We start from the raw sequence: 51,089 nt of genomic DNA, 5'->3' as shown, positions 1-51,089 counted from the left end.
CGGTCGAGCGGCACGGCAGCGACAGGGCGCGGGGCTCGAAGGCGTGGCAGCGCGACGGCGACGGCTCGCGGCGCGTGGTGATGGCGACGCGACGGCGACGGCGCACGGCACGATGGGACGCGAGGGGGCACGGCAGCGGCGGCTCGGCGACGCGACGGGCGGGCGGCGCTGCGCCGGGCGCGAGGCGGCGTGTGCGCGGCGCGAGGCGACGGGACGGGCGGGCGGCGCGGCGCGGGGCTCGGCGCGAGCGCGCGGCGCGAGGCGACGACGGGACGATGGCGCGGCGCAGCAGCGCGACGAGACGGCGGCGACGCAACGGCGCGACGGGGCGCGACGGCGACGGCGCCCGGCGCGAGGGGACGCGAGGGGGCGCGGCAGCGGCGAGCGCAGGGCGAAGTGACGGCGCGCGGCAGCGCGCGGTGGCGCGCGGCGCAAGGCAGCGGCACGGCAGGCAGGGGCAGGGCTAGGGAACGCACTCGAACACCTAGTGGGCAATGAATAGTGATTTTTTTTCTATTTGACCTATTTGGTTGATTTCCTATTCAAATCTTGTCCCATAAATTCTAAATTTCACACAATTGATGTTTACCCAATAGATGTGTTAATTTAGATGAAAGTTTACTCAATTTTTAATATTACCCATATTTTATTTATATATATATATTTCTATTGCATTATTTAAATGAAGTCTAATTCCAAAATTAACCTAGATAATTTTGGAGGCTTTGAGGGTTCCAAAATTAATTAAAATATCCTAATGTGGCCATTATTATTACAATAGCACATTGAATGAACTTATTTGTATAACAATGTATTTTACGTGGATCTAGTCATTCTATAAATATAAATTGAGACTCGATACAACATTAGTCTAATCATTTAATTAAACACTCACATATTCTTATTTATATATAAAGCTTAATTTATTTATATGACCATTATTTTATATGAGTGATTTTTATGTCACGAGGAACTCGGGGAAATGTTCTAAGTATCAATCTATATATTCCGGTGAATTACTTATTTATAAACACGATCATTATAGTGGTGATCATCATTTCATTTCATGTGTTCTTATATTTCATGTGAGATTGAATTCAAATGAATTAGATTTGATTTTACTGTTTCTTTTAGCTAATCATGGCATCAAGCTATCAGCATGGTTCGAATATTTAATATTTGATCTATAAATTAAATTAGTAATTAACCTTCCCTTTGTTTGGATTTGCTTTCTTTGTGATTATTTACATTTTGGCAAGCAATATCAACCATAACAACCAGCATGATGCAAAAGTTTTAAAAAGTTCAAAATTTTAGTGATTTTTATTGTCGGGAATTTTCAGGATGTTACATTTTGGAGGGCGGTTTCGCTAACGTGGCGCTAACGTGGCGGCGTTGACCGAGTCTATGGGTTTGACGTGGCGCTTAGGTGGCATTTGAATTAAAAACATATACGTGGGACCCGGTTGTCATTGACACAAATAAAAATTGTGGGGTCCACTGACATGTGGGCCCCATATGTCATCATCTCTCTTTCTTCTTCCTCCCTTCTCTCTTTCTTTCTCTCTCTTCTCTCCCCTTCGGCTAGCCGCAGGGAGCACGGGCTGGAGCGGTAGTGGGCGGGGACCAAAGAGGCGGAGGGAGCTGAAGCGGCGCCGGCGGCGGCAGTGGGCTGGACCATCCGGCTGCTGCCCGCCGTAGTGGCGAGCCCGCCGTGTCCTCCCCCAACAGCACGCTCTCCAGCCTCAGCGGCAAGCGTGGTGTGCCATCTACCGCTGCCGCCGCCGTCGGCGGTAGCGACGACGAGGACTCCGGCGACGGATCCCGCAAGAAGCTCCGCCTCTCCAAGGACCAAGCCGCCGTCCTCGAGGACACCTTCAACAAGCACAACACCCTCAACCCCATAAGCAAGCAAACAAGCAATCAAATTAATTACTGTTGGATAGTATAGGAAGAGGAATACTGCGAATATTAGACACACTTGTATTGAGCCTCAGGGGGCCGGTATATATAGGAGTACATGGGGAGGAGATAAGGAAGGATTACAGATATGGAAGGAGTCCACACAAATCAATCCTATCCTAATATAACTCTAACTACCATATATTCTAACACCCCCCCGCAGTCCAAGCATGAGCAGCGTGGACACTTGGACTGGAGAAAAAAACCGACAAGAGTGCTCAATACGAATGATAGCCCTTTGTGCCGTAGTCGACGTAGCCAAAGCGAAGGAGCCAAGAGAGCCGTGGTCGATGAAGCCGTGTGTAGAGTAGCCGTGGTCGATGTAGCCGAAGTCAGGAAGCTGATGTCGAGATAGCTGAACCACAAGGAGCGCATGAGGCGCCGTAGAGTGGTCGTGGATGCACAGGAGGGCGTCGTGAACCAATGGTGCGCGAAGACGTGCTAGAGACGAAGACGGTGACACAATCGCGGCGATCGTGGAGGAAGATGACGCCGAAGAGCTGATGTAGTCGAACCGTGAAGGACGAGACGTCACGCCGGGTTTGCCGGACTCGGGGACTACTCGGGATGAACACGTGCAACGGTGTTGCCAATACCGCGTGGGCGAGGTAGGGGACCACCATGAATCATACACCAATGTCGGAGAAGACTAGCAGAGAAGGCCTCCGGGACAGTCGCGGCGCGAGAACGGCGTAGAGGAAGAATTGCCGGAGCAGCACGCAGTTGTCGGAGAAGACCGAAGTGTAGTCGAGGAAGATACGGCGACGCTGGCGATGAATCATGTTAGACGAAGTAGAAGTAGCGGGACCAATGGCCTGGACGGTGACGTCGGTAGCCATGTATATGTAGCTGGACCACCGGCCTAGAGCAGCGACAGTGGCAACTTGGAGATGCGGCGGCGATGCTCGAAGTAGACGAAGAAGACCCTGAGCAGCTGACGATGACCAGTGCGGACGACGAGGTTGTCAATACGCGAACGGCGATGAAGATGATGAAAGCGGCGAGGCTATGGTCCGAGAGGACAACACAGGTGCAACTCCATGTCGATGCAGCGGCGGGAACTCCACCGACGTAAGGCCACGCTGAGAAGGGCGCCTCTCAGCGTTGCAACAGCCAGTGGACAGGGACCATGGGCAATGGCACTGCGGCCCGAGGGGTGACGCATCGGCGACCCAGAGCTTGATGGCGTAGACGCATGCTCGATGACGATCGGTTGCAGAAGTCGTTGTAGCCGGGCGCTTGAACGGGTGATCAAGCCGAAGATGCGAGGCGGAACGATGAAGTCGAAGCAGAGTCGATACCAATATTGGAGACGCGCATATGTCGACGAGGCGGTGGGCGACGCAAACCTATTCAACGGAGAAAAAAAATACAAGCAGACACCGATGGACAACAGCAGCAGTAACACATTGGCAGTCCAACATGTGTCACCTCATGGTCCATGGACCAAGTCCACAGACCAACTCCACCTTGCACCCCTTTTTCCTTCCCTGACAGAAAGAAGCAGCACAGTCCACAAAAAGAGAGACGGGAGTTGGAGGCTGGCGACGGCGAGGGAGCCCGGCCGACGGCTTGGCGCAGCAGGTGGCGAGCTGGTGCCGACGCCGGCGTAGGTCAACGGGCGGCGACCGGCCGGTGGAGGGTGCGGGGCGCCGAGGCAGGCAGGAGGCGGGGCCCCGTCGGCCAGATCGGTGGGTGCCCATCGTCGTGGAGCCGGTCTCCAAAACCGGGCAGGGGTGGCGGCGGTGGAGAGGCGGTCGGTGAAGACGGTGCGGCGGAGGGATCCAGGCGGAGGCGCAGTGGTTGGCCGGCGACAAGGAAGACGAGCGGTGACGGGGAAGACGAGTGGCGACGAGGACGGAACCAGTCCGGGCGGGGGTGGAGGACGACGAGGAACGACGCGACCAGATCAGCGGCAAGTGCTAACTGCTGCTGCTTGACTCATGTCGATAACGACGACACAACGAAGAACGCGGCCGCCGAGGAGATCGAGATCGATCTGTCTCGGCGACAAACGATGACGCAGACGAACGACATGTCGCCCAAGAAGATCGAGATCGATCCTCTCATGACGACGACGATGAACGCTCGGAGATTGATCTCTCCAGGACGACGCAACAGCGACCAATCTGGGAACTGAACCAGATCGATCTGACGCGAAGACGGAAAAAAAACGGGTGGCCGCCCCCGGGAGATCGTGAGAGGGGCAGCGGCAGCGGAAGCGTGAGAGGGGCGGCTCTAGGTCGCCCGCTCTGATACCATGTTGGATAGTATAGGAAGAGGAATACTGCGATTATTAGACACACTTGTATTGAGCCTCAGGGGGCCGGTATATATAGGAGTACATGGGGAGGAGATAAGGAAGGATTACAGATATGGAAGGAGTCCACACAAATCAATCCTATCCTAATATAACTCTAACTACCATATATTCTGACAATTACTGTACCAATCACCAAGAAATCGATCAAGAACAATCTGATTGACATATGCGATCTTGTTCTTGTTGGATTCAGAAGCAGAAGGCGGCGCTGGCGAGGCAGCTGAATCTGAAGCCGCGGCAGGTGGAGGTGTAGTTCCAGAACAGCTGAACAGGAGGGCGAGGACGAAGCTGCAGACGGACATGGATTGCGAGTTGCTCAAGCGCTGCTGCGAGACTCCCACTGACATGAAGTTGAAGCGGGGGCCGCCGCTCCCACCGCCGCCGCCGCTGCTCTGGTCCCCGCCCGCCGCCACTCCAGCCCGTGGTCCCCGCGCCCGGCCAAAGAGAAGAGAAGGGAGGAAGAGGAGAGGAAGAAGAAAGAGAGAGAGGATGACATGTGGGGCCCACACGTCAGTGGGCGCCACAATTTTTATGTGTGTGAATGACAAACGGGTCCCACGTATACGTTTTTAATTCAAATGCCACCTAAGCGCCACGTCAACCCCACAGACTAGGTCAACACCGTCACGTAAGCGAAATCGCCCTCCAAAACCACCGAGGGAGTCAAATTGCACCGGTTTCAATAGTTCGGCGGGTCGAGATATCCGGTTTTGCGGTTTAGGGTATGGATTAGATTCGGGTCACTTTTAACGGAGTCAAAATGGACTTATTCTATCTACGTAATATACAGGCCCAATTGCAATTAAGTTAAATAGTAAACTGACACAAACTCGAGTTCTGGACACAAAACAAGTCCATTACAAAGGCACAATGTTCAAAAAAAAAAATTACAAAGGCACAATTCACAAGGGTGGTTCAATTGCTTGCGTTCCCGAGACTGCTCATCTCTCTTATTCAGGTTTTGACTTTGTCCTGGGTAAGAAAAATAGCTTGTCTTATAGCAGGTACACTAGCAGGCTATAAGCCAGCTATAAATATATTTTAAAGAGATAAAGGAAGAGAGAGAAGAGCAGCGGACTACAGATCTGTAGCTAGCTGCAGCACGGGTTACAAGACACAATGTGTGTATGATAGGTGGGACCAGGTAGGTATTAATAGTATAGCAAGCAACTATCATATAAATTGGCTATTACATCGGTTATAGATGATTTGGAGCTGGTAGTGAGCTATACTATTAAACTTGCTCTTACAGTAGTAATTAACGGAGGGCTACTAACGAAAATCTAACGACGATGGTATTATTGAGACAAAAACGTTTGTATAATGATATTTTAAGAAAGTTGGATATTTCTTATATTGGAGTGTTTGTCGATGTCATTTTCTTGGAACGGAGGGGTAAGGCACAAATGACAAATCACCAGCAGAAGTCAGAGAACAAAGCGACCAAGGATGCACGGTCTCTCTCACTCCTGAGCCTTCTCAGCTGGCGATTTGGCGAGGTCGATCCTGCTGAGGTACGGTTTGGTCAGCGAGCCGTAGTAGAGGTAGTCGCCGACCTTGAGCCAGCCGGTGGTGAGGGCGAGTCCGGGGTCGCTGTACATCGACACGGGCTCTCCGGCGAGCGTCACGCTCATGGCGCCGGCGTTCTTCAGGTTGTGGGGCACCGCCACGACGAACCTGTCCACCATGTACACCAGCTTCCTCACGAACGGCGACCTCGTCAGCACGTCCCACTGCAGCGTCCTCCCCTGCAGCAATTCGGAGCAATTTCCATGGCGAAGATTACTGCTAAATGCGATGGCGAATTAACAAACAGAGATCGATGTGTCGTCAGATATGGTTACGGCGGAGATGGCGATCCAGTAGCGGCCCTCGCCGTCGTAGCGGATGTTGTCGGGGAAGCCCGGCAGGTCGCCGATGAACTTGTCGACGGTGCCGGCCTTGTCGCCGTTGATGTGGTATCTCGAGCACCTCCTCCTGCAATAGCGTCGTCGTCGTCAACAATGGCGTTTTTCTGTCACATCGACGCGTCAATGGCGTTTGATCTGCTTACATGACGGTCTCGCAGAAGACGAGGGAGTCCTGGTCCGGCGAGACGGCGACGCCGTTGGCGAAGTAGAGGCCGCGGGCGAGCACGGTGGTCCGCCGCGTCGACGGGTCGAAGCTCATCAGCCGCCCGTGGGGGCGCGCCTCGAGCACGTCCACCATGAACTCCGCGAGGCTGTGCTTGTGCGACGCGTCGGTGAAGTAGATGACGCCGTCGCCGGCGACGTCGACGCCGTCGGTCAGGGCGAACTTGACGCCCTCCGCCTCGTCGGTCAGCAGCTCCACCGCCTTGTCCGGGCTCACCTTCAGTAGCCCCTGCGACGAGCATATTATAACCATGTCATCTCCCAACTTCCATCCGAAAAATTTAATGCAAGATATAGACTTGATTGTTCCATGATACAACGATGTTCTTCCAAGGATTTTGTCTTTTTTTTCACTGAGATTATCACCAAAGATTGTGCTCTTTTGTCAAAAACCAATCACAGTGGCCGTGTGATGATATCAAGATTTGCTACTAGATCAGATGGCAATAATCTAGCTATAAACATATTTTAAAGAGATAAAAAGAAAGAGAAGAGTAACGGGCTACAGATATATAGTCAGTTACAGCACGGACTCTAATACGTAATGTGTGTATAATAAGTGGGACCAGGTATTAATAGTATAATAAACAACTATTATATAAATTGACTATTACATTGGTTATATATGATTTAGAGCTAGTAGTAGGCTATACTATTAAACTTGCTCTTAGCTATGATAGTATCATCAGGACAAGAAGCAAGAAAGCAATAATTTGAGGAAGAAGTGATGGAACAATCCAATGAAAGAGGAAACATGGTTTGGTCTAGTGTACTGACGATGTCGGCGTCGGCGACGACGAGGCCGGCGTCGGCGGTGAGGGCGACGCCGAGGGGGCGGCCGCCGGTGCGCGCCCAGTCCTCGACGTCCCCGGACGAGACGCTCACCCTGCGCACCCACCCATCGCCGCAGCCGGTGTACAGCCACCCGCCGGCGGCGTCGTAGGCCAGGTCCTCCGGCGCCGGGAGCCGCCCCTCCCCGACGCGCTCGCTCGCCGCCAGCGCGCGGGGCTCGTGCCGCGGCGCCGACACGGGGGCGCCGTACGAGTACTCGGGCGGCATCGGCGCCGGCGAGAACCCCTCGGGGCTGTACAGCGCGACGCCGGCGAGCACCACCAGCGCCGCCTTCACGCCGGCGAGCAGCAACGACAACGACGACGCCATGGCGCGCCGCGCAAGCGCGACGATCGATGCGTGCGCTTGGCTTGTTCGCAGTTATTTCTGCAAGCTGCTGCTCTGACGTCCAGGCACATGAAATCTTTGGCAATGACAAAGTGATCCTATTTGAGGACAAAATCGCATCTATGGCATGTAGTATGGTCGTATTCGTACTTGTGTAGATACGGCAGTACACCGACGAAGCAGACGTTTTTGGTTGAGGCTGTTTTCTTTGCTCCAACCCCGCTCCCTCGTATTTTGTGCGCACGTTTTTTAAACTACTAAATAATAGTGTGTTTTTTAAAAAAGTTTATATACGAAAATTACTTAAAAATCATATTAATCTTTTTTTAAAAAATAGCTAATATTTAATTAATCACATGTTAAACCCAGCTTCGTTTTACGTGCTAGGAAGTGAGGGTTGGTAACCTCACTCTCGAACACAGATATAGCTTGCCACGAGGCCATTTCTCTGGTATTTTTTTAGTACTTTCATCGAAAGTCCCATATTCTAGATGTGTAAAAAGATTGATATATGAGTTTTGAACGGTAGACGATGGATGATCAATATCTAGGGCTATTTTTTTAATGCTAGATAATATACTCATTGATAGCGATATGCTAACCCAATATTTCAAAGATACTCATGGAGATGGAGATAGATAATCTTTAAAAATGTATTCATTGAAATATATCGTGCGGTTTGTACTACATGTTGCGAGTTCCTCTGTGTTTCTAGAAAAATATTATTTTAATACATGGAAGTAACTCCTAAGGGAGTTGATATTTATACACAGAAGTTGGTGTCACATACTGCTGACATTGTACTACTGGACACAGTACACGTACAAGCTACCGGTCTAGAGTCAGCACCCCGTGAGAGTAGAAAAAAAACATATTGGACGGCGAGAGGTTTACAAAGTCGAGTGGATGTGGATCGATGAATGGCATGCGATGACAATGCCGGTACAGTCCAATTCGGACTGACTGCAACGTGTGCGCACTGGCCACTGGGACGTGTCGCCGCTCACTAGTCACTAGGCAAACGCACCGTTCGACGTCATCAGGATTGAGATTGACTAGCTCCATTCTTCCGCGCCATGGGCTGCAGAAACTGGGCCCAACTAAATACAGACCTAGTTACGCCTTATGGGCTGAACCGACGAGGATGCAGGCCCAACTAAATATGGCCTGGTTAGGCTTCATGTGCTCAACCGACGAGGATGGAGGCACAGCTACATATGGGCCTGGTTAGCCCTTATGGGCTCAAACCGACGAGGATGCAGGTACACTATCAGACTATAACCCAATTATAAACATATCTCAAGAAGATAAAATAGAAAAGAAAAAAACAGTGGGCTATATATTTGTATATAACAGGTGGGACCAAGTATGAATTATGTAGTACTCCATCCGTTTCATATTATAAAACTTTCTAACATTATTCATATTTATATAAATATTAATGAATCTAAACACATATATATGTCTAGATTCATTAACATATATATGAATGTGGATAATGCTAGAAAGTTTATATAATATGAAACGGAGGAAGTATATATTTATAGGTAATTATTGTATGAATTGGCTACTAAATTGACTATAAATGATTTGAAGCCACTAGTTGACTATACTATTAAACTTGCTCTTATCTCTACTTTCACAACTCACCACATTTGTTTTCCGCGTGCACGCTTTTCAAACTAATAACGGTGTGTTTTTTTAAAAAAAATTTCTATATAAATTTTACTTTAAAAATCATATTAATTCATTTTTCAAATTTATTTTTACTAATACTTAATTAATCATACGCCAAACGCTGCTTTGTTTTGCGTGCCAGGAGCACTCCCAAACACAGCCTTATTCATGTCGGAATACATCATATGCTAGCTAGTTCTTATTGGTAGTAGTAAGTTAATAACTGATCAAATGATCGGGCAATATGATAACAATCCGATCGATCATTCAACTAGGCTGGCTATCGAAGTCGCGCTGGTTGTAGCAGTCGAGGTTGCTGCCGGGGTCTGCGCCGAGCATGTCGCAGTAGCGCTTGTAGTAGCCGATGCGGTCGACGTTGGCGTCGTTCTGGCCGACGTCGCACTCGAAGCGGCCGTTGATGATGTTGGTGATGACGCCGTACCCCGGGACGCGGCCGGCGGCGGTGTCCGCCGCCGACGGCGTCCACCGGCCGAGGATGACGTCGTGGCTCGACGGCTTGTTGTACTGCCCCGTCATCCAGAACCAGATGGCCGTCTTGAAGGAGACCACGGCGTTGGTGGACACCAGGTCGGGTCGCCTACCAGGTCCAGCTCCAGCGCGTTCCCGGCTGCTTGGTAGTTCGATCGCCTGAAAAAAATAACACCATTTTGTCACGTCAGATTTGGGTCTCTGTTTTGTCATGTACGTATTTTACTGCATCTGTCATGTAGTTTATTTTTACCCATTCCACGCATACTAATAAAAAAATCTAACTTTTATCAAATCCCAATGAATTATTCTTCTTTTTATCTACTTTTGATGCATTTATTCTCCACTTTCACAAGCTCTGATACGAAGATTGTGCAAAAATAAACTTTAGTCCCTATCACATCGGATGTTTGGACATTAATTTGAAGTATTAAACATAGACTAATAATAAAACTAATTGCATAAATTAGAGCTAATTCGTGAGATGAATTTTTTAGCATAATTAATCCATAATTAGCAAATGTTTACTGTAGCATCAGATAGGTTAATCATGGATTAATTAGGCTCAATACATTCGTCTCGCGAATTAATTAGTCTAGGGTTATGGAATGTGTTTTGTAATAAGTCTATATTTAATACTTTAAATTAGCGTTCAAATATCTGATATGACAGGGACTAGAAAATTTTAGCCCCATCCAAACAACCCCCCCTAAAGTTTGGGACAAATGGGAGAGAGAGAAAAACAATTTTATTCTAGGACCAAGTGATAACTTACTAAGATAATAATATTGGAAAAAAATTGACTATGGCTAACTTTCAAATAATTAAATTGCGTAGAAATTACACGATTATATCTGATTAACATATATTCATGAATAGTTCCTCCAACCTAAAAATAAATCGTTTTATAACACGTTTTATTCTAGGACCAAGTGAGAACCTACTAAGATAATGATATTGGGAAAAAAATTGACTATCGCTAACCTTCAAATAATTAAATTTCGATTATATCTGATTAACCTATATTCGTGCATAGTTCCTCCAACCTAAAAATAAATTGTTTTAGAACACGTTCAGTCAACGACGCGATTTAACTTTGACCATAATTAATAACATTTAAGTTATATATTTAAATATTTAAACTCAGAACCTTAATTAAGTTGCTAGTTAAGTCATTGTAACCATTAGACTACATGTTTTTTTTTAATATAGCTTACGTGACTTTCATAATTTATGCTATAAGGGTAGTATACTGCTAAGGAAGTGGCAAAATTTAAGAACATATAAGTATGAATTATGAAGAAGCTGTAGCCGACAGATAGGATTGTTGGACCACGAAGAAAAGGATAAGAACTAAAGTAAACTTGTGATGCGAAAGAGAAACCTTATTTGACCAGGTCGAAATTGGTTTATTTTTGTGGCTCCTACTCCAGTACTTTTCAAGATGATGTCTTTCTTTATGTTTTGGATATGAGAGAATTGTTTAATTTACTTCTCTCTATCGGAGCAGTGGAAAAAAAATTTCACGAACACGTAAAAGGATTACACGTCAATATATTAGAAGAAAATAACAGAGTTTGGTTACACAACATAAACGGTCAGAAGGCCGTTGCCAAGAGTAAAAAAAAAAAGCAGTGGAAAATTATTTATGTACTTAATTAGATTATATTTTTTTTATGTTTTGGATATGAGACAGTCGTTTAATTTACTTCTCTCTATTGGAGCAATGGAAAAATTATTTCTGCAATTAATTATAGTTACCCTGTCAATTGAATTGGGCCACGCCCATAGTAGGGTGGAGACGTCGCCTTGTTTATCTCCTCCTTGAAGCAGTAACCCCACTGGAACTGGTCAGAACTACCCCTCGTTCCACCTGAATTAATTTACCACGGTTAATACTCAGATCAAGATGGTAAAAAAATGGCGGTAAGATTAATCTGCACACTGTAATTAATAATGTACCGGTGGTCTCGTGGGAGGTCTGGCCGAAGAAGGCGGCGAGCTCCCGGCGGATGAGCTCGGCGCTGCCGCCGGAGGTGCCGAACGCCAGGAAGGAGTTAGCGGCGGCGATGAAGGCGTCGTACGTGTAGAAGCCCCTCGCCGGGCACAGCGAGTTGTCGCGGTTGGGCAGCATGCTGTTGAACACCGCCTCCGTGATGACCGACCCGACGCCCTGCGCTGCCGCGCCGCTCGCCGCCACGGCGAGCAGCACCGCCACCGCGCAAGCTGCAAGCTGAACAAACCTCCTCGTCGTCGTCGTCGTCGTCGTCGTCATGTCGCCGCTTCACTTGCAGTTGCCAGCTTAGCTAGCTAGCGAGCATTGCAGAGGTATATATAGCTTCTTCGGAGCTTATTAAGCTATGAATCGCCTGAATGTGGTCAAACTACGCATACACTTCGACTCGTCGTCATTTGGCGCGTGAACCGCGCAGCGATGGATCAACCGCACGATCATATCAAATAGTAGATATAATCGGCATAAAACATCTCTCACAAAGTCACCGAGTCAAAGAAAAAGGACGACGGATCGCTGTCGTATGAGTTGTCGTGCACACAAGGTAAAGGTTAATTGACAGGACAGGAAATTGTTTCCATGGCGTTTTGGCGTTTGCTCGTGAGTTTCCATGGAGTATTTTGGACGGCTAGGGGTTCTCAAAGTCGAGTGGATGAATGGCATGCGATGACAATGCCGGCACAGTCCAATTCGGACTGACTGGAACGTGTGCGCACTGGGACTAGGCACTAGGGTGAAAATCCGTTCCAAATAAGGATATGGTAAAAATTTTTAGCTATATGATAAATATGAAAGTGAATACAGATGAGGATATGGTATTGGTAATATTCGACGGATACTATCGAAGGGTGAACTCCTCGAGCGGGGGACCGTGAGACCTCTCCTTTATTAGTTCGGCCGGGGGCAGCGGGTGAAAGTTGAGGAGTCGAAAGGATTGGGAGAAATCAAGGGGGTCGGGCCCTCTCGATGAAGATGAGGCACTAGGGAGTTATCCAAGTTCGGGCCGCTAAGTAGCGTAATACCCTATCCCTGTGTATGATGATTTTTCTGAGCTTACAAAGTTTCTGAATCTCTGGTGTACAAGCTAGGACAAAGCCTCCCACCTTTCGATCCCCCTCCTCACTGGACACGGACCTCCTTTTATACTCCGAGGGGTTTCCACATACACTGGGAGTGTCACCTAGTGAAGAGGGAAAATATTCTCTACATTAAATGCGTGCCTCGTGCCTTAACCCGGAAGTCGTCTGCACGTCGGCTGCTGTGCAAGGCCCATCAAATCATGCCGGCTGACGTAGGCCGACACGGGGAGGACCCCCGTCATGATGTGCTCGCTCTGCCTACACCAAATGCGGTTAGGTGAGCGCTGAGGAGCATCCACCAAGCCTCACTTGCATGACGGCCACGCCGTGACCACCAAGAGGGGTCGGGGGCAGTCCGACCCCTCGGGTTCGAAAGGGGCGGCTGCCACCCATCCATGGCCCGACCCCCTAGGGGGAAGGTGCCACATGGACGCTGAGGGCAGTCTCTCCCCTTTAACCTTGGTACCTCCGGGTGCATATCACCGACAGATACGGATTATCCGCTATTTTAAGTGGATTATCCAATAAACATTTTGGCGGATAATCTAAATTTCACAGCCCATATATGTCACACCCCAATCTGGCACCGCCGTACAACGGCACCTGACAGGAGCGTGTCGTAGGAAAACGGCGTGAACCGCGTCCTACGAAACCGCGATCTCAGTACCAGTCCCAGGACATAGCGCTGGTACCCACGGTGACAAATATGAATCATTGCAAATCCTTATAATTAATAGAGGACTTATTTACCTTAACTTAGGTTGCAGCTCAGACAGCCCGAGAATGCAACCGGCGACACGGACGAGGCAAACACCAACAACAGCAGCAGCAGCGGAACCAACCAACGGACTAACACCCAACGCCACAGGCAACGGCAGGGAACTAGGACGAAACCCTAATCTTCACTTCACTTCAACTTCATCTTCGGAGCTGGCAGAACTATATTTATATAGAGAGCAAGGGTGAGTACTTACGTACTCAGCAAGCCAGGGGAACTTAGGTGGTTAATACAAGCTTTAAGGGAAGGCTGTTTATTTAGCAATCAGTTTTGTTTTCAAGGTTTTCAACAATCTAAGTGTGTGCTTTCCACAACCAGAGCGAGACAAAGTCTCAGCTCGGTCGGGGTGAGAAGTAACAAATTTATTTATCAAGATTTGCACAACTCCAAGAGTTGGCTTCAAATCTAGTTTTCCCAAACCAAACCAATTTTCCAAACTTCCCGATAATAGTGGTCCCCAAACGACCAATCACTTCCAGGGACTCCCGGTCCCACTGTTCCCCGGACAGCTAAATGCTTCCCAAGCATTAGGTTTCCCAAACCTTAACACCTTTTCATAAAACAGGGTAAAACAAAAACTACGCTAAGGAATCACCTCACATCCGCCCATGACCGTGGGCACGGCTGTTCGAACAGTTTAATAACCTCTGCAGAGGGGGTACACTTTACCCACACGATGTTACTAACCTGGGTCACCCAGCCCGTGCAGAACAGCCACGTCTGGCGACTTTGAGGCTTTCACGACAAGGCATTTCCAAAGCCGACACAGGGTTGCCATATGCCAACGAGAGGGGTCCCAGACCAACAACAGGTTAGGTCCCAGACCATACTGTGCTAGGAAGCCCGAGGGTTCTCCCCGACACCACCCCGTTGAATCCACATGTCTCTTGGCATCATGGTTCCCCTGATTAGCTAATTACTCAGTTAGGGGCGTCCCATTACACCCATGTGGTCGCACTGTTATATGCTCGGATGTAATTCCGAAGGAATCGGTCCTTAAATGCGACCGCACAAGTATTCCACCCAGGAATGGCCTTGTGTCGCGAGTTTCATTTTTAAAACTCATTTTCTTTCACAAGGCACCGACCCAGGCGTCAAGTTTTCCAAAGATTTTGTAAACCAAGTGTTACCCAAGAAGTTACTTAAATTTTAAGTTTGAAGGCGACCGTCGATACTCGCACAGAGTGCACGAATTATCGAGGCGCAACTAGATGGTTACAAGGGAACATGATATAACAATTAATAATAGAAGGATCAGATGCAACAAGTTAGGTAGGCCCACCGGTTTGCCTTGCAGACGGGGCAAACAGATTAAGTGCAATCCTATCAATGCATAATATTTTGCAAGCAATATAATTAAGTTCAAATATAGGCTCAATATGTTCAAAGGTGGCTTGCCTTGCTCAGGGTCTTCACGAAGCTTCACAAATCTTCGAGAAATCCGCTTGAAGAAAAATATCCGATAATCGCAACTAGGCGCAAACAATCAAAAACCTAAGCAAAGACCAAATAAAATGTCCTATTTAGGCTAATTAATAGTGCTATTAGATAGATCACAATTCAATGGAATTACTGGAAGTGGAACGGAGGCAATCGGAAGAACAGATCGAGGGATATGAATTTTGGAAGTTTAAATGAATTTTTCTGGACTAGGAGATGATTTGTCGGAATTTTCTAGAATACGAGAAATGGTTTATGGAATTTATAGAAATAATATTCTCAAGAATATTATTGACATCCACTGACATACGGGCTCGAGGGGACGAATTATTGGAATCTCCGGATTAAGAGGATGGGTTTATGGAATTTGGAATATAGGAAATGATTTATTGAATTTCTAGAAAAGAGAAATATGTGTGGAGTATTGAAAAAAGATATTCCCAAGAATATCTTTGACTCATTGACACGTGGGGCCAACAAGAAGGTGAGAGAGAGAGGAGCAATTGGAGGGAGTAATTGTGGACTTTTAGCTCTTGGGTGATGGACACTGGGCTTGGACGAAGGGAGTGTATGTGGACTTTGTTTGTCTTACTTATCAGGCCGAGGAGGAGGGTGGCTACTGGGCCAAGCCCAAGAGCAAGAGAGAGGGAGCGGCTGCTGACTGGGCATCGGCTGACCTGCTCAAGCAGGGCCGACGGCTGAGGTGGCGCCAACGTGGACGTCAGGTCGGATAGGGAAGGGAGAGGAGGCCGGGCGGCTCATCGAACGGCTCACGGCGCGCGGCGGGATCCGGCGAACAGCGGCAAGCCGGAGGGGCGGCTAGCACTGGCGACAGGAGGAGGAGAAAGGGAACTCATTCCACGGCACGGATCGGGAAGACAACGCGCGAGGAAGGCCGGTGGCGGCGGCCAATCTCGCCGGCACGCCGACGTGGCCACGCGCGAGAAGAGCGAAGGGCGCGCAGGATCGGGCTTAGCCGAACCGGTATGGGGTTGTGACGCGCACGCGGTGACGCGGGACCCGATGGTCACTGGCGACGCACGCGCGCTGGCGTTATGCGGCGACGGAAGGGACGACACGGCGCGGAGGCAAAGGAGATGGCCGGCGGCCTAAGGACAGTCAGGGGGAGCTCAAGGAGATCCCCGGGAGCGTGGCGGCGAGAGGAATCGGCGCGAGAGGTGCCGACAGCGGTGGATTGCGGCGGCGGCAATCACCGGCGAGCAAAAAGGGGAAAACACAACGAGACGACGAGGATTCGATTCAAAGGGGTGGGAGCATCTCCGGGGCTCAATGAATCCGTTTCCGGTATCGGATGGGGCGGAGAAGCACTGAGGAGGGCCGGCGACGAGCAGCGGCCTCCGGGAGCGGACGGTAATGGCGGTGAGGCCATGCCGGGCGACGGCGGTGCTAGGGAATGGTTTGGGGAGGTCCTAGGGAGCTCAAGGACGGTGTTGGCGAGGGTGGTCGACGAGCTGGGGCCCGATGACGGCGCGCGACTGCGCGCGGCGGCGGAAACAGAGCAACGGCGAGGCGCGCGGCGCATCGTGCGGCAGGCTATGGCATGCGGCGGCGGGCGCGGCATAGCGAGCGGTAGGAGGAAAGGGTTCGGCGGGGAGCTCACCGACGAGAGGAAACGGCGTCGGCGGATCGGAGGGAGTCATGGCGAGGTGGTCGCGACGGTAGGATGGCGCGGCACCGAGTGGGCGCGGCCGGGGAGGAAGAGAGGAGAGGTGGCGCCCGGAGCTCCTCGTCACGCGCCCACGCACGCACCGGTTCCTCCGGTGCTCGGCGGCGGACGGCGACAACGAGATCGGGTCGAGCGGTAACAGGGCGGCGACGGTTGTTCGGCTGCAATGGCGTGGTGGGGGGTTTTATAGGCGCGGGATGTGGAGCTTCGAGGGGATGGAACCGAGCACGGGCGATCAAGGAGAGGCGGTGGCGGACTCGCGGTCAAGCTGTGACAGAGGCGATCACGGGTGGCAAAGGAGGTGACAGTGGCGCCGGTCGGGGAAAAAGCAAAAAGGGGGAGGGAGAAAGGAGCTCGGCTCCTTGCCGATTTTGGGTGAGCTGAGGGAGGAGAGAGTGCTTGGGAGAGAGAGGCGCTGCCTCCGCGTCTTGGGCACACGCGCGCTGCGGCGCAGAGGTAGGGGCGGCGGCAGAGTGGGCGCGGGCGGCTGCGCGGCGCAGGCGGGCCAGGGCGGACGGCGACCGAGGACGATCGGCCACCACGGCAGGAGCGCGCGCGGGAACGAGCGAAGGCGGTGGAGGTTTGAGCGATGCCGGCGGGAAATCGACGTTGACGCGTGAGAGAGAGAAAGCATCAAGAGAGAGAAAGAACGAGAGAGCGAGAGAGCTCTCTCTCGGCTCGGCTCGGCGCGTGCAACGCACGTGCGAGGCTGAGGGAGGAGATGGGCCAAGGAAGGAAGAATCGGCCCAACGACCAAGGGGGAGGCAAATAGACTTTTGCAGAGAGATGATTTGGAAGGGATTTGGATTTGGAATTGAATTTCGAATTTGATTACTTGGACTCAGGGAAACAGGGAGGAGTCAAGGAATGGATTCAAGGTGGACTCGGATATTTGTGGAATCGGGACAAGTATTTGGTGAGGATTCAAAGGAGGCGATTGAATTTCAGGATTTGATTTCGGAAACTTGAATCGGGATTGGAAACTTGAGGTGGAGGATTTTGATAGCGATGAGAGGGAACAACGATGGAGATTGAATTGAGATCCATGGCACGACTTAGACTCTCACTCAAAGAACGAAATTTTTGCATATAGGATTTTGCCTAATTAGTTTTTAACGTCACGTGAAAAGCGGAGCGTAACAATATAACACTCAATTTGGCCCATTAGGCGTGAGCAGTTTTATCATGTAAAAATCCAGCCCATCCAGGTACAGCCTATATCCATTGATCTAAAACATGTATCCTCCTAATTCCAAATATATATGCTGAGTACTCCTAAGCCCCTAACTAAAACATGTTGTATGTATTGTTAAATTTCAGCTTTGTTTTCACAAAGCCACAGTTGGTTAATGGCTCATATTGGTTGGATTTTAATTAATTGTCCATCACTCATCAAGACACCTAAAATGGCACCAAGCAAAAGAGCTAGATCCATTGCTGCTGTTGAAAATAATATGGATGAATAAATGTTGTATATCGATTGCATATACATGTCATATCCAATTAATTTTTATTCGTTTCCGAGCCGAGTTCTCACCAGCTCCGCACCATTTCCGATATCCCAAACAATTCGCTCCACATCTGTATCCGTATGTTATCTACACCGGCTCTAAATCTGCTTAAAAAATATAGTATAAAATATGATATGACTACTATCCATCCGAATACGATCCGTTTTTACCACTAATAGTCACTAGGCAAACGCACCGTTCGACGTCATCAGGATTAACTGGGATGCAGAAACTGCGCCCAACTAAATACGGGCCTGGTTAGGCCTTATGGGCTCAACCAACGAGGATGCAGGCCCAAGTAAACATGGGCTGAGCCCAACCCGAGAAATGCCTAGACGCAACACGGCCTCTCCTCTTAAAATACTACACGTCAAAGTCGACGCCGACGTGGGGAGAGGCTTTATACGCACCGTCCGATCAAATCTGCCGGCACCATGGAACGGTTGGATCGGTAGTCGTCCGTCCTCATGTCATCAAGTGTTTGTTCTCTAAGAGCATCTCCAACAGCTACCTAAAAAACATGCTCCAACAGCCTCTTCAACTTACCGGTCAAGCTATTTGGCTAGCCAAACCATCCTCCTCATTGGCTATATTTGGCCACTCTATTTGGCTAGCCAATGGTGGACCCCACATAGCCAATCTCCTCCACCCCCTCCCTCTCTCTCTCTCGCATCCATCTCTTTCCCACCTAATTTCGACGGCGAGCTTGAGCACAACGCGAGGAGGCTCGGGGAGGAGCACTGCTACGATGCGGCGACGACGACGCCTGCCACGATGACGGCCTCGCCGCGACAATGGCACCCGTAGCCCTAAAGGATGGTGGACAACGACGAGACTGCCATCCGTGCGCGCATCCTCTCCTATGCGAGCGGCGGCGGCGGACTGCAGCCAGCGGAGGCGGTGCTGCAGCCGCCGTCCTACACCTGCCGCTTCCGTCGGCCTACACCTGCCGCTTCCGCCACCGCCTCCGCTCACGGCAGCCCGCGGCCTCAACTCGCCATAGCCGCCGCCTCCGCTTGCCTCAGTCGCCGGCCTCCGCTCGCCACCGCCCACCGCCTCCGCTCGCCGCGGCCCGCCAGCTTTGCGTCGCCTCATCTCACTGTAGTCCGCCGCCGCTCACTGCAGCTCGTTGCTTCGCACGCCCGCGGCGTGCCGTCCGCCGTCGCCGCATCGAAGGAGAGGGTGTGGGGAGGAGGCTGTAGTCCAGGAGGAGGAAGGGAGATGTGAGTGGGGAAAATGGGGTGGAAGAGGAGGAAGAAGGGTAGTAGAGTGTTTGGTTTAGTCACACATTGGTAATTGATGGTGGGGGAGCACGACTTAAAAGGTGGAGGCGGTCCTCACCTATCAGATTAGTCTTTTGGTTGTGTAGGCCTAGGACCTAAAATTGTGGCTCCGGTTGGGCCTATGGTGAAGCAGGTCCAATGTGACCTGGGTGGCCCACGGTTGGTGGGCCGGGTTGCGCACTCTAACAAGTGGCATCAGAGCTTAAGGTTTGGAATTCAGAACAATTTCCATGGGTCACATGGTGGGGAGGCCAGGTAACAAGTCTTCGGGGTCACATGGGTTGCATCGGTAATTGATAGTGGGGGAACATGACTTAAAACTCACCAATCAGACTAGTCTTTTGGGTTGTGTAGGCCCAGGACCTAAAGTTTTGGCTCCGGTTGGGCCTGTGGTGAAGCGGGCCCAATGTGACCTGGGTGGCCCACGATTGGTGGGCTGGGCTGCGCACTCTAACACAGAGAGGGTAGATAGAGAAGCTGTTGGAGCAAGCAACGACTTTGACTTGCTAAATCAAATGGATAGCTTGCTATAAAGATGTTTGGAGAGTCTATTTTAGAGAGGCGGTTAAGTCAATGAGCCAATTTCCTCGCACCTGCTCCATCTCCGAGGAAGCAAAGCAAAGCGCAACTAGACAATTCATTTTGATGTTTGGAGAGTCTATTTTAGAGAGACTGTTAGAGATGCTCTAAGTCAATGAGCCAATTTCCTCGCACCTGCTCCATCTCCGAGGAAGCAAAGCAAAGCGCAACTAGACAATTCATTTTTTTAAAAAAAGCACGTATATAAAACTATTTACATAAATATTATGATAGTATGGAATTATTAGATATATATTAAACTATTATGACAGTATAAGGCCAGTCCCAACCCAAGACATTAGACATAGTTTTCATAAACTCCACATCATCAAGAAACTAGTACCAGACACTACTATTTCAATACAAACACTATTGTTCCATATACTTAAATTTAATGCTATTTATCTTACATGATTTCTTGGATGTTGTGTAGAAATCATGTCTCATGTAAGACCTGGTTTCTTTCTCTTTCTTCATTTATTTATTTGCCACATCATCTTTCATTCTAGGTGGCACCTTATTTAATGCTATGGGCATCATCTTAGTCATTGGGTTGAGACTGGCTTAAAAAAACTATTATGATATTAAGGGTGTGTTTAGATCTAGGGGTGTAAAGTTTTGACGTGTCATATTGGATATCATATAGGGTGTCACATGGGGTGTTCGGGCATTATTAAAAACTAATTACAGAATTTTTCAGTAAACCGCGAGATAAATTTATTAAGCCTAATTAATCCGTTATTAGCAAATGTTTACTGTAGAACCACACTATCAAATCATGGAGCAATTAGGCTCAAAGATTCGTCCCGCAAATTAGTTGTAATCTGTACAATTAGTTATTTTGTAGTATATATTTAATACTCCATGCATGTGTTCAAACGTTCCATGTGATATGGTGTAAATTTTTGGGGTGAGATCAGTATCGTCGTACCTGTAGCAGTTAAAGCAATTGATATTTGCCTTTATTTGATTAAAGACCTTTATTCATGTTGGGATACTACATCACTACATGCCAGTTTTTATTGGTAGTACTAACTGATCGAACGATCATGCAATAGGATAACAATCCGATGGATCGATCGATCACTCAGCTAGCTAGCTGGCGAAGTTGCGCTGGTTGTAGCAGTCGAGGTTGCTGCCGTAGCCTGCGCCGAGCATGTCGCAGTAGCGCTTGTAGTAGCCGATGCGGTCGACGTTGGCGTCGTTCTGGCCGACGCCGCACTCGATGCCGCCGTTGATGATGTTGGTGATGACGCCATACCCGGGGACGCGGCCGGCGGCGGTGTCCGCCGCCGACGGCGTCCACCGGCCGAGGATGACGTCGTGGCACGACGGCTTGTTCCCCTGCGCCGTCATCCAGAACCAGATGGCCGTCTTGAAGGAGACCACGGCGTCGGTGGACACCAGGTCTGGGTTGCCCACCAGGTCCAGCCCCAGCGCGTTCCCGGCTGCTTGGTAGTTCGATTGCCTAAAAAAAAAACCATTTTATCATATCAGATTTGGGTCTCTATTTCGTTAGGGTAGGAATTTTACTACTTTCATCCTAAAATAAGTTTATTTTCTACCCATCCAACACGAACCAATATAAAAAAACCCTAACTTCATCAAATGCTAATATAATTATTTCTTCTTTTAGCTACTTTTTGATGTAGACTCAGAGGAAGTATACTGCTAATTAAAGAAGTGGCTAAGTTTAAGAAGAGATGGCATCTGATGATACTCCCTCCAGGTTGATAATACTTATCGTTTTGAATAAGGACACGGTCTTAAAAAAAAATAGCTTTGACAACTATTTTCTATTAAATATATATAGAAATATCAACAAATATATGATTTTATTGAAGTACTTTTTAAGAATAATCTACACATATGGTTTTTTATATTTTTAAGACAAATATTTTAGAAATTATTTATAATTAAAGCTTTTAAAATTTGATTTACCTTTATTTAAAACGACTAATATTACCAGTCCGGAGGGAGTAAGTACGGTGAAGAAGGTACAGGCAACAGATAGGATTGTTGTACCATGAAGAAAAAGATGTAAGAGCTAAAGTAAACTTGCGACCAGGTCGAAATTGGTTTACTTTTGTGGCTCCTACTCCAGTACTTTTCAAGATGATATCTTTCTTTTTTATGTTTTGGATATGACATAGTTGTTTAATTTACTTCTCTCTATTGGAGCAGTGGAAAAAAATATTTCTGCAGTTAATTATAGTTACCCTGTCAATTGAATTGGGCCACGTCCATAGTAGGGTGGAGAAGTCGCCTTGTTTATCTCCTCCTTGAAGCAGTAACCCCACTGGAACTGGTCAGAACTACCCCTCGTTCCACCTGAATTAATTTACCACGGTTAATACTCAGATCAAGATGGTAAAAAAATGGCGGTAAGATTAATCTGCACACTGTAATTAATAATGTACCGGTGGTCTCGTGGGAGGTCTGGCCGAAGAAGGCGGCGAGCTCCCGGCGGATGAGCTCGGCGCTGCCGCCGGAGGTGCCGAACGCCGGGAAGGAGTTGGCGGCGGCGATGAAGGCGTCGTACGTGTAGAAGCCCCTCGCCGGGCACAGCGAGTTGTCGCGGTTGGGCAGCATGCTGTTGAACACCGCCTGCGTGATGACCGACCCGACGCCCTGCGCCGCCGCGCCACTCGCCGCCACGGCGAGCAGCGCCGCCGCCGCGCACGCGGCAAGCTGAACAAACCTCGTCGTCGTCGTTGTCATGTCGCCGCTTCACTTGCAGTTGCTTAGCTAAGCTAGCGAGCATTGCAGCGGTATATATAGCTAATAGCTTCTCCAGTGAGCTACGCATGTGGTCAAACTACGCATACATTTCCACTCGTCATTTGGCGCGTGAACCGCGCGGCGATGGATCAACCGCAGGATTAGTAAGTACTTTAGTAGATAAAATCGGCATAAAACATCTCTCACAAAGTCATCGAGTCAAAGAAAAAGGACGATGGATCACTGTCAGATGAGTTGTCGTGCACACAAGTTCATTGACAGGAGAGGAAATTGTTGATTTGTTTCCGTGGCGTTTTGGCGTTTGCACATGAGTTTTCAAAATTTCCATCGTTTCTGTGGATGGTAGTAAGCGAGGCATGGAATTTCCAGGAAGGCAGAGGAATGCGCCGCTCCAGCCAAGCAGGGGAGATGGGCAGATGGCATTGGCAGCCGGTTGTGGTAAATTGGGTCAGATTTGCACAGCGACGGTGAGACCCGTTCGTTCAGACACAACCACATTGAAAACCAGCATTAGATCAAACCCAATTGGCATTATTTAATTGGGCCTCCAGCCTACTAAGTACTATGGTCTTCGGCCTTTTAATTCTTAGTAGACAGAGACCTGGTCCATTGCAGCCATTTGATTTCAGGTTTTAGAATATACTACTTCATCCGTTTCATATGTAAATCTTTCTAACATTGTCCACGTTCATATAGATGTTAAATGAATCTAAATATATATGTATCTAGATCCATTAACATCTATATGAATATGAGCAATGCTAGAAAGTCTTACATTATAAAACGTTATGAAACGGAGGGAGTACTATCATACGCACAACTGCTTATAGCAACTGTATGACTTCTTGTCATGCACAACTCTCTGCCGCAGCTTCAAATGTCATTGAACACCATTTTCATGCATGATACAGATGTTAGGAATATAATCATCTTTGAAAAAACTAAATAACCATGTACAAACAAGCAAAATTTTAGAAAAAGAACATATACAAACAAGCCCTTACGGCGTGTCGAAGAACGGCACTGCGATGCACACAAATATGTATTTATATGGGATTGGTGTACTTCCAAACAAATATTTCTATACATAGGACATGTTTTATTAACTTTACCTACAAGGACCCTTGTGAACAACCAGCAACACTCTTTAGCCACCACAAATGAACTCCCATGCTCTAACTATTCAACAGATGTTATATACATGGGTCCAAAAAAATGCATCTCCTATCGTAGGAAGCCAAACCAAATGAGTTTTCCTTTTTAATCATACGACACGCCGGTAAACATCTTCTCCAAATAGGTCTTCTAACTCCTAACCCCGCAATATACTACAGATAAGTGCCAGCTTCTGGAACGCCGCTTCTCGGAGCCTAAACAAGTTCTTCATGGACCTTTTATGCTCTTTTGCCTCTTCTCTTCTAGCTGTGATGCCTCGTTCAACATGTCCAAAGAGTCACTCTGCATGTTCAGCTTTGAGAGCGCCACTGCCTGCATGTAGAAAGCTGTGGGCCAATCGGGATACACACACTGTGCTTGCATTGCGTCCCTGAGTGCAGCATCAGGTTGGTCACACATAAGGTGGCACAAGCTCCGTCTGGCATATACAGTTGGCGACACCATTGTCCCCACATCAACAAACTGCGAAACAATAACCATGCAGATGTTTCAAGAAGGAAAATGATAACGAGCAGAGGATGAATGAACTACATGAAAAGTGGTAATTTTAGAACATTGAAGGTCTCATGATAAAGAAGAAATAATACAGCCTCCTACCTGAGTGTAACAATCTATGGCTTGCTTGAAATTTTTGTCTCGAAATGCAAAATCACCACGTTTCCTAGCATCCAACATATCTCTCATCTGTTGAGTCCATTCTTGGAAAGATAGCTGCAGAGAGGAGAACAATTTAGACACGTCCCCATAGGAAGAAAACAGTCGAGAGGGACCAGTATCCCAACCAGCTAGAAAAGAGTGGAGCCACAGTGCTCTATATTGTCTTTACCTCATTAGTCCCTTCATCATCTCTGTAATGTGTTGAAACTAGGATCTGATGGATGGCAGTAAGGTCCATCCTGGAACAGGCCTCTCCCATGGGAGAAAGTGGGTGCTGTGGGGCAGGAGGCGCCTTTGGTACTTCTTCAGGCTTTGGAACTCCAAGCATCACATAAGAAGGTACCTGTTTTGTATTTTACATTGTAAACAAGGTTAACCATCAAGGATATATATGTATTTGAAAACTACTTTGTTGCTAAGAACAGCATTAATAAATTATAACATTTTTTAAAAAAATAACCTACATATTTTTGCATACATAAGAATAATGAACACAACTTGATCAATAAAATCTGCTTGTGTAGCAACGCAATAAAAGCATGAACTGCAGAGAGATGATGGCATTGTTTGTTCTGTAAATCTGTAGAGTTTTGGGATTTGTTCAAATTGGCTAATAACTGGATTGCTAAAATGTTATTAAATGCATACTACTCTGTGTGCTATTTTATTTGACATCATGCACTAGAAAAAGGTGCACAACTATCATTTCATAAAATATGGCACCATAATACATGATTGCCCAGTCTTAATAATGTATTCCAGACAAATATATCATAGACTCATATTGCAATTTGCAAAATCTACTTATATCCATATCTCCACGACAAACAAAAAATGAGCAAAAGAAGTGTTAATACCTCTGATTTTGTTTGCAAAGGCTGAAGAATGGAAACCAACTTTTTAATATCAGGCCTATCTCTTGGTTCATACTGTAAGCATTTTGAAGCAAGATCCACCAGAGTAGTAGCCTCCTCTATAGAGTACTTTCCCTCTAAATTTGTCTCCATTATTGCTTGGATGCTTCTGCTTCTTATCATGTCAAGTGCCTGCACATGATAAATGCGTAAATTTATCAGACTATCACTGCTTGTACGGTTTAATAAATGGTTAATTGCTAGCTCTATATTTGACACATAAAAGAATTGTACTCATCGCACAAGGAATTCCAACAATTCTCGACTTGTATGAGCTAAAATGCGAGATCCATCTTAGGAAATGTTTTCATTCATTGAAATAGAAAAAATGGATGTCGGATATTTGTGCTAAAAAGACAAGGAAGATAATTGTATAGAAGATTTCAAACAACTTTGTCAGTGTGACCCTGCAATTGATGAAAGTGGCCTGATACACAATGGAAATTGAACTCTAGAAACATACTTACATGGGTAGGAGGAATGCGCTTTCCACTGAGAAGATCGATGAGTATTGTGCCAAAACTGAATACAACACTTTCTGGTGTGACCCTGCCTGGAAGAACAGACAAGCATCTCATAAATTCTGTGGTTCCTCCTATTTTATTCCAGTCAGTCCTTGCTACTTTGAAAATGCAAAATTTTCACTGAACATAGTTTCCATCGCATTCACAAAAGTGCCAATAAGTTGGCTTGAAGAGCACTAATTTAGGAATCCATAAGCTGAATAACTGATCTACTGGCCCTTCTACAAGAAAATCCAGTTTGACAACATATTTATTGACTTCCACTTTAAGGAGTTTAGTTATTGTTTTAACAGCAATAAACAAAACTTTGTACAGCAAGGAGATTTTAAAAAATGGTTCCCCCAGATAAGTGAAGAGAACTGCCGAAAAGAGAATACTGGATAATTTGTTTTCAAGACTGGTAAGCAAGAATGTGAAAAATCAAGTACCATTTCTCAGATATTCTGGAGGTGTATATGCCAGGTTTGTACTATAACTTTTCCCATCCCTGCTGTTTTTCATCAAACCAAAGCATGATAGACGAGGATCACCATTCTGCGATAAGAAAGTTAATTAGAAACTTTTCTTACAACATGATGGCATGCTGAATTGTTGAATGCAATCAACTATGATCTTACAAAGCCTACTTGACTCGATACAAGTTTGTCTACGTAATTTGCCGTGCTCCTATAGTAGGAACTAAATTTGCCGTCGGTTTTCCCAATCCTTCCAGCACTGAGGTGGGAAAAATCAAAATAGGTGACAAACTTAAACACCCAGACCCTTTAATCTTGTTGGTTTTCTTGAATGATAAGACACAAAATCAAGGCTAGCTGCCATAGTAAATATCACTTTTGAGACGTCAACTAGATATGGCTGCTCTCCTGCCTCCTTCAAAATGAAATTGTAAGTTTTCTGTGAAATTCATGCGTACCAAATGGGGCCTAAGGTATTGCTACAGACACTGAACACCAGCCATAAAGAAAGGCACTTACGTCAACAAAATGGCAGTTGGCAAGAGACAATAATCACTTGCCTGATGTACAATTTCAGGTGCTACATATTGAAACGTACTTGACAGGTTGATCGCTTACCTCATCAAAGAGTACTCTGTATGCATTTAGGTCGTGATATAAAGGCCTTTCCTCATTGCTACAATATTCCAATGCTTCAGCAATGTTGTATGCAACTCTGAGGCGCATAGCCCATTCAATAGCCTTGTTTTCCCCTGCACAAGTGCAAAAGCACGGTTAAGATCAAAATTAACTTGTTTTCCAATGCTTTGCTTGTTTATACGCGTTAACCACTAACAATAAATGCAATCCTTACTTGATAGTACTAAGGCCGTTCCCAACCCAAAACACTAGACATGGTTTTCATAAACTCCACATCATCAAGAAACTAGTACTAGACACCACTCTTCCAATGCAAACACTATTATTCCATACTTAAATTCAATGTTCCTTATCTTACATGATATCTTGGATGTTGTGTAGAAACCATGTCTCATGCAAGACATGGTTTCCTTCTCTTTCCACATTTATTCATTTGCCACATCATTTTTCATCCTAGGTGGCACCTTATTTAATGCTATGGACACCATCCTAGTCATTGGGTTGGGAATGGCCTAATACTCCCAAAGATTAGACGAAAAGGTAAATTAAATGCAGACTGAACCGACAAAACTAATCGAAAAAACTGTGTAGCCTGATAGGAGCTGGGCACCTAGGTGGTTCCATTTGTCAAGTATTATCAACTTCAATAACATAAGCTCGGCACAAGCTTGGATCAGATCACACGAAGCATAGCAACATCCATTGTGACCAGAAGGATCGAATAGTTGGCAGGATCATCAAATGGGAGGGGAATATAAAGACCCGGAGTTAAATTGCAGGGGAGTGGAGGGAGGGAGGAAACTCACAGTGGAAGAGGTGCTTGGCAAGGGTGTCGTTGGGCATGAACTCGGCGACGAGGAGCCGCTCGTCGCCGTCGCAGCAGTAGCCGATGAGGTTGGCCATCCTCCGGTGCCGCAGCTTCCCCACCCCTCTCGCCTCCTCCTGCAAACCAAAAACCCACAAAACCAAACTCAGTTTCCAAATCCACGCCTAACCAACCCGAACCCCACAATCCCGCGGCAACCCAAAATCCACGCGCAAGCGGCTGGTTCGTTGGTTGGTTGTTTGGTTGGATGGATGCATCCCCCCTCCCCGCTTACCGCGAACTGCTTGGAGTCGGGCCATGCCAGCTTGCCGAACTTCTTCACGGCGATGGCGCGGCCGCCGCCTCCCGCCCCCTGCAGCCGCCCCCTGTAGACGAGGTTGGGCGCCTTCTCGCCGCTCTCCGACACGATGTTCGCCGCCGCGAACCCGCCCGTCGCCTCCCGGAGCTCCGCCAGCGAGAACTCCGCGAACGCCGGGGCGGGAGCGGCGGAGGCGGCGGAGGAGGAGGCGGCCGCCTGGTGCGCGTTGAGGGTGAAGGACGGGCGGCGCGGGTGGTGCGGCTGCGGCGGCGGCGGCGGGGGGCGGGCGCGGCGGGGCGGCTTCTCCGGCGCGTGGGACCCCACCCGCAGCGAGGAGCCGCAGCAACCCATACAGTGTGAGGAGAGGAGTTTGGAAAAGTATTCGCTTCGGCCGCGTCGCGTGCGGGGGTGGTGGTGGGTGGGCTGCGTCTGCGCGCTCGTGCGGGTCGGGGAGGAGAGAGAGGAGGAGGAAGCGGGTTTTGTAACTTGCTCTTTCTCTCTCGCTCTCCCTCCTCCGGGTTCTACGGGTTTGGTTTTTGTTTGGTTTTTGCGCATGGGGCTTTCAAACTTTTTGGCGAAATTCAACTGTGAGTCATGTGACCGTGTTTGTACTTTGTAACCCCTGGCTGGCTGACTGGACTGACTCTATAGCTGTGCTCTTACCTCTGGGTTCCTAACCTCACCTCTCTTATCATACATACACGGTTCCTAAACTGTTAAATGATGTGGTTTTTTTTCAAAAAATTTATATACAAAGTTATGGTAAAAAATCATATTAATTTATTTTTTAATGTTTTAAGCTAATACTTAATTAATCATACATTAATCCATCAATTTATTTTACATGCGAAAGGGAGGGGTTCCCAACCCATCCAAAATACTCAACCTATGTATGGCCACACTCTTCTCTGGCTCAGGCTAGAATGTGATAAAGGAGTAGTATTGTTTTTCGATGGTTTAGAGGAGAGATTGACGGTGGTGGTTGACGAGGGCGATCAATAGTCACAAGTTGAGGGTTCGTCACCGAGTATGAGAAAAAGGCATGATACAGAGAATGTGCGAAGGTTTGGTTAGATGGTGCTAGAGTTGTGGCAGGAGGGGTAGGATAACAAATGAAGTACTTCTATTATGGTTAGATACGATAGATGCCACCGATGTCGCAAAAAGAAGGGGTTGCGTAATAGGGTGGTGTTGAGGGGGAAATATAGGGAGAGAATAATAGGGGTTAGTGAAGAGGGAATGCAAGGTGAAGTATGTCTTATCCAATATGGCTAATGCCGTCTCAAAACTAAGTGTTGTACATTACATTAAATTTGATGATTAGAACCCCCACACATATCTAATGGCTTTTCATCCCGACACATACCTAATATTTTAAATATATCAATAAATGCACTTAATGCATTTTGTCTTACCATCTTAGGTTGCTAATTGTGTGGCTATCACTTTCATACCATGTCAATGTAGCTAATAGCTACCTATAATGCTAGATAATTCCATTTTTACACAAGTCATATTGGGTGATAATAATTGGTGTTCCATATATGTCTTTTTAGATACTAGTATATTCTTATCGATGTCTTGTCTGTACGTTGGATCTGAATCATGTGTTTAGTAAGACATTATAAGCGATAATATAAGGTAGTTATATAATTGCCCAGTATAGAATACTCAACTAGGGTGTGTTTAGTTCACATCAAAATTGGAAGTTTTGTTGAAATTTAAACGATGTGACAGAAAAGTTGGAAGTTTATGTATATAGAAAAGTTTTGATGTGATGGAAAAGTTAAAAGTTTGAAGAAATATTTTGAAACTAAACACGGCGTAAAGCATTGGCTACACGGCTATACCTACATCTGAATTGATCCATTCTTGTGCTTTATTTTAGTACTACTTGACTCATCTGTTGCTTTGAATGTGAAGAATGAAGAGTGACCCTTGACACGTTCAAGTCAACAAGGGATAGAAATTGAACGGATGAACCGTCTGCCACGCAAAAGCATTTCACTCAACTAATATGCGCGTAGCTCTAGATTATGTGCTGCACGCGGATGTGTACTTTGCCTTGTAATTATGGGTGTTGCATGGCTATGTTGCAAAAACCAGCAAGTATCAAATTAAATACAATTTACACATGGCAGAGGTAGTACGCAGAAATTTGTAGAAGTCGGAGCAAGTTTTGTAAAGGGGTAGTTTCCACATCCAATTTTATATCCATGTAAGATAAGATGTGATATATGCAATATATCACATCTACATTATCTTTAGCATACTATCCCCAATAATTTTATTTTATTTGTTTGTCCAATCCCCTCTTTTTTTTATCTTCTTTTTTGAAATTTGTGTGAAGGTTGTCTCTTACATGAGGTAGTGGCGGAGCCAGAATATGCTTAGAGTAGGACTAAATTAGTATTATCTACATAAATTTGTGTCAGGGTTACGGATAAGGTATACCCTCTACCCTTGGATATACGTCGTATACTGATATGGTATGTCTGCGCGTATACGGATGTTTTCTGTATACGTTAAGGAAATTCATCACGATTCCACAGATGGAAGGAGTCCTACTCGGATAGAACTGGGTCTTACTGTATTGTGTAGGGTCCGATGTCTCCGAGTTCTACTTGGAGACCAACTGACCTGCAGTATAAAAGGGACCCCCCGGGAGGACCTTAAGGCATCGAATCTCACCGCCAACACAACCACCATAGCCTACGAAGTCAGAGCCTCCAGGAGTCAAAGTCGCCGGGGTGATCGGGTCGAATCAACTCGACTACGGTCTCGTCGGTATCATCGAGTTCTGCTATTCCCTTTATAATATGTGGTTTTCACTATATAATCCCATATCAACTGGGTTAGGGCTATTACCTATCAAGGGGCCTGAACCAGTATAATCCTTGTTTCCTGTTTGCTTGATGTCGTACTACGTAGATCCTCATACCAGCGTACCCCAATACCCTCTATATCTGGTCTACGGGTATCCCCCGTCGACAATTTGTCTCTTGTCTTTAATTTTTCAAATTTATAGTATAATTTCAATGTATATTTGGGCATAGGAGTAGGATTCTAGCCCTAGCTGTCCTACTCATATATCCGCCCCTTAGCATAAGGGGTGTCTTCCCTTCTCTTTCTTCACTTATTTTCTCCATCTCATAATCTAATCGTATGTAATATATTTAGAAACAATACATCCAACATTATTATAGTACTTGCTCTCATTTTGTCGTTTTGGATACATCTCTCCTTAATTACGTCGTACGCACTACTAAGTCCATTGATCGAAACAAACAAACGAGCACGTTGCATAAGCATCACCTAAGGTAAAAAGAGAACGTTGTACGGAGCACCATCATCTTGTACTGTACCTTCCAATATAAACAAGGCAAACATCGTTGGCGACACGGAGCACGTCGGCGACGATGGTGACGACGGCGAAGACGACACACCGACGTGCACGCGTACAACAAATTTCCACTGTTCCCATGGTAAAGAAATTGTACTACCACCACCCTACCTGTTCTGCCCTGAAATAAATTCATTTGTTAATTGTTATCTACCCTACTCATACCACTAAAACCTACTTTATCAAATTCAAATATAATTATTTATTTTTTATCTGCTTTTAATATATTATTCTTTTACTTTTATAAACTCTATCATGATTGGTAAAAAAACTTATTTTAAGATAAATAAAAGAGACAAAAATAATTGTATTGTTTTAAGATATATAAATACTCCGTAGTAGTCTAATACTTACTCCCTCAGTCCCAATTTAAATGCAACCATATTTTTCGGTGTCTAATTTTGGTCATTCGTCTTTACTGCCGCCACGTTGAAGCCCTGGATGTCACTGCTCTTGGTTAACTTCTTAAAAAATGGTTAACTGCTGCCACGTTGGACCTGCCGCCACTGCGTGTGGTCCCGGGCACAGGCTCGCACGCACGATGACACGGCACTGCACGCTCGTGCGCGCGCTTCGTGTGACGCAACGTACGTACGGTGCAGGCGCTGGGACACTGCACGTGGGTCCCACGTACTGCTGGCCCCACGTGCCAGTGTGACAGAGCAGACGGCAATGATTGACTGATGGACAGATTACTGACAGATTTCACAGTCCGTGTGCACGGCGTGCGACGGTGAAATGACCCATCGTACCGTACGTGCGCGACCCTGCACGTGGGGCCCACATCTCAGCCGGATCGATCTAATTTACGACCTGTTTAGATCACCTATAGTTTTCTCACCATGTCAGATCCAATATTTGATACATATATAAAGTATTAAATAAAGGAAAATTTTTAATTACATAAATTACGTGTAAATTGTGAGATGAATCTTTTAAGCCTAATTACTTCATGATTTGATAAGGTGGTACTATAATAAACATTTGCTTATGACGGATTAATTAGGCTTAATAAATTCGTCTCATAGTTTGCATGCGGAATCTACAATTTGTTTTGTTATTAATCTACGTTTAATATTTCAAATGTGTGTCCGAATATCTGGTGTGACACGATAAAAATTTTCACCGCTGGATCGCTGGATCTAAACAGTAAACACAACCTTAATTTTGATCTTGGCCCTGTTTAGTTCACACCAAACTTTCTCCAAACTCCTAACTTTCCATCACATCACATCACATCCAAAACTTTCCTACTCACATAAACTCCCAACTTTTTTTCCAAACTACTTCCTCCGTTTCACAATATAAGTCATTCTAGCATTTTCTGCATTCATATTGATGTCAATGAATCTAGATAGATATATATGTCTAAATTCATTAACATCAATATGAATATAGGAAATGTTAGAATGACTTACATTGTGAAACGGAGGGAGTACCAACTTTCCCCAAACTTCTCCCCAATTTCAGAAACTAAACATAGACCTTATGTGGGGAGCGTATGATGTGGACGTGCCCTTTCCAGAATTCCAAGTTTGGTACAGTATACTAGGGCCTTGTTAGATTCAAACTTTTTTATTCGAACTTCCAACTTTTCCGACACATCGAACTTTCATAAACACACAAAAACTTTCAACTTTTCCGTCACATCGTTCCAATTTCTTCAAACTTCCAATTTTGATGTAGAACTAAACAAAGCCTAGATACAACTAGAGTAACAAGTACTCCGTCCTAAAAAAAACTCAATCCAGGTTTAAACCCAGAATTAGGTTTTTCTAAAGACGGAGGGAGTATGTTCACATTTATAGTATATAAGTTATATTTTTTATTAGATTTATTTTTTATGAGACTAAGTGAGTATATAACACATAAGATTGTTTTTTTACTTCTATTACATGGCATACGTATACGCGCACGCGCATATAAACTACTACACACGTGTTTCCTAGCACATGAAGATTTGACCCTTGGTGGGTCCTCCTTGGTGTCTTAATGGAACAAATCACATCTTAGATAGCAATATTTTAAGATAGGTGATGTATCTATACAATACAAGAAGTCAAAGAATGCTAGGTTCTTTTATCCAACCGCAAACATAGCTCAAGTCCTTTTAAATCACTTGTAAATAATTACTTGTAGTATTGTAACCACCGGGAGAAAAAAAAAAGCACCATCCTATTAGCTAGATAGATCATCTCTTTTGGTGGAGAAGCAAGATAATTGCTGGGCACCGCAGATCCCAGATGGATAATGGAGCACGAGTCCACCGGAACACACTTGTATTTAAAAACCGTCCTTTTCTTGGTGGTTGATTGGTGATTTGGTGCCAATGGTTGGCACCTGCTGGTAGCTGTGGATGAACTCGCCGTGGCGGCGCCACCTGCTGCAAGATTTTCTTAAAAAAATATTTATTGTTTTCGAGTTTTACAGATCTGTACCCCCTAATGTCACCTGCCAGTTAGAGCGGGTCGACGACCGTTTGCCAGGTTATTGAAAAAAAAAAGAGATAATCCATTATATGCCACTGACTTTGTCACACGTCTATAATTTACTATTGATTTTGTCGTGTTCTATAATATACCATCGACTTTTGCTTAACTTTTACGATTTACCATTGCCATCCGGTTAGTCTCCTTTAGTACTGTACAATTTTGTCGAAATGATCTAAATACCTTTGGGACAAAAACTTTCAAATTTTGGATAAAAATTCTGAAATACCAGATTTTAAGTTTTTGACCAAATTCTGGATGTTTACAATCTTATATTTATAATATAATATTTTGATAATTTTATCCAAATTTTGGATGTTTTTGTCCAAGGGTATTTTGGTCATTTGGATAAAATTGTACAGTGCTAACGGAGGCTAACCGGACGGTGATGGTAAATCATAGAAGTTAAGCAAAAGTCGATGGCATATTGTAACATGGCAAAGTCAGTGGTAAATCGTAGGCGTGTGACAAAGTCAATGCCATATAATGGATTCTCAAAAAAAAAAGCCCCTACAATACCAAATATCATTAGGGGTATAGAATTATAGATACGCAAGACAAAAAAACATTATAAATATTAAAAATAAATAAATAAAATACTCTGCTACAACTGCAGCGAGCACTAAGCACCCGGCCCAAATAGCAGGATTGGGCTTTCACAATATAGCCCGGCTCACCACACTTTGGGCCTGCTTGGAATGGTTGGTTGGTCGGGAATGAGAATCTTTTGAGATGGGGTTGCTTGGGAGCTGGGACGCGTGAACCCCACAACGCGTGTGCCGTTGCATCCAATCTCCCGTATATGCCGTTCACAAGTTCGAGCTGGTTGCCCAAATAAGTTAAAGTTAAAATCGAAATTTAAATTTTCGAGGTTGATTTTAAGATATTTTCAATGTGTTTTTAAATATTAGCTTTTATGTCACTAAAAATACACATAGAAATTAATTTTTATTTTTAAATAAATTGTCTTGATTTATTAGAGAATATGGTAACTGATGAGGCCTTGACGAGGAAGGCAGCGGCAGCATCACGAGATCAGCTCGTGTCCAACCGACGGCGATGCGTCTCCCGCGTGTACGCATATTGCGGCGTCGTTGATCACGTGCCAATTTGCCCAAACGCGCGCATCTAAGGTGGGCTCAAACACCAAAAAGGCTAGCGACATGCATTATCTGGGCCCATCCATCCAATCTCCTTCATCTCCTGGGCCCAAATTGCCACAAAGCGATCGATCATGAATTATTCCAGTGGTTCTCCCTTTCGTATCTTTTCCTCCCCTTTTCTATCGTCCTTTTTTTTTTCTCCTAGTAGCAAGAGATTGGATAACAAAAAAAAAGCTTTATTAACAAAACAAAAGTTGCCTAAAAAACACTTGATAATTCCAAGGTTGCAAAGACGAAAAAGAAATCGTCCGTGATGTGCATGCGAGCGATCGACGAGAGATTCTCCTTTTGGTAGCTACTCCCATCGTGCTCGCGCGCGTCTTAAACAAAAGAAGCTTTTCCACTACTCACAAATATACTAAATCCGCACGAGCTGTCACACGCAAGTGGTCTCATCACATCAGTCTCGTCTCCGATTAAAATGATTTGAATTCTGTCCTAACAAATCTAAGACTAATATCATCCTCGTCGTGATCTCCTAAGTTGAAATACTATTAAGCACGCGGTGTTTGGATCCCATCCCCATGTGCAAACCGCAAGATCCAGGCCAAAATCATAGAGCAAGCAAAAGGAGGTGCCCTACCCAACCAACCCAATTATGCATGTGCCATTAGATTAGATTCAGTATTTTCAGTATACTCTGGATTTCAGAGACTTTCAGATGGTACCAGAAGTCCAGAAGATTGGGGGGTCCTTCTCTTTTGCATTATGGATTGCATCCGTCCAAAGCTGACTTGGATTGTGACATTCTAGCTAGCCAGCCAGCCAGCAAGGCTGTGTTTAGTTCACACTAAAATTGAAAGTTTGGTTGAAATTGGAACGATAAGACGGAAAAGTTGGAAGTTTATGTGTGCAGGAAAATTTTGATGTGATGGAAAAGTTGGAAGTTTGAAGAATTATTTTGGAACTAGACACGGTGCAAGTGATGGATCCATATGATTGAATCTGCATATCATCTCTCTCTCTCTCTCTCTCTCCATTATTTGAGTGAGGCTACATTGATCTCCTCTTCATGTGATCTGGTGGCAATGAAATCCGGGCCAATCACACCGGCGATCGATGTGTTGCAGCAGAGACTACTGTACCGGAGTTGTTCAGGCTCAGGACGGCCATGGCTGCACTGCCCCTACTCTACTTGTGAAAAAAGTGATCTGCCACTTTTCTTGTTAAGTTTGGTGTTCAAAACGAGACTGTTGCTATGTTGCTTTCGCCTTTTCAATTAGTACGGTAATCTCTGTGGCAAAAAAACGGCTTAATTATTCAGTTGATCTGATGCATGGCCAGATGGCCCGGATGACTGTCAGTTGAGTTGTCTGAATTCAGAAACCAATGTGCAGATGTTTTGTTTATAATAATAATGTAGGAGTATGTGTGAATGTTACAGTTGGATGCATGGTCAGTGTGGATGAGGATTTGCCATAGGTTCAGAAACCGGTGTCAGTTCACGATCAGAGGATCATCTTGACTTGAGAACCAAGCTGGCAACTTGGCAATGTTGGGCAATGGAATGTGAGGTTAGGCTGAAATGGCTGGCCGGATAAACGTCAACTTCAGTACAGGGAGAAGTTGGCGATGGCACCACTGGAAAAGGGTTTGGTCACTGATCACTCCAGCGTGGCACATTAACTGCACAGATACAACTCCATGTGGTGCCAAACCGACCCTAGCCCTAGATTGATGCCCAATCTACTCATTAAACATCTCCCTTTGCAATGAATGCGTCTTGAATTGTTGATTCAGCCCTGTGACCTTTTTTAATTTTCTGAAAAGGAAAAATTGTTGATACAACACTGTTCCCATGCATGCAAATGAGAAAGAGATAGCTGAATGCCTGAATTGAAATAGTAACATTGTTCACTTCTCAATCTAGCAGAGTAGAATTAATACAATGTTCACCTGTTCAAATAGAAAAAAAAATAAGAGGAAAGAAAAAAAAAAGCAAGCCCATTGAGCAATCTTGCAGAGGCAAATAGGCAATGCAGAGAGAAGGGATGAAAGATGCGAAATTTGACATGTTTTTGAACCTAAGTGGGGGATCATCTTCTTTACATCACAAAAGTATTTACATCATGTACACACGCCAAACGAAACAAAATGAAATCTTTTGGCAACTAATCTCACAGCCTTTGCTCAAAAAATCAGTTGATCTCTCTGAAGAAGAAGATGAACACAGGGGATCGAATCGAAGAGAAATGTGTGGGGATTGTGGAGTCAAAATGTGGGCGTGAGCAGGTTGAGCAGCGACACCCTGGCATTGACGAGCGCGCGGTACACCTCCTCGCAGCCGCTCTCGGCGGCGGCGACGCACTCCTCGAGGCCACGCACCCTCGCCATGGCCGCCTTCCTCTCCTCCTCCTCCTCGTTGCAGTAGTCCTCGAAGGAGACGGTCCGCCGCCGCCGGAGGAGGTCGGTCACCAGCCACATGGGGCTGGCCGGCGTGCGGGCGGGGGAGTAGGGCGTCGGTGTCCGTGGCGACGGCGCGGCGCTCGCCGCGGACTCGGCGGAGGCGGACGACACGCCGGCGAAGACGGCGGCGGCCGCGGCCGCCACGGAGGAGGCGGCGGCCGCGAAGGCGTCGGCGAGGGTGGCCTCGTCGGCGTCGTCTCCCGGGGCGGCACGGTGGGAGAGGTCGCGCGCGGAGGAGGCGAGCCGGGAGACCTCCCGCGCCGAGCGCCGCTGCGCGCGCAGCGCCGCGGCGAGGCGCGACCCGTCGCGGCGCCGGAGCGCGGCGTGGGTCTCGGCGAGGAGCTGCCTGAGCGCGACGAGCGACTCCCTGAAGCAGCCGTGGAGGTCGGCGAGGAGGAGGAGGTCGTCGAGCAGCTGCTCCGTCCACGGCCGCCGCAGCGCGTCCTGCGCCTGCGGGTGGTGGAGCAGGTCGGCGAGCCCGGCGAGCACCTTCCCCGCCCTGTCCGCCCCGTCCGCCACCCAGGCCGGCCCCGTCTGCGCCGGCGCGTCCGCCCACTTGAGCAGCGCCCTCGCCGCGTCGTGCAGGCCGGCGACGAGCGGGTGGAGGCGGACGGGCAGGCTCGTCGACCTGACGCGCGCGTAGGACAGCTTCTTGGGCCGCGCGCAGTCGAGCAGGAACGACGGCGCCACCGCCTTGGGCGACGTGAGCGTCGACAGCGTCCGCCGGAATCCCACCGCCATCGATCGAGAAGCTTCTCTCTTCTTGTGTGTTCGGTGATGATGCTGCGGTGGTGGTGAGGTGACTGGATGCGGTGGCGGGAGGTGGAGTTTTATAAAGGGGCGGGAGGCGGAGCCCGCACGGGTGGGTGCGTGAGCTGAGCTCGTGCAGTGGAACACGTTTGACTCTTGCACTGCAGTGGCTTGCTGCTGCAGCTGAGCTCTACTAGTATAAAACTACTAGTACTACTCCCTTGTATTTTAAGTACATTTATACGTTTAACTATTTATCTTATTTAAAAAATTCAGGCACGCATAAAGTATTATTTGTGTTTTATTATCTGATAACAATAAAAAATATTAATTATAAAATAATTTTAAATAAGACGGACGGTGAAACGTTGGACACTGAAACTCACGATTACTTATTATAAGATAGAGGGACTATTTCTTTTTCTTTTTTATATGGGAGAGTATGCGAACGAGCCGCTGGGGTTTGTTGGCTTGAGGCGGAAGAAAGATGCTTGCAAGAGGAGACAGCTTGTTGGAGAAGCTAGATTCTTCTGGGGCTAGCCGGAAAGGGATTGGAGGAGGAAATTAAACCGAGCAATGTGAAGTTGCTGGCTGTTCATGTTGAGGGTAGGGGTTGTTTCCAGCAAGAGAGAATGTTTTGTGCAGTTCGACAACTTGGAAAGAATACGAATACGATGATGTACATATGAATCTAGCTCATATACTGCCAAAAATTGGTATAAATGATTAAATGAATAGTACTAGTAGTCATCAGTGAGGAAACCAATAAACACTTATAGATGCCGATTTGTTAGAAAAAATATAAAAAAAATTAGAGGATTTTAATTATATAGGAAAAAAAATCCTAGGAGCCTAAGCAAGCATCCATTGGGAGTTATGATCGCAGGGACGCACGCCATTAGGACATCCACAATATGGTGTAAAAGTAGTCCATAAGCAATAGAATATTCCATTCAGCCACCTATTATCATTGTGCAACTAGTCCATATAGAGAAAATAGTAAAAGATACCCATATGCATATGGACTACCCATATGGAATAAATTATACTCCCTCCGTTTCGAAATGTTTGACACCATTGATTTTTTAGCACATGTTTGACCGTTTGTCTTATTCAAAAAATTTAAGCAATTATTAATTCTTTTCCTATCATTTGATTCGTTGTTAAATATATTTTTATGTAGGCATATAATTTTACATATTTCACAATAGTTTTTAAATAAGACGAACGGTCAAACATGTGCTAAAAAGTCAACGGTGTCAAACATTTCGAAACAGAGGGAGTATTATCTATCTCTACTCCTCTCTCTTGTCCTAATGATACCTTGTATCCATGTACATTGTGGAGATTGCTATAGGAAAAAACTATTTATGTGGGTCCTATCTATATGGATCACTTTGCCATATATATTGGTGATGCTCTTAGTATTTAGTAGGCTAGTAGCACTTCCCATTCTTCCTCAGTTGAAGCTCAACCGAAATTTGATCTTTTTTTTTTTTAAAAAAAAAAGAAAACCAACCGAAAGTTTGGTGACTCACGCATAGGAGTACAGTCCCCATATGAACGAACATACCATCATCAAGACATCAATCCATCCAATCATAGATCGATCAATCAATCACAGAGCACGAGCCAACGCAAAAACGGCAATCGATCCAATGCAAAGATCCGATCGCTCCACCATCCTGGAACTGCACCGCGAGTAATGTCGCGCGCGCCCATGGTCCATGGACAACGGCCCCCTCCTCCCTCCGAGCCTGACGCGTGGTGCTCTCTCTCTGCTCCCACCCGCCCGGTACGCGCGTGTAGGGGACACCGCGCCGCGCGCCCGCGCGCCCCACCGTCCCCGCCTCCGCCCGCCGGCAACGCGCCGCGCGCCCGCTCCCACCACCGTGCGTACACCGATCGATCACCGATGGAGATATGCATGGGACGCGCGTGCATGCATTGCACCGCGCGGCGGCAGATCGAGTTTTCAATGCGTCGCGCGTCCGCGTGACTGCGCCCGCCCGGGCCGCTGCTTCATCTGTTGTACTAGTACACTGTGTGGGCGCGCGGTTGTGATCGACTTGTGAGCGCGTGCCGGTGCGCTAGCTGCCGAACGGCGATGAATCCATCCATCCATCGATCCGCACCCGCCCGCGCGCGGCTCGCCGATTTCTCCACGTGTAGTATGCACGTAGTACGGGTACATGCATGAACCGGCGGAGTTTGGGCAGGGGCCTGGTTGCGTTCATGTGACGAACAGACATGCATTCCGAAGGATGGATGGATCATGGATTGGGGCGGGGCGGGCAGGTTTCTTCAATGCGTGCAATAACTGATCGGTGAGTTATATGGTCCTCTAGGAGGAATTTGGATTGATCGGTCCTCTGGGTTTGACAAGGAGTCAAACAGCTACTAGCAGCCTGCTCTTATAATTTCCCTTCTAGAAGCTCTATTGGCTTTCATCGAGGAGTACGGAGACGGTGAGACTGGGCCTGTTGGAAGATAAGCCCAAGACTAATTTTAAGAGCTAAGAGCATCTCCAACAGTCTCTTCAAATTCCACTCTCCAAATGTCTATTTAGCTAACTCTCCATTTAATTTGGCAAGTCAAATTCGTTTTTACTTCAACAGCCTCTCCATTCATCATCTCTATTATGAGTGTATGACAACGGGACCCATATGTCAGTCTCTATACTTTTTTTTTCTGATTATCCTGTTCCTGCCCCATCTTCCCCAAATCCCCCTTTCCTTTTCACGGCGGGGCGGTGGTGGCTTCCTGCGGCGACAGCGGGGCGGCGGTGGTCGGGCGCGACAACGGCGGGTGGGCGCGGCGACGACGGGGCAGCGATTGGCCGTGCGGTGGCCTTCGTGCGCGGCGACGGCGGGCAGCGGCGCCCACGCGCGGCGACAGCGGCACTGGTGGAGAAACCATTTTTGGTCGGTCGACCAAATTTCACAATAGTCCCGGTTCCATTAAAAATCGGGACTAAAAACGATTTTTAGTCCCGGTTTAAAAAATTTTGATCTTTAGTCCCGGTTGGTAACACCAACCGGGACTAAAGATGATTTGTAGTCCCGGTTCATCCCCTGTCAGATGTATGTCAGGGGTTCGAGAATCTTTAGTCCCGGTTGATACTACCAACCGGGACTATCACCAACCGGGACTAAAGATCGATCTTTAGTCCTGGTTGGAGTTATCAACCGGGAGTAAATATTTCTCTCCCACATCCAATCGGTTAAGTCCCAGACAGATATTTAGATAAGATTGGAACATCCCCTCTCTTGCTCTTCTCAGATCCAATCCTCTTCATCCTCCCCTCCGCTCTCTTCCTCCCCTCCTCCCCTTCCTCTTCTCCTCCCCTCTCCTTCCTCCTCCTCCCCTCTACTCCGTCTTCCATCAGCCAGCCTGTGGCGGGCGGCGGCGGCGCGGCCGCGAAGGGGGAGGCGGTGTCGGGCAGGAGGCCGGCGGCGGCAGGCGGCGGCAGCGCGGCCGCGCGCGTGGAGGCGGGCGGCGGCGCGGCTGCACGCAGGCACTTGAGAATGGAAGAAGGGAAACATAGCATGTCACAAGAGCGAGGCGAGGTGGCCGGCGGGCGGCGGCGGCGGGCAGGCGGCCGCCGGCGCCCGGCCGCGCGGCTCGGTTTTTTTTAATATATAATTTGTGTTTCACTGGATGTATAATTTTTTAGATTTTGTGATTCATTGCATCGCATGGATCTAAGATGTATAATTTGTATAATCTGTGATGTATTTAATTTGTGTGTAGTTTTTAGGATTTGTGATGTAGTTGATCTGTGTGTAGGATTTGTGATGTATTTGACTTGTGTGTATAAGTAACTTAATATTTGGGATGTTGATTTGGGATGTGCATCTCATTCGATTCGGGAGAAAATACATAGATTAACACTAGCCATTAGCAAATCAACAACAAAATAATAATAAAAAAAGATCTCGATGAACTGTCGCTTCCCCTCTTTAGTCCCGGCAACCGGGACTAAAGATCGCTATCTTTAGTCCCGGTTAACCGGGACTAAAGATAGCGATCTTTAGTCCCAGATTCGTAGTCTCGGTTGGAAAACCGGGACTACAAAGGGTTCTAAACCGGGAGTAAAGAGCATTTCTCCACCAGTGCGGGGACCGCCGCCGCGACGACGGGGCGGCGGCGGTCGGGCGCGACGACGACGGGGCGGCGGTGGTCGGGCGCGGTGACGACGGGGCGGCGCTTGGCCGGGCAGCGGCCTTCGTGCGCGGCGACGGCGGGGTGGCGGCGGTCAGGCGCGACGACAACGGGGCGGTGGTGGTCGGGTGCGACGACGACGGAGCTGGAGGGAGAAGAGTAGCACGGGTAGAGGAGGGCTGGAGATGGGATAGCCAGCCTAGGAGGCTGGCCAATATTGGCCAATGCGTGGGCTTGGATGGAGAGGCAGTTAGCTTGGAGAGTTGAATAGAGAGTCTGTTGGAGGAGTGTTTTTGGTTCATTTGCCAAATTTTTAGCTTGGAGAGCTGAGTAGAAAAGCTGTTGGAGATGCTCTAATGTTTAGTCTTGAATTGATAGGATAAACACTAGTCTAGGGTGATATGTTTAGATCTATGGGCTAATTTAAGGCTAAAATGTGGAGAGAGTAGAGAGAGGAGAGAGAGGGAGATAGAGGTGCTTTTTGATATTTTTCCATGGGCTAATTCAGCTACTAGCACTCTAGCAGCCTGCTCTTCTTATATTTTTCCCTTCTAGAAGCTCTATTGGCTTTCATCGAGGAGCACTGAGACGGTGAGACTGTCTCTATTGTTTCTATACCTGTGGCTGGCATCCGTCATTGCTGTCGCTTAAAGGCCAACGGATTAATTAATTAATTAATTATAGTAAGACAACCATGGTCAAAATCGGGCAGGCAGATTAAACTCGCGGATCGATCGACGTACGTAAGCCATTTGCTCGCACTACTATGGTTTTTGCTGCTATGTTTGACGGCTGTTTCGAATTAATTTGACGGGTAGTAAATAAAACATTTGACAAACCAAGCGAGCCGCTAGGAGTATCATCAGCTAAGCTACTACTACTACGAACTAATCGGTCACGGAAAGCAGCGTTTGCAGTGACGTTTGCTACAGCTGATCTCGCTACTTAGGTAAATCAATGACAGGGTCATCGTCCCAGGATATGTCCCAATCAGGCTACACATCATGGATGAAAGCTACAACTACGAGAGGAGACAGGAGAGAAATATAGTATACCGGATCTTCCGGCGTGCACCCCAGGTAGTCTCCAGTCCAAATCAGTTCATTAACATGCATGATAACATCCAGACACGTACTGCTATATATGCATCACCCGATCAATATTCGAATCAATTAATTATCACCGATTGTCCTATTTTACGCACATGATGACGTCACGGATTATTTGATACTCCTACTCCTTTAAAACTACTTCCTGTTACCCTGATCAATTGATAGATCAGCACGTACGTTAACACATCAAGTGGTTGAGTGGTCGATTGACGTTGGTTAATTTCTCTGACGAAAGCAGCGTACTACATACATTCACATCTTTCTTCTTCGATCGGGTCACGGGCGCCATTACAGGTGTAGAGACTTTCTCGTGCTGAAAGAAGAAGAAGAAGAAGAAGAGTTCCTTCCTACTTGTACACCATGTCTCGCGGACGTATGCACGCATGTCATCGGCGGTGCCAACCGTACTCCAGCACCAACGCTAGCTACGTGCCAAGTGTGTATTATAAACTTTATCCGTCCTAAAATGTAGACTTTTTTTTAGGTTGACACCGATATTAAGAAAGTATTATCTTCATATTTTAATGTATGACGCCGTTGACTTTTTATCCAACGTTTGACCATTCATCTTATTTAAAAAAATTATGTAATTATCATTTATTTCATTATGACTTAATTCATCATTAAATGTTCTTTAAGCATGACATAAATATTTTCATATTTGCACAAAAAAATTTGAATAAAACGAATGATCAAACGTTGGTAAAAAAGTCAACGGCGACATACATTAAAATACGGAGGGAGTAGATGAAAATAATTGAATAAAGTATGTCATTAGTTAAAAAGAGAAAGCAGGTGAAGAAGAATTAATGTTTGTGATTGATTGAAAAGAGTATGTAGCTGAAAAAAAATAGTTTTATTTTAAAATAAGATACTGTGGGTGTGTTTAGTTCACGTAAAAATTGAAAGTTTGATTGAAATTGGAACGATGTGATGGAAAAATTAAAAGTTTGCGTGTGTAGGAAAGTTTCGATGTGATGGAAAAGTTGGAAGTTTGAAGAAAAAGTTGTGAACTAAACCAGACCTGTGTTAAAAATAGTTACATTTTGATAGGGAGGTAGTATAGCGTATCAGCCGGATGCTGACATTCAATACAGGATGCTGATCACCCTAGCTTATACCGATTGAGAGATATTGTTTGAGATTTCTGTACTATACGTACACTACGCACGTCGTCGGTCGAGCCGAGTCAATCTCTGCTTCACGGGAACCAGCTGCCTCTCTTCTGTAGGAGTAGCTGACAAAGCAACGGTCACGCGGTCTACTGTCCGATCGACTGACTGGCTGTCCGAGACCGAGGGCATGCAAGAGGTCAGCGCCATTAATGTGAGATAGATATATGGTCAACGCACCGGCTACAATCCCACGCAGCCGATCGATCACGTTCTGGTGGGTGGCCAGGTAGCGTTCCATCAACTGGTGTAGTAAGGCGGAGTAATTGCGTTTGGGAGTACGTTTTTCTCCCTACCAACTGCAAATGGGCTGCACAACTGCAAGTGGTCGGGTGACACGGCCAGGTAGAGAAGGAATAAGTTTTTTTTAGGTCCCTCATCTAAACTTCGAGTATAAATTACATCCTGAAGCATAATACTATATATAATGTGTCCCTCAACTTATAGAACCGGTATTCCTAAGATATAACGTGTTCCTACTTGTACAACATCTCGTGAATGTACATATGCACGCATATCCACCGGCGGTGCTGATTGTACTCCAACACAAACGCTACGTGCCAAGTGTGTTTCATACGTTGACCTTTACACCGAGAGAGATGCCAGATTTCTGTGTGTCGTCGGTGAGTCGGTCGAGTAGAGCCGAGTCTATCGAATGACTACCGTAATACTCTCTATCACTAGCTAAAGACATGTGTTGCAAAAATCAGATAACAATTCTAGAGTTATTCACATGTGGAGACTTCACGGCCATATACATTAGCTTGTGGTGTGGAGACAGACTCGAACACCACCACTAACATCATTTAAAGTAGTATAGATGAAAGATGATGATGGCAGAGTAAATCCTTCCTCCCCTACCCCCCCCCCCCCTTTCCCCAAAAATTATGGCGGGGGTGGCCGGAGGAGGGGTCGGGCCTCCTTCCCTTTTAAGTATAGTATAGGTTTAGGTTAGAGTTACTCCGTAGTCAGGTCCTCTTGTTGCTCGGGTTACATCCCGTTTTCTCTATTCTTTTGGAGTCCAAGCTGCCCCCATGGTGGCTAGTGGCTGAGACGCAGGCGACAAGTATTGGATGGTGGCGACGTCCTAGTGCCTCAGCAACTCTAAATCGAATCCACTAGATGGTGCTCAAAATCGACTGGTGTGGGTGCACCGGGTTGTCCTCCCATGCCCCGGTCACATGTCATCTCCTCCGCTAGGTTCTGCTGGGTTGTAGCAAGGTAATAGTTCTATCGCCACTGTCCTAATTGACTCATGATTAAGGCTAGTTGGGCTTTAGGGATTTCTCCTAATTTTAATCTACAACTGTAGCCAATGCTAAGTGCTTCGTCTAGGTTGAGTGCAAAACCTCCTGTACGATTCTTATCGACAGGTTTTCACTTAGCGCTCCTCATATTTAACGAAGAACTCCTTAGCAATCGATGTTGAGTTCGGTGAAGCTGAAGCAAAATCTACGACTCACATATCAATCCCGAATCGTGTTGTTCCCGTAGAGGCAGTCGAAAGGGTCACCGATCTGTCAAGCGGAATGCACGTTATTAGTAGAGTCTTGTGGATGCAATCCTAGGGCAATATCATAGTCTCTTGTCGATCACATCTATTACTGTTGTTTGGTTTATTTGGGAAGTTTGTTCCATTAGTTTAATTGTCTTTACCTTCCAAAAAGATGGTTTCGCTCTGGACGTTGTATCAATTACGGTGATGCATTGGGGAATTTTCTCCAGTAAACTCCCTTCTTTAATCTATAAACAAACTTGAGTTTTTTTTTTAAAAAAAAAAGAGCCGAGTCTATGTCCGCTTCACGGGAACAAGTTGCATCTCTTCTGCAGTGTAGCTAAGAAAGCAAAAGTCCACTGTCTGACTGGGCGAGTGGCTGTCCGAGACCGGGGGAGAGAGGTCAGCGCCATTAATGCGAGATTGGTGTCAACGCACCGGCTCCAATTCGAAGCCAATCAGTCGATCGATCACGTTCTGGTGGGTGGCCAGCGTTCCAGCAAGTGGTAAGGCGTAATTGCGTTTGGGAGTACATTTTTCTACCTTATCAACTGCAAATGGCTGCCTGACACGGCCAGGTACAGAAATTGGGAATCGGCCTCCAAAAGTAGCAACTGCGGGTTGTGTCCTACTCTATTGCAAATAAGTCAACTTTGTGGTTCAGTTTAATTTAACTTTGTGGTCTATTGCAAATATCTTAACCATTCAATTTTTAAAATAGGTACAAAATAACTTCTCCGATGGTATTGGAGGTGATTTTCGTTGACGTGTATTTATTTACATGTTAAATTGACTTAGTTTTCATCATCTGACTGACGTGGCATTACACCCCTTTCTCCCCTCTCTCTCTCTCCCCACCCATCCATCTCTTCCTCCCCGATCCCCAATCTTGCTCTCACCGCAATCCACGATGGTGGCATCAACGGCTCACATCCAGGGCGGAGCCTGGAGGATGTGGAGCTCCAAGGCGGCACGATGAGTCGTTTTGCTTGGTTTAATGGTGAGAGGGATTCCAAATTAGACTTTTTCCTCTATTGCTGCACGGTGAATGGTACTTGTACAGGCCCAGCAAAACAATCGCTATTATGTCGGACTTCTTGACGTTTACCATTTCGGCCCATGCTGCACACACTATAAGGACAGATAATTTTGTCATTCCAATTTTGTCCCACCCTATTTGGGAGCCCACGGTCCGATGAAAAGCCCCGGAAATTACAAGATTGCAGCCCATCCATCATCCAATTGGCCAGCTATATTGGCCCTTACACCGGTGGATCCGTACTACAGAAGCGTTAAAGCGCGTCCACCGAATCTGCCAACACTTACGTTTTCGCGACCGCGGCATATGCGCGCACTCGGAATCGTGGGCACGAAAGCGGAAATCCACTCGCCGTCGACGACCAAACCCAAACCCAACCCAACCCAACCCCCCATCATGCGCGCACAGTGAGATCGTGTCCGGCACCGGCCACCGCGTGCGCACCTCCGCACCCCGAGTCGAGTAAACAACACGAGACAAAACAAGCCCCACTGGGCAATGCAACGCAAATGCAACGGAAGGCAAGTTGTTCTTGTGGGCTGTGGCTCTTAATTCGATGGATGGCTAGCTGCTCAATGCGTCCCAAAAAGGGGAGAGAAAAAAGAAAGGAAAGCAAAAAAACTGTACATGTTAATGCGGTGTGTGTCACTTCCACTCCTGCGTGTCGCACGGGTAGCACCCTTCCTGCGCGACGTCGGCGATCTGCACGCCGACGTCGTACACCCGTCCGGCCGTCCACCGCCGCGGCAGGACCTCGCCTTCGGCCCACACCCACTTCCCGTCGTACCCGCCGGTGACCACCACCCTGAACTGCAGCGGCCCCGCCGGCGCCTGCGCCGTGCTCCACGCCGGCCCGTAGTCCCGCGTCATGAACTTCCAGTTCGACGACCCCACCTGCACAAAAATTGTTCGAACTCGTTTTCAAAAATTGCCTCGAATTCGAGTGAAAACGATCGATTTGGTTTTGGTTTTATTTGATTACCGTGGCGACGTCTACGGCGACGATGTCGGTTTGGCCACCCTGGTAGAGGAACCTGATGGACAGCTCGCGCGGCGGACGGCTCTTCTCCTCCACGCGTATCAACAGGTTGCGACCAGCTGCGTACTCGCACGGTACCCTGCTCGATAAATTCGTACAAAATTCGGTCATAAATCCAGCCGAAAAATGCGTTGCGACCTGTACTACTACAGCTAACTGTGGCTAATCGCTGTGCTCCAATTATTACTCTATACTACGGATGATGAGCTACTAGCTTCCATCCATCATCACTACCTGAGTTGATTACACCACCGACACCAAAAGAGGATTTTTTTTTTTTTTTTACCTCTTGTACTCGACGTCAACGGCGCGGCGTGTTCTGAGCTGCGCGGCCATGCCGGGGAGGGCCATGGCGGCGTACGCGGCGGCGGTCAGCACGAGGTCGGTGCGGTTCGTCGACCGCGCCTCGTCCGTCACGACCACCTTGGCGCCCGCCGTGCTGCACAGCTTGCTGTCCTTGCACCGCACCTGCAGTAGTAATAATGCCACTTCCCCCGGTTAATCGAACCCAAATTCGCCTCAATTAGATTGCAGAACAGCACGCGATCACTGCATTGGAGAGTTTGTTCGTGGCTCTGTTAATACCTGGAAGCAGGCGCCGCAGCCGACACCGCCCCTGAACAGCGCCGGGCTCGCGGCGGCGAGGTGGCCGCCGTTGAAGGACGCGGCGAGGGAGCCGTACCCGCAAGAACCGGCTGCACGCACGCACAATCCAACAACCAAAATCAACCAAACAATCTTGCAGTAATCAACCAAGCAAAAACACACAAAGCGCGCACGCGAGTGGATGTCTCTGTCCCCCCCTCTCTCTCGCCGTACGTACCGTTCAGCGCGATCGACGAGTCGCGGAATCCGGCCTTGGACCGGCGCACGCACCTGTCGCAGCCGGAGACCATCGACGCCGACATGCCGACGACGACGAAGAAGAGGACAACGCTGGCGCTCGCCATGGAAGAGCAACACCGAACGGCCATGAATTCGATCGACGGAAGCTACGAAAACGTGCTCGCTCGAAAACTCTGAAACTGAAGTGGTTTACTTGGGAGAACAAGTCGAGGGGATGCTTGCGCACAACGGCTTTGGCTTTATACCACCCCTACGCGGCTACACCACCACGCGGCAAGGCCTGCAGTTACTTTCACCTGTTTTGCCGCTCGTATCCCCCACAAAATACTTGGTGCTGTGCTGCCGCGGGTCGAGAGAGAGAGGCGGAAAGAAATGCAGAATGTTTTGGACACGCGACGCGCTCGGGAGGAAGGCGGCGGCCGCCGACCTGTGCCGGATATAGAGGCTGGAGGACTCGCCACCGACTGCCTGGACACGCGTGCGACGCAGGGGGAGACAGCTCGCCCCACGTGGCAGTTACTAGTAGAGCTTTGTTCGTTAATTGCGTAATTGTGGTTTTATCCATTTGATAATCCTGCTGAGTCATCTTGATTATTAGTATTTGTTTTAACAGGGTAATTAATCTGGGTGAGTCATCGTTAGTGGATTTTTTTTTTCTTTTTGGCCCTGGAAGGCTTATGCCTTCAAAAGGCGCTGGATTTGAGGGGAAAGAAAAGCAGGTGTGACATGGGATTGGGTGATTTGGATTTGATCATTTGAGGGGGTAAGACCAGCTTAGCTTTTGCATGACGCGGATCGAGCCCATTCCAGTCATGTCACGTCCACCGTCCACGCCGTGCCGGCGGCGGCGGCAGTCGCCGGCTCGCCGCGCCGCGCCACCGCCGGGACAAAAATCTCTGTGTATTGATTATGTTTACATCGGTCTTGATCCAGACACGTCACTGTTCTGGTCCATCCAGGATAGCCGTTTCGGTTTGGATAACTACGACTCGCTCTGAATGGACAGATCGATGTGTTCATCGATTCAAACCAAAATAGTTTGAGTAGGCCATGGTTGTGAAAGGCGTGTGCTTACCAAACTTGGAGCGGCTTAAGATTAAGCTCGGTCCAAAAGATATCCGCATTTCCGTCGTTTTCTTCTCGATTCAGAATAACTATATAGGAGTATCTGTTTATTCCATTTTGTGTCAGTGTAAGAGCTAATAAGGAACCGGATAGTCAAATATTGTATGTACAGATCATTTTTCCCCTCTTATAGCTCTTTATTTGGCATCCAGCTGATTAAAGAACAAGTTAGGCCGTTGCTTCATGCTCACCTGATGCCCAAGGCTTGTGCTTATGGATGACAATGACGTATTGAAATGGTTCCCAATCAACAATCATGCTAAAAGCCCATCATAACTGTAGGCCACTTGTGTATCTTAATGCGAAAATGACCAGACCTAACAGGGGCATACTACTAGCACCCCAACCTGAAATCCTTGTATAATTTAAATCAGAATCATCATTAATTATAGGGAGGAAAATAGAATTATTATAATCAAGTTAGATTGGAGTCTCATTCTCAATTGAATGGAAGGTAGGGTTCACAATCTCGATATCGAATCATCAGATTTCGCGGAATCATAATAAATTTTGTCGAAAAAT

General features: G+C 47.0%; 5 protein-coding genes and 1 pseudogene across 5 annotated transcripts; all 6 read right to left on the bottom strand.

Moving 5' to 3' along the window:
- Nucleotides 1-5,090: 5,090 nt before the first annotated feature.
- LOC127752843 (protein STRICTOSIDINE SYNTHASE-LIKE 5-like) lies at nucleotides 5,091-7,697 on the bottom strand. The gene is made up of 4 exons (XM_052278277.1): nucleotides 7,195-7,697; nucleotides 6,339-6,646; nucleotides 6,130-6,262; nucleotides 5,091-6,033 (listed from the first exon to the last, which is right to left on the bottom strand). The coding sequence occupies exons 1-4, from the start codon at nucleotides 7,576-7,578 to the stop codon at nucleotides 5,749-5,751; spliced, it is 1,110 nt and encodes a 369-aa protein (XP_052134237.1). The 5' UTR covers nucleotides 7,579-7,697; the 3' UTR covers nucleotides 5,091-5,748.
- Nucleotides 7,698-9,368: 1,671 nt separating this feature from the next.
- LOC127753229 (chitinase 8-like) lies at nucleotides 9,369-12,172 on the bottom strand (annotated as a pseudogene).
- An 8,895-nt stretch (nucleotides 12,173-21,067) lies between these two features.
- Nucleotides 21,068-22,889, bottom strand: LOC127753230 (chitinase 8). Its single transcript, XM_052278702.1, has 3 exons — nucleotides 22,554-22,889; nucleotides 22,353-22,464; nucleotides 21,068-21,601 (listed from the first exon to the last, which is right to left on the bottom strand). Exons 1-3 carry the CDS (start codon nucleotides 22,852-22,854, stop codon nucleotides 21,229-21,231), a joined length of 786 nt encoding a protein of 261 aa, XP_052134662.1. The 5' UTR covers nucleotides 22,855-22,889; the 3' UTR covers nucleotides 21,068-21,228.
- Nucleotides 22,890-23,885: 996 nt separating this feature from the next.
- LOC127752820 (serine/threonine-protein kinase BSK1-2) lies at nucleotides 23,886-28,811 on the bottom strand. Its single transcript, XM_052278238.1, has 9 exons — nucleotides 28,341-28,811; nucleotides 28,047-28,182; nucleotides 27,220-27,353; nucleotides 26,575-26,680; nucleotides 26,090-26,175; nucleotides 25,566-25,754; nucleotides 24,878-25,051; nucleotides 24,649-24,762; nucleotides 23,886-24,513 (listed from the first exon to the last, which is right to left on the bottom strand). The coding sequence occupies exons 1-9, from the start codon at nucleotides 28,713-28,715 to the stop codon at nucleotides 24,259-24,261; spliced, it is 1,569 nt and encodes a 522-aa protein (XP_052134198.1). The 5' UTR covers nucleotides 28,716-28,811; the 3' UTR covers nucleotides 23,886-24,258.
- An 8,436-nt stretch (nucleotides 28,812-37,247) lies between these two features.
- On the bottom strand, nucleotides 37,248-38,753 carry LOC127752939 (uncharacterized). Its single transcript, XM_052278389.1, has one exon. The coding sequence runs from the start codon at nucleotides 38,564-38,566 to the stop codon at nucleotides 37,631-37,633; it is 936 nt and encodes a 311-aa protein (XP_052134349.1). The 5' UTR covers nucleotides 38,567-38,753; the 3' UTR covers nucleotides 37,248-37,630.
- A 9,314-nt stretch (nucleotides 38,754-48,067) lies between these two features.
- On the bottom strand, nucleotides 48,068-49,853 carry LOC127786147 (expansin-like A2). The gene is made up of 5 exons (XM_052313478.1): nucleotides 49,420-49,853; nucleotides 49,182-49,291; nucleotides 48,883-49,064; nucleotides 48,540-48,675; nucleotides 48,068-48,451 (listed from the first exon to the last, which is right to left on the bottom strand). Exons 1-5 carry the CDS (start codon nucleotides 49,568-49,570, stop codon nucleotides 48,203-48,205), a joined length of 828 nt encoding a protein of 275 aa, XP_052169438.1. The 5' UTR covers nucleotides 49,571-49,853; the 3' UTR covers nucleotides 48,068-48,202.
- Between the last annotated feature and the right edge of the window lie 1,236 nt (nucleotides 49,854-51,089).

This window comes from Oryza glaberrima, chromosome 10, assembly GCF_000147395.1.
Source record: "Oryza glaberrima chromosome 10, OglaRS2, whole genome shotgun sequence".
Taxonomy (NCBI): domain Eukaryota; kingdom Viridiplantae; phylum Streptophyta; class Magnoliopsida; order Poales; family Poaceae; genus Oryza; species Oryza glaberrima.
Note: the sequence above shows the minus strand (reverse complement) of the source record. Positions and strands in the feature narration are given on the sequence as shown.

Bases quoted from the DNA above. Each gene is read 5' to 3' on its own strand.
- LOC127786147 (XM_052313478.1), bottom strand. From the start codon at position 49,570: ATGGCCGTTCGGTGTTGCTCTTCCATGGCGAGCGCCAGCGTTGTCCTC. The intron at 49,065-49,181 runs GTATTAACAGAG...TTACTACTGCAG, and splicing joins GCTGCGGCGCCTGCTTCCAG to GTGCGGTGCAAGGACAGCAA. The intron at 48,452-48,539 runs GTAATCAAATAA...ATTTTTGTGCAG, and splicing joins TCGCCGTAGACGTCGCCACG to GTGGGGTCGTCGAACTGGAA.
- LOC127752843 (XM_052278277.1), bottom strand. From the start codon at position 7,578: ATGGCGTCGTCGTTGTCGTTGCTGCTCGCCGGCGTGAAGGCGGCGCTG. The intron at 6,647-7,194 runs GTCAGTACACTA...TGCTCGTCGCAG, and splicing joins TCGTCGCCGACGCCGACATC to GGGCTACTGAAGGTGAGCCC. The intron at 6,263-6,338 runs GTAAGCAGATCA...ACGCTATTGCAG, and splicing joins GTCTTCTGCGAGACCGTCAT to GAGGAGGTGCTCGAGATACC.
- LOC127752939 (XM_052278389.1), bottom strand. From the start codon at position 38,566: ATGGCGGTGGGATTCCGGCGGACGCTGTCGACGCTCACGTCGCCCAAG.
- LOC127752820 (XM_052278238.1), bottom strand. From the start codon at position 28,715: ATGGGTTGCTGCGGCTCCTCGCTGCGGGTGGGGTCCCACGCGCCGGAG. The intron at 25,052-25,565 runs GTATTAACACTT...AATACAAAACAG, and splicing joins CTTTGCAAACAAAATCAGAG to GTACCTTCTTATGTGATGCT. The intron at 24,514-24,648 runs GTAGGAGGCTGT...ATTGTTTCGCAG, and splicing joins CCATAGATTGTTACACTCAG to TTTGTTGATGTGGGGACAAT.
- LOC127753230 (XM_052278702.1), bottom strand. From the start codon at position 22,854: ATGACAACGACGACGACGAGGTTTGTTCAGCTTGCCGCGTGCGCGGCG. The intron at 22,465-22,553 runs GTACATTATTAA...AAATTAATTCAG, and splicing joins GACCTCCCACGAGACCACCG to GTGGAACGAGGGGTAGTTCT. The intron at 21,602-22,352 runs GTAACTATAATT...TTTTTTTTTTAG, and splicing joins GGCCCAATTCAATTGACAGG to GCAATCGAACTACCAAGCAG.